The sequence below is a fragment of the Equus asinus genome, chromosome 2, assembly GCF_041296235.1.
Source record: "Equus asinus isolate D_3611 breed Donkey chromosome 2, EquAss-T2T_v2, whole genome shotgun sequence".
NCBI lineage: Eukaryota > Metazoa > Chordata > Mammalia > Perissodactyla > Equidae > Equus > Equus asinus.
This window is the reverse complement of record NC_091791.1, coordinates 99221835-99285557: the sequence shown is the minus strand read 5'-3', so window position 1 is coordinate 99285557 and position 63723 is coordinate 99221835. Positions and strand designations below refer to the sequence as shown.

At 47.5% G+C, this 63723-nt stretch overlaps 1 protein-coding gene and 1 non-coding gene across 9 annotated transcripts; one reads left to right on the top strand and one right to left on the bottom strand.

Annotated features, from left to right (window-relative positions):
• Positions 1-8820: 8820 nt before the first annotated feature.
• LOC123283697 (U6 spliceosomal RNA) lies at positions 8821-8927 on the bottom strand. Its single transcript, XR_006524363.1, has one exon. It is a non-coding gene; the product is annotated as a U6 spliceosomal RNA (small nuclear RNA).
• A 14486-nt stretch (positions 8928-23413) lies between these two features.
• Positions 23414-61045, top strand: ZSCAN2 (zinc finger and SCAN domain containing 2). 8 transcript variants are annotated; one of them, XR_011497054.1, is made up of 9 exons: positions 50733-50869; positions 51679-52190; positions 52940-53024; positions 53655-53731; positions 54447-54528; positions 54995-55759; positions 56154-56594; positions 57375-57681; positions 58669-61045. XR_011497054.1 is itself a non-coding variant. In XM_014842612.3 (9 exons), the coding sequence occupies exons 2-9, from the start codon at positions 51789-51791 to the stop codon at positions 59703-59705; spliced, it is 2997 nt and encodes a 998-aa protein (XP_014698098.3). In that variant the 5' UTR covers positions 50733-50869; positions 51679-51788; the 3' UTR covers positions 59706-61045. The 8 variants fall into 8 exon arrangements, 7 of the variants coding, with proteins under 7 accessions (XP_070350896.1, XP_044616877.2, XP_070350903.1 ...); XM_014842612.3 differs by having other exon boundaries at positions 57375-57482; XM_070494781.1 differs by lacking the exon at positions 50733-50869 and having other exon boundaries at positions 52051-52190; positions 52824-53024; positions 57375-57482.
• Positions 61046-63723: the final 2678 nt, after the last annotated feature.

Genomic DNA, 63723 nt, shown 5'->3' with positions numbered 1-63723 from the left:
TGGGGAGGGGAGATGAATGGAGAGTCACAGAATCTGGCTGATGGCTATCCCCGGCCCCCGTCTCTCTCTCTGGCTTCAGTTCCTTCTGCCCCTGCCTTGTTCTCTCAGCATTTTATTCACCTTTATAAGGTGTGTGAGGAGAAGGAGGGGAGGAGAAGCTTGGTCTCATAGCAAGAGAAGTCAGTAGAGGAAACAAGACCATACACCCCAGGTGGCCACCTGGAGACAGGACCACCACCTGTTGGGAGTTGGGTGCTTAAGAGTGTGGCTGAGGGGCCGGCCCGGTGGAGCAGCAGTTAAGTGCACACGTTCTGCTTCAGCGGCCTGTGGTTCGCTGGCCTGGATCCAGGGTGCGGACATGGCACCACTTGGCAAGCCATGCTGTGGTAGTCATCCCACATATAAAGTAGCAGAAGATGGGCACAGATGTTAGCTCAGGGCCAGTCTTCCTCAGCAAAAGGAGGAGGATTGGCAAGAGATGTTAGCTCAGGGCTGATCATCCTCAAAAAAAAAAAAAAGAAGAAGAAGAAGAGTGTGGCAGAGAGGGGGAAGTTCAGGACAGAAGGGAAACTATGAACTTCATGGAGAATGAAAAGAGAAGAGAAAAAGATTTTTGGCAGGTACTATAACTGAAATTTTTAAGAGAGGGAGTATATTAGTTATCTATTGCTGTGTAACAAATTGCACCCAAACTTAGCAGTTTAAAAAAACAAACACTTATTATCTCGTAGTTTCTGTGGGTCAGGAACCTGGAACAGCTTCACCGAGTGTCTCTCACAAGGTTGCAGTCCGGGTGTTGGTTGGGGCTGCAGTTATCCAAAGGCTTGACTGGGGCTGGAGGATCTGCTTCCAACCTCACTTGTATGGCTATTTCCTCACATGAAGGCCTCTCCTTACAACGTGGCAGCTGGTTTCTCCGGAATGAGTGATCTAAACGTGAAAGAAGCAGAAACTAAACTGATCTTGGAAGTGATACACCACCCCTTCTACTAGATGCTCTCAGTCACACAGACCAACCCTGGTACAGTGTGGGAGGAGACTTCACAAGGATGTGAATACTAGGAGGCAGGAATCATTGTGGACCACTTTGGAGGCTGCCTACCTCACGTCTCAAGCAGATTTTAAGACATTTTCCTTGTGACATACGCTGTCAAACTCCTGTAAACCCTCTTTACAGAAACTTGTAGTAGAGATCTGTATGCATGGGGAAGCAGGAGGGACAGTCACAATTGTACACACTGTGACGCAGATGTACAAATTTTTAAAAAATATCTCTATAATCAAACTAAGATTCCTAAGGAGAGTTTCATTACTGGGCAGTTCTTCAGCTTACCAGTTAAAAATAGTAGTCTCTTCTGGGTTTAGAACAGCCTAATTTTGAGTAACTCTTAGTCAATTGAAAGTTCAAACTCCCTATGAGAGCTGTCTCTCTCCTCCAAAGGTCTCCCCTCCACTTAACTCCTTCCCAAGATGTTATCTAGGCGCAAGGGGAAGGGACCCTGGTTCTCCAGCTGACCTTTTCCTCCTGCTGGCTCCTGCTCTCTCCACTTGAATGCAGCTTGCCTCACCAGGTCTCTGCATCAGCCTTTGTCCTGGTCGCATCTCGTACTGACCCGTCCAAGCGTAGTGGCCTGTTCTCTCTGGTGCCTGCTTAGGCTGCTACTCAGAAGCCTTGGCCACAGGGAGGCTTCCTAGCTCTCAACTTCAGCTACTCCCATTGCCCTCACTGGGAGCACTTAGGGACTTCTGGAACCCTTCATGCTGCACAGCATCGAAGAAGTCTTGGGTACTACCTCTGACCCTCTTTCTGCTCAATTCCTCTATGGCTGCCATTTCTACCCTGCTGTAACTACCTCATGTTGACCCAAGGATGCTCCACAAATCAGTTTCCTTTAACGGTTAAAAAAATATAGGTTGCAGGCTGGCCGGTGGCGTAGCAGTTAAGTGCAAACGTTCCGCTTCAGCGGCCCAGGGTTCGCCGGTTCGGATCCCAGGTGCGGACATGGCACCATGTGGCAAGCCATGCTGTGGTAGGAGTCCCACATATAAACTAGAGGAAGATGGGCACGAATGTTAGCTCAGGGCCAGTCTTCCTCAGCAAAAAGAGGAGGATTGACAGCAGATGTTAGCTCAGGGCTAATCTTCCTCAAAAAAAAAAAAAGGTTACAATTTGCTTTATTTCCACATCCCTGTCAACCTCTCTGGGGGTCTTATCCTCGCCCCCCTCTCTTCCCACTGATGATTAATTTCCTGGCCTACTTTCAGTGGAGGAAGTCTGCCTGGAAGTATATCTATAAGGAACTGCACTTGGCTGTATGTAAATCTGACCACTGTGGTTTAGCCAAATCAGGAAATATTTTTCTCATATATCAAGAAGTGTAGAGTAGGACTGTTACAGCAACTCTGGGATGCCATCAAAGACTCAGACATGCTCTGTCTTCCTGCTCTGCCAGTCTTCGTGTGTGGTTCTTGTCCTCATGGTCACTTCCAGTCATCATGTCTGCACTCCAGAACAGAATAGTGTTCAACCATTAAGTGCCGTTGTCACTGAAATTATGTTATAGAACATGGAGAAATGACAGATGTAAAAAAGTGTGTGGCAAAACCATCATGTGAAATATGATCCTGTTTGTATGTGTTGAATATTTGTCATTTGTCTGCCAGCACACTATCCTTATATGGGAAATAGCACCTGAACTTTTTTTGGAAAACAGAACCCCCTGGTTCTGACGGGAGCCGCCATCTTCTTATATGACCTTCCCTCTGTCACAGGTTTTGGTTTAGAGGTGGGCACTTGACCCAAATTGAGCCAATCATAGAACCATGCCACTTTGCCCATGACTATTTGTCAGGGAGTGCAGAGGAAATTCAAGCTGAGCCTGTTAGGGACCTTTCCTGTGACTTCTTAAAGCTAAAACAAAAGAAAAAAGACCTGGAAAGGGAAGATGTGAGGCTGAGGGCTATTGGCAGCCATATTTCCTGCCAGCCAACCTGCAGCCTGCGAGTGAGACGAATGCAGAGAGAGGGAGGCAGAGGGCAGAGCCAAGAGGCAGTCCTGAGAACATTTCGGTCTCCGGTCACTGAGGCCAGAAATAACTCCAACTTATCTTTAGGTTTGTTTTATGAGACAATAAATATTCCTTTCTTGCCTAAGCTAGTTTGAGTGGTAAAGTTCAGGCACTCACCATTTAAAAGTTCCCTAGGAATGTACCATTTCTGTTTTTAAAAAATCTGTGCATGTGTATACAAACACACACGCATTCATGCATATATGCACAAATACAGGAATACTTTTTCCTTGTCTGTATTTAAAATCTTCCTCAATGAACACATTAATTTTTTTGTTCTTTTTGTCTTTGTAAACACATTAATTTTTAATGTCATATTTTAGAATTACTCATTTAAATGTAGTCATTGTAAAGGGTTCAGATAATTCACAAAAAAGGGAATAAAATTAGAAACAAAATAAGCAACTTTCATCCTTGCTAATAAGAATAGCAAAAGTATTTTAACCTCTTTTAAGCTGATCTACTTCCAGGATAATTAACCAATTCAAGTCCTTTTTGGTAGAGATTCAGGACAAAGCATCTGTAGTCTGGGTCTAAGTGATAAAAATGATCTGTCAGGATTGTCACCAATTGGGGTAGTTCTCTTAAGAATCCGGTCTTTACAGAAGATAGAGCTCAGCGTGTCCTCATATGGAGAAGGGCCTCCGTACCACCTCCTGCCAAGATCTGGGAACCAACTTCGTTTCCTGTCTCTGGTAACCCGACATCCCTTATAAAAGGCTTTTCTGTCTCCTGTGAACCATATGAGGAAGCCTTTGTGACCTCTGCATGCTAATTTTTGCAAGACAGAAATTCTCTATTTAAAAATACATGTTGAAATCACGTTATTCCATCACCACGGGGAGTTTCTTGTTTCTTCTAACAAAACATTTCTATTTATTTTTAAGATTATACAAGTAATATGCATTCATTTTTGAAAAACCAGAAATATAAATAAATAAAAAGAAGAGAAAAATCCTACCACCTACTAAAAAAAAAACCACTGCTAATACTTTGCTACACATCTTACTATTGTGTGTAATAGAACATTTTGGCTGAGTGGAAGCTAGGGCTCAGATATCTTTGGGGAGACCAGGAGCCTCCTGCCTGTCTTTCCCTACTCAGTTTGGATCCTCTTATGTGTGTCAGCATCTGGTGTTTTTCCTTTTTTGTTTAAAGGAGGAAAAAGGAGATTTTTGATGCAGACTGATCTGGGGAGAAGAAGAAAGGAGGACAATTTTGGGAATGGTCCAGTGTCTGGCTTGTTTCTTCTGCCACCCCATGACCTCAGTCTGAGAAACGGAGAGAACCGTGTTGCACAGAGGCCCACCCAGGCCTGGGGGACGGGCAGTGCTCCTCCGGGAGCAGGCAACGCCTTGTCGCCCAGCAAGGCCCCTCCTCTGCTCTTCCGAGGGCAGAGGCGGCCGGGTGGGGCAGGGCTGCCATGCGAGGCGCTGTAACACAGCGGGAGGAACCTAACAAGGGCAACCCTGCCACATCTGGGGATTCCCAGAAGAAAAGGATGAGGAAGGACACCGAGGTCTTGTAGTCAAAGAGATGGAATTTCGAGCAGCGCTTCTCAAACTTTAACACAAACGCCAATCTCCTGAGGAGCTTCCTTTTTTTTCTTAATTTTATTTTTAAATACCTTATATTATTTTGATCATTTTTACTTTTAAAGATGTTCGCGACAGCACTCTATTTACAGAGGATCTTTACATTACCCTCACATGGATGATCCAGAATAAATCCATGAGATTTTAAAAGCTGTGCTCCCTGGGGAACAACAAACATCAGATGACATTTCTTACAAATGTAATGATCTAAGCAGCATTTTCTTTTGCTACCCAGGAACAAAAGGAACCAATACACAAATTGTTAAAGGTTGCAGGCAATGAGCCATTGGCTTTATTTTTTAAAATTTTTTGAGACAATTCCAAATTCCAAATTTTTAAGTGTACAATTCAGTGTTTTTTTAGTATATTCACAGCGTTGTGCCACCATCACCACTATCTAATTCCAGAACATCTCCATCACTCCACAAAGAAACCCTTTCCCCATTAGCACTGACCCTCAATGCCTCTCTTCTCCCATTCCCTAAGCAAACATTGATCTACTTTCTGTCTCTATGGATTCACATATCCTGGACATTTCACAGAAATGCGATCATACAATATGTGACCTTTTGTGTCTGACTTCTTTCACTTAGCATGTTTTCACTTATCCATGTCGTAGCACGTATCAGTACTTTGCTCCTTTTCATGGCTGAGTAATATTCCATTGTGTGGCTATCCCGTAGTTGGTTATCTACTCATCAGTGGATGTGGGAGCTTTCATTTTAAATACATATTCTGATTCAGCAGGTCTAGGATGGGGCGGGAGATTCTGCATTTCAAACAAGCTCCCATGTGTTGTCCAATACTGCTAGTCCAAAGACCTCCCTTTGAGTAATGAGGAGTAAGACTCTAAAGACTACATTTTAGAGCATCACCATTTAGGATATTAATATAGACGTGGACCTGGAACCTCCTGATTAAACACATACATATACAAGTTTTCAAAAATAAGAGTGGAATCACGTTGTTACACTTCTTTTATCAAGGCTAATGAGGTAGTAATCTTTAGCATGGAGTTCTGCCTTAATTAACAGCCATTACTCATCGTGAACACATGAAAGAACTTTTGTTTCACAGCCTGGACTTAACCTTAGCGAACATTTTCAGGCACTGATACCTATAAGCAACAAATGGTCATATTAATTATAATGAATGCTTTTGATTGACAGTGGAAATACCAGATCCCTGATTTATGAATTTGCTAATTGCTCGTCCTTGTTATGGGTCTTTCCCATAGGAGATGGGAGTGCCTCTGTTGTGAGAACATTTCTGGGCCCAGGGTATCAAGAGACACGTTGATACACAGCAGCCTAAATAAATTACCATATCTCATCTAAAATGCCACTTATGTACCACCAAGAAAGGGAAGAAAACTGCCAATTAAACTGACATGTTGTCAACTGTAATATGCGTCCTGATTTCAATGATGCTAAAAGGTAATAAAATGTGCATCTTAGGATCAGTGAAATACGGCAATGTTCCCATCTGTACCAGACTCAGTTTTTATGCCATTACAAATCCTGCACGTGCCTGGCTGTCTGGCCAGAACCCTAGCAAAGACTTGCTCTCTGGTAGCTGCTCCAGCTTCCTCATGTCACATGAGGGCCTAAAACAATAGCACCTGGCCTTGTACCAGCATCTGTGCTTCTATCTTCCTGCCATGTTGGTTCCCTACTGCTGTTCATGTAAGAGACCCTGTGGACTGCCTCAAAATCCGTGGATGCACACTGGCTCCCCCTGCACATTGACACTGGCCACAGAGCTGCCACTGCTTTCTTGGGCTCCACCTTTCTCTTTGGCTGCTAGAGGAGTAGGGCTGCTCAACTCATAGGAGAGGAGGAGTTGACACCCTGAGGGGCAAACTTTGACCACTGGGAGACTTTAGCAGCCTACAGATAAATTTATCCCTCCTCCTTGGCCCTCCTTGACACCATGCCCCCATGGACTGCTCAGAGATGCAGTAGCTTGATCTGGCTTCTCAAAGATGTCCTGTGAGACCAAGGAAGCAATTTCGCTTGCAAAAGCTGTGGTCAGCACAGTAATGCATGCTCTTATATTTGCCCTTCCCCTTTCCTTGGTTTACTGCCCTTTTCCCTCTGCTCCTGCTTCCCTGGGATTATATCCCTCACAAAATGCTAGCAAATAAATCTTGCCTCAGATTCTGTTCTCTAAGGAACTCAGGCTAAGACACCATCTCAACTGACACATTTTGTGGGAATGGAGCCATGGGCCAATGTGAGTAGGGAAAGAAGGAGGGATGTGAAAAGACAGAAGCAGCAGAGGCATTCTAGAATTTTCCAAGATGTCAGTACCAGGACTTAATCATTTCTTACAAAAAGCACTAGATATAGATCTCTTTATGCTCAGATGAACAGCTACTATTTGCCTTTAAAAGGCAACAGTGGATCTTATGTCTGACTTCTTAGAGATTAATAATGGTGATAATAATATTTAATGATAATAAATGCTCCATTTACCCAGCATTTCTACTTCTAGAAATTTGTCCTAGAGACGCACTTGTGAATGTGCACAAAGATGTGGATACAAAATAACATTATATTGCTTCTCATAATGTTTATAATAACAAAAGACTAGAAACAACCCAAATGTCAATCTCCCAAAAGAAACAGACTAAATGAATTATGATACTGTCAGGCCATGAAATACTATGCAGCCTTAAAAATAATGAGATGTATCTAAACGTTCTGATGTGGAATACCTTTCAAGATACAGTATTACATGAAAAAAGCTATCAGCAGAACAAAATGTGTAGTCTACTAACGTTTGTATAAAAAAGAAGATCTCTATGCATATCTATAATTTGCAGACTATATCTGGAAGGATACACAGGGAACTGCTAAAGAGTGGTTACTTCTGGCGAGGGGACCTGGGAGCCTGTGGCCTGAAGGACAAAGGTGGGAGTGAGACTTACTTTTCACTGTTCTTTTTATTTCTTTTTTTTTAACCACGTGTCTTATTATCTAATTACCTAGTTTTGCTTTTGAGTGCTGACCAGGTGCTTCTCTCATTCTGTGAGGTAGGAACTATTATAACCTTCATTTCACAAGGAGGAAACTGTGTTGTAAGTGGTAAAGTGACTTGCCCGGGGTCGTGCAGCTATAGCGGCTGAGCCAAGATTCAAATCCAGAACTAACTCCAAAATCTAGGGGGGGCCAACTCATCCTGATTTGCCTGGGATTCTCCTGGTTTTAGCAGTGAAGGTCCCACATCCTGAGAAACCCTTTCAAACTGTCCTGGTTTTAAAAGAGGAAGCCTGAATTCTGGAAACTGCCTCAGATCTGGACAAACCAGAATGGCGGTCCCACCAAAATCCCAGATCTTGGTCACTTGCTCTGCTGTGGCCCTGCTGAACTAACAGGTTCTAGCATCTACAAGATCTAGCATCTACAGGATCCAGCATCTACAGGATCCAGCATCTCCAAGTGCCTATAAACATGGGACTTGCAGTTGCCCTGTGGATTCCCAGGCCACACCCTCCATCTCTGGGAAATGCCCTCCCTGCTGGAGTGGATCCCTGGGACCCTACTTTGCCCTCGACAGGTGGTCTGATGGGAAGAGCACATTTGCTCTAGGTCACAAACTCCCTGGCCACAGTCCAGTTCTCTCTCCCAGGAACATGGACCTGGGACTTGAGAGACTCCTACCTGAGGCTGCAGGACCTGTAAGGTCACAGTAACCCTGGCCCAAGGGCACCACTGGGGCCATGTGTCGTGAGCTGAGGAAGTAGGCTTGCCAAGCAGAAGAATGAATCAAGTGTCAGATACAGCAGGTAGGGGAGGACAAGGAGGCCGGCTCTGGAGCCAGGCCATATGGCTTGTAGCCTTCGGTTCTGGTCCCCTGTGGGCCTGGTTTCATTGCTGCCCCTGGATGCTACCAGATGGCCCTGTGCCTTCCCACCAAATCCCCCTTTGGATCTGGAGCTGTTTTGAGTAGAGTTTCCTTCATTTCCTAAATAACTAAAGCAATGCTAATTTAACAAGCAGGTTAGAAATATATTCTTTGCTTCCCAAGGGCTGGTAATCCAAGGCAGAGAGCACTGACATTGCCTAACCTAGGGGGCCATAGGACTAATATTCTTTGGTCTTTCAATTCATAGGGTTCTTTTCTTCCTTTCTTTCCCTTTTTTTTTTTTTTTGAAAAATATGGAACACTTCATGAATTTGCGTGCCATCCTTGCACAGGGGCCATGCTAATCTTCTCTGTATTGTTCCAATTTTAGTATATGTGCTGCCGAAGTGAGCACTTTTTTTTCTTTCAAAGTAGATAATTAATACATAACCACATTTTCACGGTCAGGATCTCAAACAATACAGAAGAGATGAAGACCTACCCCCTGCCTTCAACAACCCTATTCATTTCCTCTACCTCAAGGGAAACACTGTTAATGGTCTGATGGTTGTGTGTCCTTCCAGATCTTTGTCTATGCATTTCTATTCATATGTGTACTTTTCTCATAATACTCCCGCACACTGGAGGCCACAATCTGGCAGCCTGAAGGCCAAATGTAGCCCATAATGGCTTTTATTTGACCCACATAATATTTTTTTTTTAAATCTGAATTTGTTGCCCACATTTTATTTTATTTATTTTATTTTTTTGAGGAAGATTAGCCCTGACCTAACTGCTGCCAGTCCTCCTCTTTTTTGCTGAGGAAGCCTGGCCCTGAGTTAAGATCCGTGCCCATCTTCCTCTACTTTATATGTGGGATGCCTACCACAGCATGGTGTGCCAAGCAGTGCCGTGTCCGCACCCGGGATCTGAACTGGTGAATCCCGGGCCGCCAAGAAGCGGAATGCGCTCACTTAACCACTGCGCCACCAGACTGGCCCCTGTTGCCCACATTTTAAATTGGGATATTTCATGAAAATCCTGAAAACTTGGAAGAGAAGGCATCACTGGGCCCACGCTTCTGCCTGGAAAGGAAGACTCGCACTGAGTGATGGGCAGCCCCCTGCAGGTGGGGTGAGCTCCTCTCCAGCCCCCACTATTCCCAGATGGCTTCCCCTGGCCCCGCACCCCACTGTTTTATGTTGTCTGTCTGGCCCTTATAAGCATTTGCTTTTTCAACCTTTGTACTGTATGGTTTTTTTATATATTGTTCTATAGCTCTCTTTTTTCACTAAAATACATATCACAGGCATCCTTCTGTGCAAATACATACTGACCTACTTTATTCCTTTTAACAGGTACAGTCCATCCTCATTATTTGAGAATTCCACGTTTGAGAGTTCGCCCACTCTCTAAAATTTATTTGTAACCCTAAAATCAACCCCTGTGGCCCTCCTGGGGTCATCGGCAGACGTGCGCACAGCCGCCAAAAATTTGAGTCACTTGATGTGTGTGTTCCCGGCTGAGGTTGAACAGGGTGACGCTCTGCCTTCTTGTTCCAGTTCTCCTGCTGCAAACAAGTAAGTGTTCTTTTTGCAGTCTATTTAATGCCGTATTTTTTGTACTTTTGTGCTTTTTGTTGTTGACTTCACTTTTTAAACGGCCCCCAAGGATAGTGCTGAACTGCTATCTAGTGTCCCCAGGATCGAGAAGGCTGTGATATGCCTTAGAGAGAAACTACGTGTGTTAGAGGAGCTGCATTTAGGCATGAGTCGTAGTGTCCTCGGCTGTGAGTTCTGTGTTAATGAACCTACAATACCACACACCTAGAAAAAGGAAGAGGAAATTAGCCGATCTGTACATGAGGCTGCTCCAGAAAGTGCTACAGAAACATTTATAGTGCGTGATGAAGCTATGGGAAAGGTTAAAAAAGTGGCTAAATTTGTGGATTCGTGAGATGACAACCAACGTAATAGCACAGTTGACAGCATTGTTGTGAGGCTTGAGAGACAGAGAAATTTACGGTCACATTGGGTCAGGAAAAGGTTAAATCTTTTCGTCTAGTGCTGACTGGCTCAAACAATTCAGGAGGCCACACGGCATGAAAAATATCAAATTTGCAGCAAGGCGGGTTCTGCAGATCAGGAGCCTGTGGGAGAATTTCAAAAATACCTGCTATGTTATACAAGGAAAGAGTTATGTGGAAGAGCAGGTTTACCATGCTGATCAGACTGCCTTGTTTTACAAGGACGTTGGCAAGTGAACCTGTATGATGTAAGTAGCCTCCTGAGGTCCTGGCTTTAAATCATCGAAGGACTGTGCAATTGGTTATTTGTAAGAAATACGCATTAAGTAAAGTGTCTTTAAACAGAAACACATATAGAACAAGGTCATATATTGATTAGTTGATGAAATGTGACCAGAGGCTCACAGGAACCTAACCCTGTGTTTCCTTTAGGTGCTTCTGGATTTGTCAGTTCAGCGTTTGCAGTGGTTTTATAGAACATAACTACCATAAATAATGAGAACCAACTGTACTTAGAATTAAACAATGTGGCTCTCCCATATTTTTTTTTTTGGTGAAGAAGATTGGCCCTGAGCTAACATCTGTTGCCAATCTTCCTCTTTTTTTTTTTTCTCTCTCCTAAGCTCCAGTACATAGTTGCATATCCTAGGTGTACGTCCTTCTGGTTCTTCTATGTGGGATGCTGCCCCAGCATGGCTTGGTGAGTCGTGCTGGGTATACGCCCAGGATCCAAACCAGTGAATCCTGGGCCGCCAAAGTGGAGTACCTGAATTTAAACACGATGCCACCAGGCTGGCCGCTACCATAATCTATTTAACTACTCCATTATTTATCAACATTTAGGTTGATTCCAATTTTTTGTATTACCTCCAGTGTGTACTGTCTCTATATGCATATACATGAATATTTCTCTAGGATAGATATCCAAAAGTACAAAGCTGATTCAAAGAGTATACCCATTAAAAATATTGATAAATACTACTAATCACATTCCAAAAGTCTCCCTCAATTTACACGTCTACCAACAGTTTATGGAACGCTTGTTTTTCTGCATCTTCATCAAACTGGGTATTATCGACATTTTTTATTTTTGCCAATTTTGCCAATTGTCATATAATGATATCTTGTTTTAATGTGTACTTTTGGATTTTAGTGAAATTACATATCCTTTCGTATGTTTAGTGACCAGTTCATAAGGTTTTAACTGAAAAACATAACAGCCAGATTCTCATGTAATTTCCTGACATTACAGCTATCATAACAAACCTACCTATTCATTGAACCACACACACCAACTGCCCAGGCTGACGAGATCTTGCATTGGTCTTAGGGAAACTCCAGGTTCGGACCCATCCACTGATGGTCCCATCTTACTGATGTCAAGAGAAAGAAAGACCCAGGAGTCTTCTGTCTTTCTGCTGTGCCATCTGAGGCCAGCTCCCCTCTTGCCACAACATGGCTGCAACAGTTTCAGACATCACATCGGTTACAGAAAAGTCCCTAGAGAGAAAGAGACCACCCCTTCAGAATACGGACACCATTCCCAGGAGCCCCCAGGCAGGTCACCCTTCTCATCTCACAGGTCAGAATTGGGTCACTGTTGATCCCTTAAACCAATCCCTGGCGAGGAGAATAGGATCACCGTGATTAGCTTATAGACCTCAAAGAAGCCAGAGGGTCTGGCCTCAGCAAGGGATGGTCCCTCATCTTCTTCCGATCTTTTCTCGCTTCTCATCTTCTCAACAAGGCCTCTCTTGACCATCTTGTTCACGATTGCACCTCCAGCATTCTCCATTTCTCTTCTCTGCTTTAGTCTATTCTAACATATCATAGGTTTTACTTATTTATTTTCTTTATTGTCCATCCCTTTCAACCAGAATGTAAGCTCAGTGAGGGTAGGCATTTCGCTCTTTTATTCATCGCTAAATCATTAGCACATCCTGGCACATATTAATAGTACTCAATAAATATTTGTTGGATGAGTGAATAATCCATCTGAATGAATTCCATCTGAAGCCATCTCTCAATTCATTCTAAACCCAGAAGAGGAAAAGAGGGGAATTGCTTACTGAGCTCCCCCAAATCCAACAATAGTTATCAGCAGGACATCTACGTGGCCTCTCCATTGTCACCTACTGATCTTGGCCCCACACAAAGCACTGCCTTCTAGATTTGGGGTTGCAGCTGCTACGTGGATGGTGGCACGGTTCAGCTGAGGCACACTTCCTAGGGCTAGTTGTACTGCTCCAGCATCCCCTACAAGCGACCACACCCATCCACGAGTGTCACGCCTTGGCCAAGAACTACTCCAGGCCACTCTGCAGCCTCCTGTGATGGCTTTGGGACGTGGCTCCCAGGCTTCTCTCATCCCAGTGTCTTGCCCTCATCCTCAGTGACCTCAGCATAATGTTGATTACATTTCCACCCCCTGTGCTCATGGTCCCTTCACTGCCTCTACTCAATGACTGACACCTCCATCTACTCAACCTCCAAAGGTTCAGCCACATCAGGAAGCTTCTTCCACTTCAGGACCCCAACTCCAATCTCCTGGCTCCGTCTCTTCCTTTCCCTCGTGGTGACTGGGACTGCCCTTTATCTAGACCACAGCCTCTTCTGCTTCCTTGTTTACAATAGTTCCTTTTCTACCTCCCACTCAGTCTAGCCCTGGTGGTCGGCTCTTTAACCATACTCTTGCTAGTGCCCTGAATTCCCGTTCTTCAGCTTTCTAATATATCCAATGTATCATTCCCCAAGCAGAGGATTCCCTGCTATCCACTTTTGCAACTCTCAGGCTGGGAGAAGCAGCTCCCACGCTGCCCAGCCAGAGAGGGGCCTCTCCACCCAGCACGGCTCCCACCCCAGTTCCATCTGCCACTCTCTTTCCTCCTGTCGTGCTGGGTTCTGCCGTCTGACTGGCCTGGGGAGCGGGAAGGAGATGGGGACGATGAAGAGGGACAGGAACGTCTGGGCCTCAGTGCCCTGGGCTGCCCAGCCTGGGGGAGGTTCTCTCTCTCCTCTTCCTCCTTGAGGCCTGCCTGATTCCCTTCTACGCATAAAAACTTTCGCATCACTAAGAAATTGCTTAATTTTACAAAAGTTTTGAGTCAACTGGGAACCTGCTACTAGAAATGAATGAAAACAGTGCTTGCCCTCAGGGAACTCCCCACCAGCTTACTTCTCAGGTATTAGGGCCTCAAGAAGAAGATGAGGAGGAAACAAAACAGAAAGACTACAGTGTATGGAATGCATCTTGTTTTATTGGAAATTTGGAAACGTATATGAAGATATTTCTTTATGTTTCCTAAGCACAAAAAGTACATCCAGCTTTTCTTGATGATTCATAATTATGAACCGTCAGTCTGTCCTAGCCCTAAGTAAACTCAGACCTTGAAAATAAACTATTTCCAGAATGAATCCAGGCCATGACCTACTAATTTATGCCTTGAATACAGGTGATGTTTAAAGATAAGCTTTTAGGGGCTGGCCAGGTGGTGCAGCAGTTAAGTTCGCACACTCTGCTTCGGCGGCACGGAGTTCACAGGTTCAAATCCTCGGCACGGACCTGTGCACCACTCGTCAAGCCATGCTGTAGCAGGCGTCGCACATATAAAGTAGAGGAAGATGGGCACAGATGTTAGCTCAGGGCCAGTCTTCCTCAGCAAAAAGAGGAGGATTGACAGCAGATGTTAGCTCAGGGCTAATCTTCCTCAAAAAAAAAAGACAAGGTTTTAGGGGCTAGCCCTGGTGGTCTAGTGGTTAAGTTCTTTATGCTCTGCTTTGGCGGCCCTGGTTTGGTTCCCAGGCGTGGACCTACATCATTCATCTGTCAGTGGTCATGATGTGATGGTGGTTCACATACAAAAAATAGAGGAAGATTGGCAACAGATGTTAGCTCAGGGCAAATCTTCCTCAGCAAAAAAAAAAAAAAAAATATATATATATATATATGCATATACATATATATATAAACTCTTTTTCACTTATCCAATTGTTAGAGATTTTTAAAAATCATTTTTGTTACTTTTGATAAGGGTTCAGTAAGGTAAGTGTTCTATATCCTGCTTGCTGCTGCTAGCAGTACATAATGATGTATGCTTTCTAGGAAGTCTTTTTGCAGCATGAATAAAAGGACTTGCAGGGGCCGGCTCCATGGCCGAGTGGTTAAGTTCCCGTGCTGTGCTGTGGTGGCCAAGGGTTCGGATCCTGGGCGCGGACATGGCACTGCTCGTCAGGCCACGTTGAGGCGGCGTCCCACATCCCACAACTAGGAGGACTTGCAACTAAGATATACAACTATGTATAGGGGGGTTTTGGGGAGATAAAGCAGAAAAAAAAAAAAGATTGACAACAGTTGTTAGCCCAGGTGCCAATCTTTAAAAAAATAAAAAATAAATAAAAAATAAATAAATAAAAGGGCTTACAATTTTTTTTTTTTTTTGGTGAGGAAGATTCACCCTGAGCTGCTAACATATATTGCCAATCTTCCTCTTTTTTTTTTTTTGAGTCAGGAAGATTAGCCCTGAGCTAACATCTGTACCAAACCTCCTCTATTTTTTGTATGTGGGATGCCTCCACAGCATGGCTGAAGAGTGGAGTAGGTCCACGCCCGGGATCTGAACCCTCGAACTCGGCCCACCAAAGCAGAGTGCTAGGAATTTTAACCACTCAGCCACAGGGCTGGCCCCAGGACCTAACAAACGTTTTTAACTCAGTAATTCCAATACTAGGTCTCTCATAAGGAAATAACCAGAAATACGTACAGAGATGTATGTACAAGAATAGTCAATATAGCAAAAAATTGGAAATAACCAGTGTCTGGTAGTAGGTAAAGCATTGCAAAAATTACAATAGAACCATGTAGTGAAAAGATCATTCAACCATTAGAAATAATGTTTATGAAGAATTTGTAATGATATGGGACAATGGTCAGGATATATTGTATGAAAAGCGAGGATCTGGCTTTATGAACTGCGAAAGATGACACGAGTGGAGCCATCCTAAAACAGAGCGGGAGCAGCCATTTCAGAGGAGCTGCCTTGCACGTCTTGTTTTATTTTCCAAACCAAACCAGACCAAACCGCCCACAGTCCAAGAAGTCAGTAAGGACAAGGATAGCTTGTTTGTAAGGAGTGTTGAAACTGGACTTTGCTGATGACCGATCACTGAGCAATCAATGAAGTACAAGTCTGGCCTTTTGCCCGATGATGGAACCTCAAGCCAGTCTCTGCGTACAAACCCAGCCTGACCTCAACCAGTGTCAATAAATTCTTTAATATGACTCAACTCGTCCTTCCCTTTTCCCATAAAAACCGTAAGCCCCTCTCCTATAATCAGGACACTTTTTGCATTTCTACCTGAATTTTGTGCTCCCCGAAATACAATTCTTTTATCCCTAAACAAATGCCTCACTGCTTCTCATTTTGGTTCTCTATTTTTCGGTTAACAATATGTTATGTTTACAACTATATAGAAACATGCGCAGTATGCTCGTATGTAGCAGATACTGTGCTGAAGGTGTACCTTGTGGGTTGTTTTTTCACGCTCTGCTAAAAGAATGCCAGAAAGTCTTCTCCTGGGGAGGTAACTCATCCTGAAGGTCCCCTCCCTCCGTGGCAGGTAAATAGAATTTAACTGTTTAGAATTTAGCTGTTTTGAAGGGCTGGCCACCCTGGAGGCAATCAGGCCCTATTGTCAGGGAAGGTGGGGACCTAAACAACCTTTTGGGTGAAAAGGCACACAAAGTGAGATGGTATGAGATCCCCAGAAAATCGATTGGAAGTCGCTCTTGGTGGTAGGGTGGAATCTGTAGTTCTAGGGCCCAGGAGGGAAGTAGCCCAGTCTGTTTTAAGGGTGAAAACCCCTAGGCAAGAGAGAGAATGTGCTTGGTTGTCTAGAACTGGTGTCTGTCTGAGTCAGCCCCGAGATGTGTGGGACAGGCTTGGAGGGGAGAGGCAGATGGGGCCTGGAAGGGTTGGGCACTAGGAATGAGGCCTTGGGAGCTGGTAAAGGGCTCTGGATCAGCTGATGCCCAGAGAGTGGAATTCTTCCTCCCAAGGACCTAACAGGCCCACCTCTGCCAGACTGGCCTGCAGTGTCACCTGGATGAGAAGATGCAGGGGCATCAGAGAGTGACACCTTGTGGTGGGAAAAGCAATTACAGAAACAGCCTTCCAGACCTTGGGACGCCTGGGCCGTTCTGGCACAGGTGTGCGTATCCACAGGACTCCTTGGCGTGTTACATAAACCTAGGGTCCTGGGCGTCCAAGAGAGGGGGAGCTCCAAGGAGGAGGCAGTCGACTAATTCATCAGTTAGAGGCTAGAGCTAGTTTTAGTTTCATTCATTTTGCAAAAATTTTTTTAAGTATCCTGATTGTCGTGGTACAGTTCATATTGGCCACGTTCGTATGCATAGAAAAAAAGATGAAAGAAACCACAATAGCAACAGAGGTTATGTTTGAGTATTGAGATTATACATGATTTTTATTATCTTTTTAAATGCTACTGTATTTTCCAAAATTGCAACAATAAGCATATATCCCTTTGCTTTTTTGTTTTGTTTAGTTGTAACAAAAATATTTATTTTTCCCATATAAAGGGTGTACCGTGGTATGTTACTGTGATTTTTTAATTTTTTATTATTATTTGTTTTTAAACATTTTTTTTAAAAGATTTTATTTTTTTCCTTTTTCTACCCAAAGTCCCCTGCTACATAGTTGTATATTCTTCGTTGTGGGTCCTTCTAGTTGTGGCATGTGGGACGCTGCCTCAGCGTGGTTTGATGAGCAGTGCCATGTCTGCGCCCAGGATTCAAACCAGCGAAACACTGGGCCACCTGCAGTGGAGCGCACCACTCGGCCACGGGGCCAGCCCCTTTTTTATTATTTTTAAAGACTTTATTTTTTCAGAGCAGTTTTAGGTTGACAGCAAAATTTAAAGGAAGGTACAAAGATTTCCTATATCCTCTTGTCCCAACTCACGCATAGCCTCCTCCTTTGTCAGCATCCTCTACCAAAGTGGTACGCCTGTTAGAACTGATGAACCTACACTGTCACACCATTATCACCCAAAGTCCACAGTTTACATTAAGGTTCACTTGTGTTGTACATTCTCTGGGTTTGGACAAATGTATAACGACACGTATCCATCATTATAGTAACATAGGGAGTATTTCTACTGCCCTAAAAATCTTCTGTGCTCCACCCATTCGTCCCTTCCTGCCCTCCCCACCACAACCCTTGGCTACCACTGATCTTTTCACTGTCTCCATAGTTTGCCTTTTCCAGACTGTCATAGAGTTGGAATCATACAGTGTGTGGCCTTTTCAGCTCTTCAGATTGGCTTCTTTCACTTAGTCATATGTATTTAAGGTTCCTCCGTGTCTTTACATGGCTTGACAGCTCCTGTCTTCTTAGCGCTGAATAATATTCCATTGTCTGGATGGACCACAGTTTATTTATCCACTCACCTACCGAAGGACCTCTTGGTTGCTTCCAAGTTTGGAAATCATGAATAAAGTTGCTGTAAATATTCATGTGCAGGTTTTTATGTGGACAGAAGTTTTCATCTCCTTTGGGTAAATACCAAGCAGCATGATTTGCTGGATTGTATGGCAAGAGTGTGTTTAGTTTTGCTAAGAAACCACCAAACTGTCTTCCAAAGTGGCCGTACCATTTTGCACTCCCCCTAGCAATGATGAGAGCTCCAGTTGTTCTGCATCCTCATCAGTGGTTTTTTAAATACAAAAACTTATAAGAGGAAACAACACAAAATTCCTCAACTCTAACATTATTATTTAAAAAAATAATAATAAATGCACGCACTTGGTAAAATGTCAAACATTTTAGGAAACTATAAAATTAAAAGAAAAAAATCTCTCTGCTCTTTTTCCAGTCCCTCTAGATAAAGCTAATCCCCATTACACACACTTTCTTGTGTGTATGCAACAAGAAAAATGTATTAGGTATCTCTCAGCACATACATTAAATATTTCTTTCCATTACATTTCTTCACAAAATGTATCATAATATATGCAAACTGTCTTGCTCCTTGCTTTCTTCACCCATCTGGAGATCTTTCTAGATTACCATATAGACATAAATCTTATTCAAGAGGCTAAGTAGAATTCCAAGGATGGACGTTCCAGACATTATTTATCTGCCTCTGTCTGTAAACATTTAAATTATTTCAACTTTTTGTTATAAATATTGCTGTAATAAACATTCTTGTACCTATCTTGGCATATTTTTATGATCATATCTATAGGATATATTCCTAGCAACAGCATTGCTGGGTCATCTTCCAAAATGACCAGGTTACGCCCAACGTGGGGAGGGGTCATCTGCCCACCACAAGACGTGCCAATAGTTGAGAGGCAAGGTGATAGGAGAGAAAAGGCTTTTTATTACAGCTTGCTAGCAAAGGGAAAGATGGCCAACTAATGTCTGAAAGAATCGTCTCACAGAACAAAGACTACAGGCCAGTTATATAGGGGACTGGTCTTTGGTGGGGGAGGCATCTTGTCACTGGATGGGGACCTCCATCTGATCTCTGGGTGGGGGTAGACTTCTAGTCTTAGTTCCTGATAGTCCTTTGTTTTACTGGACATGCATCAGAGAATGGAGCAATGCCCTATACCCTGATCTTTCAGTTGTCATTGTTGATGGCTATCAGCATAGACTCTCTGCGTGGGGGTCATCACATTCCTAAGGAACTCAAAACAACAAAGTTATCAACTTACAGCAGCTGGGAGGGGTCACAAAATCTAGAGCGCATGTCTGGGTTGGTTAATCAGGGGTCATTCAGAGTTACAGTACGGTTTCATTTTTTTTAAGATTTTATTTTTTTCCTTTTTCTCCCCAACGCCCCCTGGTACATAGTTGTATATTCTTCGTTGTGGGTCCTTCTCATTGTGGCATGTGGGATGCCGCCTCAGCGTGGTTTGATGAGCAGTGCCATGTCTGCGCCCAGGATTCGAACCAATAAAATACTGGGCCGCCTGCAGTGGAGCGCGTGAACTTAACCACTCGGCCACGGGGCCAGCCCCATATGGTTTCTTTTCTACAATATGGCTTCCCTTATGTCAAAATCTTGTGTTGGGCTGGTGTCAACTCCACCAGTTATACTCTCACCCATGGTAGGAGAATGAATTATTTTCCTCACTGTCAACACTACTGTGCATTATCACACTTTAAAATTGTTGCTAATACTCAATACTGTTGGAGAAAAATGATATCTGTATTTGTTTTTTTTTTTAAAGATTTTATTTTTTTCCTTTTTCTCCCCAAAGCCTCCCGGTACATAGTTGTATATTCTTCGTTGTGGGTCCTTCTAGTTGTGCCATGTGGGACACCGCCTCAGCATGGTTTGATGAGCAGTGCCATGTCTGCGCCCAGGATTCGAACCAACGAAACACTGGGCCGCCTGCAGCGGAGCACGTGAACTTAACTGCTTGGCCACAAGGCCAGCCTCTGTATTTGTTTTTATTTGCATTTTAAAAATTATTAGTGGGTTTGAGCTGTTTTCCCCTCTCCCTCTCTCTGTGACTTGCTTATTCTTATCCTTTACCCATTTTTCTATTGAGGTCTTGGTCTTTTTTATGCTCATTAGTATAAACTCATAGTAAATTAGAAATTTGCTGTCAGTTTGTCACATGTGTTATAGCTATTTCCCCTACTTCGTCATTTCCTTTTTACTTCATTTACCGCCTATTATGCTACGCAGATGTTTTTTAATTTTGTGCTCAAATTTATTTTTACTTGTCTTTCTGATTTCTGAGTGCATTAGTTTTGTAATTAAAAATAATTCAGGTTGCTCGTGTGTGTGTGTGTGCACATACACACATGTGCATGCATGTATTTAAAGTTTTTTCTTGTTTTTTTCTTGCTATCTTTATAATTAGTCTTTACTTCTAATATCTTGGGGGACACTGAAGATTATGGAGCTAGATTCTCTCTAAAACACGCCCTGTCTCAAGCCACTCATGCTTCTGTGTCTTGGCAGGCACAGCCCCACACTGGGGCCGCCTCCCAAGTCATTCTGTTCAGCCCAGGGCACCCTTGTGTCTTCCCAGAAATATCCTTGAATAGAGCAGTTCAGAATAGGGCATGGGAACTGGCTGAAGGCTGTAAATCCATTCTCCTCATTCTTCTTGGCACGAAGGGGCTGGAGCAGCCCAGGACAGCACAGGACAACTGAGACAGAGAAAAGCCAGCATCCCCAGGAGCAGCACAGGGTCCAAAGGGCATACTAAATACTAAATACAAACCACTCGGGAAAAACAGGAAAAGATACCGGCCTTGGTGGTGGGGGTGGGGGCAGGGGGCGGTGAAAAAAATTCCGTTCTAAACAAACAAAAAAATCCTGCTCTATCTCTTCTTTTTCCACAGGCATGTGACACGTGATACTTAATTTCACAATTGTTCAGTGACTGCTGTGGACTGAATTTCACTCTTCCCTCGTTAAAATGTTCCCCTGATCTCATTCTCTAGTTCTCTTCCTGTCTGGGCATTCCTACTGTGAGCCCCCTTGGTCTTTTCCTTCGCTTTAGGCCAGTCTCACAGCATCCTACGACACTGTCCACTTAAATGGCCTTTTCCCAATCACATTTACTGGCCCTGGCTCTGCGGCATAACTAGCAAAAATGACACACCCACTTCGCACAACCAGAAAAGACTCCCCTCTCACTCTGACATCAAGGAAGTAGGTTGGATTAAGCTATGGTGGGGGTCTTGGGTAGGGGGAGTTACCTCCTGCATCCTCAGGGCCCAAAGGCCCCTCTACCTCAATGCCCTGGCCTCATCTGCTCAGGGGTCATTGACCCTGATCTGGACCAGGTATGAAAAGCCGGTTCTGCCCATCCCCATCCTTATCATCTCATCAACTCTAATGACCTGGAAGCTCCACCAACGCCTTGGCTGGAGCATTCCTTGGGGCAAGGTCTCTTCTTGCTCAGCATTCGAAGACAAGTAGCGACACAGGTCGTTTCTGCCTGTCCAGTTTTTCCTAATAGGCCTTCAGTCTCCGGATTGGAGACGCTGCCTTTTTTGTGGGGTTATTAGTAAGGAAAGATGGGAGCCAGATCCAACCCCCCCCTCACTGGTGGGGCCAGGGCTGGGCCTGTGGTTTAGACTCAGCCAACCAAGGTGGAACCTTGAGAGGAAGACAGGCAAATGGAGACGGCTGTAGTATCACCAGTGCTCACGGGGCGGGCAGGCCAGACTGTTTCTGCTGAGATCGTTGCTGTGGTTTTGGGGGCCTTATCCTCTCGTTCTTGCTTCCCAACTGTTCTCAAGCCTGGTCCCTTCAGCTCCCACTTACGCTGTGAGTTCCCTGATATTCTTTCAATAAGTCCCTCTCACTTAAGTTAGCCAGAGTAGTTCTCTGAAGCTGTTAACCAAGAATGCTCACTGGTAGAACAGAGTCTCTGTCACCCCTGTGGTTTGGCCAATGGAGAAAGGAATCACTTGCAGGGGCAGCCCTACTCACTGAACCGGGCTGTGCTTCTAGGCTTGCCTGCTCTCCCAGGCTGGTCTTAGGGCACTGGCTTGGGTACCAGAACCACTAGGCCACGAATTGGTCTTAAATGTGACTTGCTCTCTATCTAAACCTGGGACGGTTGACATTGGCCAGGACCCGCTTCCCAGAGAATCAGGCACAGGGCAGAGATGGCTGGCTCCAGGATTCTCCTGTGACTAGATAGTGCCAGTTTCTTGTGGTTGAGGGTTGGCTTGGGATAGGAGCTGAAGTAAATGAACTCTTGGGCTGCTAGAAAGTTTCAACAGTGCCCCAGCAACCAAACAAATCTTTCCCCTTTTGTGTAAATTTCCATTCCCAGTGAGGATGGAAATGTGGGGAAACAAATATTTGTTAATACAAGAATTATCATCCTCAATCACTTTGCAGACCTCATGTTCTAGGAATGCTGACCGCTGGAGAGGTGGCGGTCAGCAGCGCTGCATCCAGCGGCTTAGCGCAGACTTCTCAGGCTGGCCTCGAGGTGGTGCTGTTTGCATGTGGGCAGTGTAGGCTACCAAGTTAAGATGCCACCAGGGATACTGCAGCATTCAAGAGCTGAACCTCACTTTGCATCTTTATAGTTGCATTAATTAAAGGAGTTAATTCGTGAAAAAAGGGTGAAATTCAAATAATCTTCGGAGTGGTGCAGAGAACTTTCTAAGAATGACACAAAACTGAGAACCTATAAAAAGACAAGATCGACAAATTTGATGGCATGGAAATCGTCATATTTCTATATCAAAAAACAGCAAAAAAAAAAAAAAAAGAACAGCAAACTGAGAAAAATAGTAACAACTACTGTGACAAACGAACCAATCATTTTCTTAACATACAAAGAGCTCTTACAAATAAATTCAATTTAAAAATGGGGAGAAGAGATAATCAGTTCATAGAAAGGAGATTAAAAACACCAATAAAGCCGAAACATTTCTCAAATACTGATGAAATGGAAATTAAATTTTCATGAAAACGAAATGAAATTTAGATGAAAATTAAAACTACAAGTACGGTCATTTGTGTGTGCCTCCAATAATTGTCCCTACAAACGTACCCAATTGTTCTATCACAGACCACTAAGGTTGTCTTTCTCCCCTTATATTTCCCTCTTGGGTTTCCAGGCTTCTCACCTGCTGTCATACCGTGTGGAGGCACCATTTCCTCAAGAGCATCGACCGTGGGAATCCCATCTGTGGGGCCAATCTTCCCTTCTCCCCTCCCAGTGCTGAGATTGACAACAAGCAGCACCCTGACAAGTACCAAAATGGAGACGTCGACCAGGTGTGCTGGGCGCGGTGTCTCTGCCTAGGGAAGCGAGATGGAGCAGGCTCCACAGACGAGGGGATAGACGAGAGAATGGGAGCTCCGCGGCGCAAGAGGAGAGACAGGGCTTTCCTCCAGCCGCAGGAAGACCACGTGCGACAACAAAGTGGCGTGCAAAGGCCAGGTGCGCTTGTGAGTCTGCAAGCTGCGGGAGGGGGCCGGCTCGGGAATCCGTGCGGATTTCTTTCCAGTTCGGGGACTGCTTTCCGCCGTCGAGGGGGCCTAACAATATTACTTGTCACACAGTTCACAGCTGAAAAAGAGCTTCAAGCCCCTCCATCCAACTTTCACTTTCTATCGACAAGTACACGGAGGCCTTAAAGAAGTGAAATGACCTGTCCCAGGTCACAGCTCTGGCCAACACTGGGGACCCTGACGACCAGTCCGCGGATTTTCCTGCCTCTGGACCTCTCGCGTTCCCAAGGCTAGCAAACCCCAACTCCACTCCCCAGCTCGTGGTCCTGGTCGTCTTGGCCGACTACAACTCCCACGATGCTTTGGTCCCAGCCACCCTCCCGCGGCCTGGCTGGGGGCTGTATTGGCCAATAGGAAGGCAGAGTTTCCAGGGGCCGTTTTCGGGGGCCAATGAGCGCGGTGGGGGGCGGGCCTCTCCCGTCCATTGTTCTCGGTGCCCCTCGGGCCGGAGCCGTGGTGCATCCGGAGGGGCCGGGCCGTGGCCGGGGGCGCTTCTTCACGCGGCACGGCCGCCGGAGCAGGACTGGCCACCTGAGAGGTGAGCTCAGAGGGACAGACCTGGAGCCGCGCGGGCTAGGGGAGTAGCCCGCGGCGAGGGAATAACGGGCCTGGAGCCGGTGCGGGCAGCCCTGCGGGGGGAGGGGCGTCGGGGGCGCTGTCCGCGTCCCGCGGGGCGGGCTGCTGGGGTCTGCGCGCGCGGTGCGCTCAGCGAACGGACCCGGCTCTTCTTCCGAGCGGTGAGCCCCTTGCGCATCCAAGCGGGGCCCCGGCTTTGCACGGGGAGGCACATGGGACGACATCCCGCGCAGCTGCTTGTTTTGCAGATGGGGAAACTGAGCTTCAGCGGGGGCGTGTCTTGCCCCGGGTCAGACAGCGAATTAGCTGACTAGGAACAGTTTTCCCGGGCTCCCGAATAAGAGTTCTCTTGTACCTGTTTTGCTTTTTTGTTCTTTTCTGATCTTCATTTTAAAGAGTTTGTACTTTTAGTGCTCTTAACATTTTGTAGGATTTCTGTCCAGGTTTTTATTTTCCCCCTTGTATATGTGTTCATTTTTTAAGAGAATTGGGGTCATACTGCGTCTGTGGTTTTTCTGCCTTGCTGGTTTTGTTTTTACCCATAATTTTCATGTTATGAGAATTATCTTAAATCATTAATGATTAATAATCTTTGTCAGCATAATTTTTAAAAATATTTAAAAAATACATACTGCAGAGTGCACAGGTCTTAAATTTCATATGTCTGCTCTTGTGGAACCATTGTCAGATCAAGATACAGAACATTGCCGGCACCCCTGAAGGCTCCTTTGAGCCCCTTCTCAGTCGGTAGCCACCAAAGGTAGCCATTATTACATCAGCATAGATTTTAATACATTTTACTGTATGGATGTGCCGTAATTTATTAACCATTCCCCTGCTGCTGGGTTTTTAAGGTGTCGTCTTTTTGGCAATTAGAAACAATGCTAGGGTTGTGTGTCCTTGCAAATAAATTTCTCTTTGCAAAGATGTTTATTTTTAAAGATAAATTCCTGTGGGACCATGGCTGGATCGAAGAGTATGCACATTTTATAACTTTTATATATGGTAATAATGCAGTTCAGATCCTGCCTTCCTTCCAATGAGGCTCAAAGTGCCTTGACATCTGATCCATTGTTAATCCTTACGATGTTCCGATGTCCCGGTAAGACACGAAGGATGTGTGTTATATCTGCTTGTTAGATGGTCAGTGAGGTTGAGTGACTGAGTTGTATGTTAGGTCAGGGTCAGTCGCTCTGCAGACTGAGGGCAGGATAACTCAGTCCTGGGTCTTTTGGAAAGAAAGTGCTGTATTTTTTTGTACTTGTGATTCTTCTTAACTTCTCTTGCCACAGAGAGATACGTTTTCAGGAATAAGCCATTTTTCCTTTAAGAGGGACAGGAAACTTGTGTTGACTTGCGGATGTAGGAGCCGCTTGGTGGCCTGTCCTGGGCTGCTATGAGTTAGGTCGTTTAGGACAGTCTCCTTATTGATTCTGGTTCTCTTTCTCATTTCTCAGCAGACTACTTGTTGAAATTTGAGAAGAAAAGTGTCTTCTCAGAGAGGCTGGCTGGAGAAGACGGAAGTTCAAGACTAGAAGCCTGAGTGATTGCCCCAAGAACGTGGATGATGGCTGCAGAGATGCCCAGAGTAACCACTCCCCTGAGCCCTTTGGTTCAGGTACCTCAAGAGGAAGATGAACCGGAGGAGGAGGTCGCCACCATGATCCTGGAGGATGACTCCTGGGTTCAGGAAGCTGTCCTGCAGGAGGATGGCCCTGAGTCCGAGCCCTTTCCCCAGAGCACTGGCAAGGGCAGCCCGCACGAGGAGGTAGCGGGAGGGCCTCAGGGTGCGCTTGGCCGCCTTCGAGAGCTCTGTCGGCGCTGGCTGAGGCCGGAGGTGCACACCAAGGAGCAGATGCTGACCGTGCTGCCGAGGGAAATTCAGGCCTGGCTGCAAGAGCATCGGCCCGAAAGCAGCGAGGAGGCAGTGGCCCTGGTGGAAGACTTGACCCAGACCCTTCGGGCCAGTGGTGAGATGCTGAACCTCCTTGGGAGAGGGTGGGAGCATCCCTCAGCAGTGGAGGAGGGTGTTTGCAGAGGAGGAGAAGGTGGTGTCCAGGACAGCACTCGGGACAGCCCCATCCCTCTGCTCTGTCTGCAGGCAATTGGCACATTGTCGCCCTTTTTAATGCCCTTGTTGTGTGCAGGGACAGTTCCAGAATTTCAGCATAAGAGGAGCTTAGAGGACTATTCTTGGAGCTAAATTTGCATAGTTAGCATAGTTTTTACTTTTGTTTATTTGGAGAGGTTGGGAAGCTGATTTAGGTTATGGGGGGAGGGGCTGAAGACCCTACAAACCACCCCTTGGAACCTTCACTTGGTCATGCAATAAACATCCCAAATATTTGACGTTCCAGCAGTTAGAAAAACCAAGTCCTGTTTTTAAAAAGTGATTTTTTTATGAAACCAAGATAAAGGGCAAGTAAACCAGCTAATAACTAGGGACTTTCTGTGGTATAAGGTCGTCCTAGGCTCTTAAAAGAGTCACTTTAAGTGGGAGCTCTTTGCAGTGGTTAATAGGTTTGTCTCCTGCGTTATTAACACGTTGCGGCATCCAGGCATGCCATTTCACCAGTCTGTCTCCATTGTGGGCTTCAGTCGTAATCTCGACTCCCTTGATGACCAAATCTTTGCTTCGGGTCTACCTGTGCCCTTAGGACTGTTGAAGACCCCGTGGGAAATGGCTGCCTTGTGCTGATGAGAACTGCAGAAGTTCAGAGAAAGGAACGGGGAGAGGTGGGGATTGGTCAGGGGAGGCCTCACGGAGGGTCTGAAACTGCAGCAGGAGGTTGCAGGCTGGAGCAGAATTTGAAGGGTGCAGGGGAGGAGGAGGGTGTGGTGGCCGAGGCTCCGAGGGGGCACAGCTCATTCCTTCAGGTGACAGTTGGAGGCTGGCTGATTGCAGTGGCGGTGCTTTTAGGAAGTGGTAGGGAGTAATATGGGGGAAGGACTGGTGGAGGTTTGGGCTGGTGTCCTTGGCCTCAGCAGGCTCTTGAACTAGGACCCGGGGGCACGGGAGGAAGCTGAGTTTGGCAACAGGATGTAGGTTCGATTAGAGGCAGGAGGGCAGCCAGGAAGCCGTCTAGACACGGGGGTGCAGTGATATGGGCCGGGCTGAGGTGGGGACGTTGGGGGGCCGGGGGAGATTGAATACATGTGAGAGAAAGAACTAACAGTCGAAAGAGCGAGTGTTTGTCAGTCCCTTTCTGTGGGCCAGGCGGTGTGCCTAGCCCCTGATATGCAAAACCAGGGGAAACTTGGGCCATAATCGAGATTATCATCACCAGAGAAGTTAAGCGATTTCCTTCAGATCGTGCAGCTGGTGCCAGGCGGAACCAGGATTTGAACTCATGGGTCCGAGGACATGGCCTGTGTTCCCAAACGTTTCATCACATCCATGAGGCAAAGGGATAGTGCCCAGTGGGTGTTGTTAAGAGTGATGCAGACGTGGACTAAGACGAAGGTGACTAACTCAGGGGCGTCTCATCTGGAGGATTCAGAAGACTGGGAAGAGAAGAGAAGGAAAGGGAAGGTGTTTGGGGGCAGAGGTGGTGACAGCCCTCAGGGACTTGGGAGATATGAATAGAGCTGTCTTTTGGAGCAAGAGACTGACATTGAGGGCCTACTGTGAGCCCAGCCCGCAGTGGGCACCTTACACGTCCGTCTCACTAACAGTCCTGTGAAGTGGGTGGGACTGTCATCTTACAGATGGGAAAATGGAAGTTCAGCAAAGTTGAGCCCTTACTTGAGGTCACACAGGTGGTCAGTGGTGGGGCCAGGATTCAAGCTCCAGTCTGTTGGCTTCTACATGTTTTTGGTGGATCTTAGGTTTTATTTGAAGCAAAGTACCTGATTTTCTTTGGCCCTGAAAAATAGCTTTTAATTTTGCTCTTCCTATTTAAAAAAACAAAAACCTCTCATCCTATCTAAAAACTTGGTTCGCTTGCCTCCTGATGGATGTGACGAGTTTGTAATGAACTTGAGCATCTTCGGTCAGATACTAGGCTGAGGCCCCCAGGGTTGTTGTTCAGTTGGGGAGGTCGCAGAGCAGAGGGTCCATCTCAGACGGTGTCTCTGAGGTGATCGCAGGTGTCCACTGCGACAGCCCTCCCCACCCGGCTTGCTGCAGGGGCTTCGTGCCTGGCGTCCTTCCCCGGAAGGACTTCCCAGCCATCTTAGTCCTCTGACTTCTGCCTTGAGATCCTCTGTGTTGGTCTTCGTCTGTTTAATAAATGCTCCTGGCCTTCCTCGTGGTTGCTCCGAGGAACCTCTGCACTCGTCTTCATCGCTTCTCAAACATTTACTCAACATCAGACCACTTGGCCTCTATTCTGCTTGTCCAGCTCGGGACCTTTGGACACGTTTACCCCGCACAGGACATTTCAAGGCCTGGTTAGACAGTGGTGGTTTAATACTTGACTAGCAGTCACCTTTAGGTGCCCGCGGGTAAAGTATCTTATCATTCCAGTGAAGATTGGACCTGTATTAATAGTTGAAGCTCATCTCTGTCTGTGAGTGTTTCCCAAGGACATCCTAATCCCCACACCCAGCCCGAACTCCGGCTCTTGTGTTTCTCATCTGAACTCTTGTGGCAGCCTCCAAGTGGAACCTGCCCGCAGCCTCCTTCCCCTTCGTGGCAGCTGCTCATGCCCACCTGAGTGATCGCCTGCTAAAAATCTTCATGAGTTCCCCAGCGTCTCCAAATCAAGCGTGCCCTCCTTGTTCTACTTGGACCCCGTGGCCCTGTGTGACCTGGCCCACCCGGCCCTGCAGCCGGTCCCCTGGTCCTGTTGCTGCAGCCCCTGCTCCATTTGGACCAGGTCTTGCTGTTTCTTGAACGTAGGCTGTGCCTTCTAGCATTCTTCTGTGCTCCTGAACTTTGACGTGGAGTGGCTTTGTCCCATCCCTCTGATGATATCCTGGTCGTCCTTTGAGCGTACAGGCTTGGGGACCCACTCCATAAAGCCGTCCTTACTTCTGGTCCCTCTTCCCTGTCCTCACTTCCACCCACCTGGGAGCATCTTGATCGCCTCTGCCAGAAGCCGTCTCCCTCAGAACATTCGGATTCCCCTTCTCTTCCGACTTTTTATCATATTCCATCTTGTTTTCTATTTGTATGAATCCTTGTCTTATTTCTTTTAGAACCTGTAAAATCCCAGAAGACAAGGAGCCTGTCTTTTTTCTTTTTCTTTCTATATTCTTCTTTTTTTTTTTTCAGCTCACATAGTACCCAGCGCAGTGGCCTACACATAATGGGAACTCAATAAGCATCGTTGGGATGAGTCAAAGGATGCTTCCCACCTTCCTGCAGGTGTGGGAGGCTCCCCTGCTCAGTCTGTGAAGGAGGCGGACAGAGCTGCTTGGTCCCAGGCTCATCTGCCTTTCACTGAGAAAGCCTCGCTAAGCTTTTCTTTTTAAAACAAAAAGAGGTCATGCCCACATTTGGGAGAGCATAGCCAGGATACTTGTGAATCGGGGAAGGGAGGATGGGTGAGACTCAGCTTGGATCGGGGAGGATGCTCCAGCCGGTAGGCAAGTCAGGCAGCTTAGTCCAGCAGCGAGCACTTACTCCTGGCCTGCGGGGTTTCTGTTCTTAGAAGCTCCCATGTTAATCCTTTGTTTATATTCAGCAAACCCAGTGAATACTATCACACTTATGCTGTTAACAAAAATATTATTACAAATAGAGAACATGTTTCTGAGTATGGCGGTACGTGCCATTCCCATTTGTCAGATATCAGAGGCTCCCAGATATCCTCCCTACCTGGCCTAGTAGGTGGCCTTTTCCACTTGGTGTCGTCCAGCCCAACTGCAGGAATGGCGGTGGGACCGACAGTATTTACTTAGGACGAGCTTTGGGTTTGGAAACCTAGGGGACGGCCGATCCACACTCCAGGGGAGGACATTTGCCTGAAAGGCTGTCGAGAGGGGGAGCTGGTCACATCCATATACTCCAGTGACTAAGTGACAGAGAAAACGGAGCTGTTGAGGGCCACCATAATGCCACAGTAGGCGTTACTGGTCCTGTGGAGACCACCTCTCCCGTGATGGGGTCTTTCGGTTGAGATGAGCTTGGCCCACAGAGCTCATGCTGGGCAGTTGTGTTTTCAGCCTGTGTTTCACAGGCACATTGACAGATTATTTATGAAAAGCGTCACTTATCTCTATGACATGTTACAAATTACCAACATAAAAACCAGAACACTTCCTTTTTTTTTGTTGTTGGTGATCTGAGGAATGACAACCCAGATTTTCCAGAACAATCCTGAATATACAATATTTGTTCTTGTAAATCATGAAAATGTCTCAAATTCTAGGAGTTGGCAGCCAAACCGTACCTCTCAGACTGTCCCACATCAGTGAGTGGCCTGGGGCCGGAAGTCATTTCTGAAGTTGTAGGGCTCCATTTTGGTTCAGCAAGTAGAGTCGCTGTAGGATTGAGACAGCCTGTCCCCAAACTGTTCTCTGATTGCTCCGCCCAGGTTCATCCCACTTTCTGTATGAGGTAAGCAGAAAATATCTTAAGAGCTGGAGGCCAGTGGACTCATCCACAGCGGCCTCCCCGCCATAACCCCAGACCAGTGTGGTTACAACAACAGAGTGAAAGGGGAAATGCTCCTCTCTTAACAGATACATTTCATCTCATAGAAGCCCCTGTCACCCAAAAAAGAAACTGCTGACACCAGAGGGGAGCAAAGGGGAAATTCGTGGGCTTAGAAGTGATAAATTCCTGGGCTGGCCTGGTGGCACAGCGGTTAAGTGTGCACGTTCTGCTTCGGTGGCCTGGGGTTCGCCGGTTGGAATCCCAGGTGTGGACATGGCACCGCTTGGCAAGCCATGCTCTGGTAGGCGTCCCACATATAAAGTGGAGGAAGATGGGCACGGATGTTAGCTCAGGGCCAGGCTTCCTCAGCAAAAAGAGGAGGATTGGCAGCAGTTAGCTCAGGGCTAAACTTCCTCAGGAAAAAAAAAAAAAAAGTGATAAATTCCTGACGTATAAATCCTCTGAGCATTGGTGCGGTGCATGGTCCCTGGACCAGCCCTATCAGCATCATCTGGAAATGTGTTAAAAATGAAATTCCTGGGCCCCGCCCCAGACCTGCTGAACCAGAAACTTGAGGTGGGGTTCGGTTCTCGGCTTTAACAAGCCATCCAGGGGATCCTGATTCAGTCTCCAGTTTGAGATCCACCACCCTAGACCTCTGGTTCTCAAACTTGGCCACACGTCGGAATCTCTTGGGGTGCTGGAGCCCACGCCCAGGGATTCTGGTGTACTGATTCAGTTGGCATGGGGTGTGGCCCAGACAACGGACTTTTGAAAGCTCCCCAGGTGGTTTTAAGATGAAGCAAAGTTTAAAAACCACTGCTGTAGAGCCTCGTTACTCAGAGTGTGGTCCGTGGACCAACATCGGTATCACCTGGGAAGAGCGGCAGCTTAACCTCCCCCCAGCCCCACTGACGCCGAAGCTGCGCTTAACGAGATCTCCGGCTGATTCGTGTGCACTCCTCAGTTTGGGAAGCGCTGCTCTAGGCTGGAGGGCAGTGGAGGTTGTCAGCTTCAAACCTCCTCCTGTCCGGCAGTTGAACCAAAGAGTCCCAGCTGGCCTCTCCAGCTGTCCTCAGCATCTCCTGGCCTTCGGTGGCACAGGCAACAGGTTACCCATTCTGAGCTCGCTGCCCCAGCAAAATGCCCCCCGATGACAACAAACAAACATGCTTCTTTCATTTTTCTTCAGAAGGGGAGTAGAGAGAGTTGGGGGATTGTAAGGGTCTTTGTCTTTTTAAAGCTGCAATTCTCAGCTTCAAAACAAAATCACTTTTAGTTCACTTAGATATTGGAAATGTACGCCACACAGAAGCCTTGGAGAGATGTCACATTATAACTGTCAAGTGCTTGGCAACCGTTCATTTAGCTGAGAACAGAGCTCATTGCTGTTTTTCTCAGCGGCTCATCTTTCAAGCAGCCAGAGTTCAGGTGGAGCAGCGTCCCCGGTCACTCAGGCGGGAGCAGGTTCCCGCCAGGCTTCTCAGGACCGCGCTCCGGTGGGAGCCCCGACTTGGGCTGAAGCTGTACCAGAATCACTTCTGTATTTTCTTTTATTTTTATTTTATTGTTTTGAGGAAGATTAGCCCTGAGCTAACACCTGCCAATCCTCCTCTTTTTGCTGAGGAAGACTGGCCCTGAGCTAACATCCATGCCCATCTTCCTCTACTTTATATGTGGGACGCCTGCCACAGCATGGCATGCCAAGCGGTGCCATGTCCACACCCGGGATCCAAACCGGCGGACCCCGGGCCACTGAGAAGTGGAACATGCGCACTTAACTGCTGCACCACCGGGCTGGCCCCACTTCTGTATTTTAGACCGGTGGCTCTGACCGTGGTGTTGAGATGCAGCAGTGTGTCACAATCAGGTGGGGGGGACTTACAAGAATTTTGAGCCTAACCCACACTAAAGCGCCAAAGTTTGTGAGCAATTTCATTGTTTTAAATAAATTACAGTAAGTTCAGTTTGAGCCCCATATTGACATCAGCTTTGCTCACACATTCTGATATTCTTTCTAGCATGGGAGAGAAGGAGGAGGCTCCTGGCCAGGCAGGGGGACACGCACGCTTCCCTGAACAGCCGGGAATCTGCGGTGCACCCGAGTCCAGAGTGGGTGTCGAGGGTGGGGAAATACAAGAACCGTTGGTTTAGGCCTACGCACGACTGCAGGTTTGGATCACTAACCGATGAGGGAAGAGGTCCTGTGGCAATTAAAGAGTCGTTCAGTGAATGGCGTTCGGACAGTGCTCTCAGCATTTTGAAGAGACTAAAATTGGATCCCTGCTTCATAACTCACACAGAAATAGATCGTTCTTCACAAGTTGCACAAAAATAAATTCCAAATGGATTGTAGGTCATTCTGTAAAAGATCTGGAATGATACGTAGGAGAATACTTTTGTAATCTTGGGGTGGGGTGGGACTTCTTGAGTGAGACAGAAATCTTCAAAGCTAGTTTGGACTCATGAAAACACGAAAAAAGTCCTTTATATAAAAAAGAAACTGTGAACGAAGTTAAAAGACAGTGCACAGACTGGGAGGAAATATTTGCAACAAAGTCTGCAGTGTGGCAGATAAGAGTCAAATCCCTGATCTATAAGGGCTTCTGCAATTAGTAAGAAAGGTCAACCTAGTGGAATAAAAGATAAAAGGTATGAACAGACAACTCAGAAATGAAGAAATACAAATTATAGCTGTAGGAAAGATGTTCATTATTATCAGAGAAATACCCATGAAAGCAAGATACTGTTCTTTTGCCTGTTAGACCATCAGAAATTTAATAGTGTTTCTAAGAATTCTCTGCCTTTCTGAGCATTTGTTTCTTTAACTTTCTAAAATTAATTTCAGAGTTTTTCTAGTAGGTGATGTGTCATGTATTTTAAATTTGATAGAATACATAAAATCCTATATAAGAGCCATAAATTCTTTTTTTGTTGTTAGGGTAAAATATATATAACGTAAAATTTGCCATTTTAACCATTTCTAGGTGTACAGTTCAGTGGCATTAACTACATTCTCTTTGTTGTGCAGCCATTACCACCATCCAACTCCGGAACTTTCTCGTCTTCCTGAACTGAAACTCTGTCCCCTTTAAACACTAACTCCCCACTCCTCCTCCCCTTAACCTCTGGCACCAGCTGTTCTGCTTTCTTTCTCTGTGAATTCGCTCTAAGTACCTTACGTAGGTGGAATCATAGAGTATTTGTCCTTTAGTGTCTGGCTTATCTCACTGAGCATAGTGTCCGCAAGGTTCATCCATGTTGAAGCATGTGTCAGAATTCCGTTCCTTTTTAAGGCTGAATAATATTCCACTGTATGTAGAGACCACATTTTGTTTATCCATTTATCTTTTGACGGACATCTGGGTTGTTTTCAGCTTTTGGTTATTATGACTAATGCATGAACACGGAAGTAAGAATATGTGTTCGGGTCCCTGCTTTCAGTTCTTTTGGATGCGTATCCAGAGGCGGAATTGTTGGATCATATGATATTTCTATATTTAATTTTTTGAGGAACCACCGTGCTGTTTTCCACGGTGGCTGCACCATTTTACATTTCCACCAGCAATACATAAGGGGAGAACCATATATCCTTTGAAGTCTGTCTCAGTGACAGATTTTTGACAATCTGTTTATACTTCCCCAAACCTGAAGTTAGTCACAGACAAGTATATCTGGCTGTCTCTCTGAGTAGGTGGGTAACTAAATGTTATATCCAAGAAGAACGAGCTTGTTAACTTGTTTACAGTGATGCATATGAATAAATACAATGGATCAATATTGTATAGAGAACTGTTAAGGTCAGTTAGAACAGCATTCCCATCTTGGCCACTGTCACCTTCTCAGAGGGGCGCTCCCTGTCTACAGAATCTGAAGGCGCTCTCCAGTTATTTGCTTTCCCATCACCCTGTTTTATTTCCTTCACAATATTTACACTGTCTGAAAATAGACAGTGTCATCTGAATAAACAGTGTGCATTATGTGAGATTCATTAACGTTTAAACTGCACAGCATCGTCCAAAACCCTTGTTTTAAAGTCTTTGCATACGTAAGGGGACGTCTTCCCTACTTCAGTAGTTTTAGGGAGATGAAAACATTTAGAAAATGAGACCTTTCTTTCCTATTTCCTTAATGCCTGTCTCATCTCTGAGTTTTCTCTCCTGGAGATCGGACCTTCCAGCCACTCGCTCATGAGCCTGCTTCCTCAGAAGCCCGCCTGCCTCCATCCAGTCACATCCACAAAATACGCTCCTCTTGAAGTCTTGAAATAGGAAACACTGTTTCTAATGGTGAGGTTCCTTTTTTAAGAAAATTCCCAGCTCCTACCATCTCCTCCCGTCTCCACTCATAACGTTGGGGAAGCTAGTCCCCTTGTATCTGAAGCGAACCAGTTTCTGAGTTTTCACTTTCTGCTTGGCCGCCAATAGATAAAGGTGGGAGTTGCCTGCAGTCGACTGTACTCTGCTTTGTCCTCTCGATGTCACTGGGGCCGGACTGTCTCTCGAGGAGGAGCTTGGAAGGGGTGAGGATCCCTTCCCAGCTCAGTGATTTTTTCCCATTTGGAGGCCCTTGTGAAGGCAGATGACCTGGAGGGCCACTCTTTTCCGTCCTTTGGAATAGCTCGTGTGCCTGCCTGTTATCAGAGATCAACTTTGAAAGAAACCTCCTGTGGCCTTCCCTGGAATATAAGAGTCTGGCGTCTTTGTCTGCGTAGAGGAGGATGGGACTGGTCCTTAGGCAGCAGACAGAAAGAGGGTTATTGGATCTGGATTCCGCTCAGAAGGGCCTCTGTAATGAGCTGATAGATTATCACATTTAAAGGCTCCCAGCTTAGAAAGGAATTCTCTTGTATTTTTGTCTGATAGGTCCATACTGATTTTTTTTTCACATTTAAATCTTTGATCTATTTGGAATTTGTCTTAATATGGGTCCAACTCCGGTTTTTCCATTTGGCCTAACTAGTTGTCCTAGCATCACTTACTGATTATTCTGTCTTTTCTCCATGGATTTGAGAAGCTACCCTTATCGTATGTTAAATTCCCATAGTTGTTATATAATTTTTTTTTTCATTCCACTGGTCTATCCATGTGCCACCTGTATTAAATTCTGAATTCATATGTCCATTGAGTCTTTTTCTGGAGCTTTTGTTTTGTTTCATTGGCTTATCTATTAATGTTTTAATTATTGAAATTTTATATTATGTTTTAACAGCTGATAGAGTTCTTTTCCTCCCCACCCCTCTGATTTCAGTCAATTGTCTCCCCCCATTAGTATTAATTCCGATATAATTGACATAGAATATTGTATTAGTTTGGGGCCAGCCCCATGGCTGAGTGATTAAATTCGTGCTCTCCACTTTGGTGGCCCAGGGTTTTGCCGGTTCAGATCCTGGGCGCGGACAAGGCACCACTCATCAGGCCACACTGAGGCGGTGTCCCACATGCCACAACTGGAAGGACCCACAACTAAAAATACACAACTATGTATCGAGGGGCTTTGGGGAGTAGAAGGAAAAATTTAAAAAATCTTAATATTGTATTGGTTTAAGGTATACACCGTAATGATTTGGTATATGTATATATTGTGAAATGATTACTACAGTAAGTTTAGTTAACATCCATCACCTCACATAGTTACAAATTTTTTTCTTGTGATGAGAATTTTTAAGATCAACTTTCTTAGCAACTTTCAAATATACAACAATACAGTATTATTAACTATACTCACCATGCTTTACATTATATCCCCAGAATTTATTTTATAACCGGAAGTTTGTACCTTTTGACCACCTGCATCCATTTCACCCACCCCTCAGCCCCTGCCTCTGGGAACCACCCTCTGTTTCTATGGGTTTGTTTTTTTACGTTCCACATGTAAGTAAGATGATATGGTATTTGTCTTTCTCTGTCTGACTTATTTCACTTAGCATAATGCCCTGAGGGTCCATCCATGTTGATGCACATGGCTGGGACTTCCTTCTCTTTTTATGGCTAAAAAATATTGCATTGTATATATATCTCACATTTTCTTTATCCGGAATCCAAACCGGTGAAACCCTGGGCCGCTGAAGCAGAGCGCGTGAAGTTAACCACTCGGCCACGGGGCCAGTCCCTAGCTTGTTTTCATATCTTGGCTATTCTAAATAATGCTGCAGTGAACATGGGGTGCAGATATCTCTTCAAGGAGGTGATTTTGTCTCCTTAGGATATAGACGCAGAAGTGGAATTACTGGATCGTACGATAGTTCAATTTTTAACTTTTTGAAAAATCTCCATACTGTTTTCCATATTGCTGTACCAGGTTACGTTCCCACCAGCAGTATATGAGCGTTCCCTTTTCTCTACATCCTTGCCAACACTTATCTCTTGTAATAATCTTAATGTTTATTTTTGTACTATTAAAGACACGTATATTTCAGTTACTACATGATTTGCCAATTTTAATGATATCTTTTGAACTCCAAGGTATTACAGATGAGGCAGTCAACAAACATATCCCGTAGCCCACCGTCTTCCTCCAGCCCCAAGCTTGATGAGAGCGTCATTTCTACATCGCTGTGTAACATTTACCTTCTCTTTCATCATCCTAACCGCTGTGGTAGTTCTAGTCTTGTTCTGAAGTTAGATGTCTCAAGACTTCCTCCTCAATCCTTTTGCTCTAGGATTCCCTTTCTCTCTTGGTTGACTGAATTCATCTCTTGTCGTTTCCTCAAGAAGAGACCACGGGAACAGTATTCTGTGAATTTGTGTATATTCAAAGCTGTTTGCCTGTAAACTTTATACTTGAAGGACAGTTTTGTTGGGCATAAAATCCTTAGCATACATCTTCTTTTCTTGCCTGTCTTGGAGCTGTTGCTGCCCTGGCTGCAGACCTTGAATGTTACTGTGGAGAAATCTGAGACCAGTTGGTTTCCCTCCCCGAGATAAGTGGATCTTTTTGCCTGTGGTCACCTGTCTCATTATTCATCACCCTGGGTTAGTTTTCCTTGGCACACAGTGTACCTTTCAAGGGTTCTTATGTCTTTGTAGATTATACTTGGAGTATTTATTCCTTTCCTCTGATTTAGTTTCCTTTTTTAAGAACTCCAATTATATGTTTATTGATTCTCCTTTTGTCTGCCTTCTGTTTCTATCGTTCGCTTTAATCCTTTTGACCCCTTTCTTCGTTTCCGTTTCATTTCTCTGCTTTTCTCGTTCTAGTCCTCCTCTGTGCTTTCCAACGTGCCTATTTTTCTTTGTGCTGCTTCCCATTTTGTCTTCATTTCTCTGGATTTTCCCCTCCTTTCCTGACTTCTGCTGGCTCCCATTCCTCTCTTCCTGTTCTCTCACCGTCTCTTCCTCAAGTTCTAGTTTGTGGTCTTCCTTCATAGAGGCGGGTGCTTCATTTATCTTTTCTTATGAGTGAAAAACGGTCACTTTTCTCAGTAATAATAACTCCCATGATTAACGCGTGAGAGTCAAAGGCTCTCTCCTTCTCTGCTATACAGACAGGAAGCCTCCCGCGTATGTGGCTCACCTGTGTGATTCTGCTTGCACCCTCACCTCCTTTGCATCTCTGAACCAAAGTGGCCAGCCCTGCTCACCCCAGTCCCCAGATGCCCTTGCTCTTGAGGGTGAGTCCCTGACCTGCACGTGGTGATTTTCTGCCTGAGCTTGTTGAGATCTGCCCCTGTGTAACGACCCCCCTCTATCCATGCTTGCTCTCTTTGCACCCTCCCTCATTGACTTCTGTCTAGTCTCTGCTGGTTTTGAAGCCCTTACTTGTGTTTTGGTGTCTGCAAATTAACCTTCCTCCTGATCTCACTGAAAATGCAGTTTGAGTTTTTGTTTGTTTTCCCTATTGCTTCTGAGCTCACACCAGAACGTACCAGTTCTTCTGACTTTCAGGCAGGGACGAACCTTATTAGCTAACGTCCCTATTCAGAAGAGAATAGTTACTAAAATCATCAAAGAAATGTCGTTGGTGATGTTAGCTTGAAGAAAATAAGTCAGAGCCCCAGCCTGGAGGTCCTTATGGAAGAGATATGATAGCTAAACTCGGTGCTAGAAACTTGCAAAACACCGTCTTGCAGGATGTGGAAGCAGCACAGAATTGCTGGTCCTAGTCAAGTGGGAGCTTGCATGTGCCCCTCGTGCCTACAGCGTCCCCTGCAGATCTGGGAGAGGGGGCCAGTGGGCAGTTACATGAGCCCCCAGGTTACCAGCAGCACGTGTGTTAGTGTGAGCATGAAATGCCTATTTGTAAGTTTAAATACGGTCGTGTATTGACAACAGCCATGAGTGGAAACCCAGTTCTAACTGGGAGAGGCAAGCCAGATTTTATCATGTGCATAAATGGAAATTTACATTAACTTACAGTAATAATCAGTGAATCAAGCATCTAACCTTAAACGGTTTCTTAGCATTAATAATGGAAATGTCACTAGGACTCTATGTAATTATTTTGCTAATTGTCTTCCTTGCTGTGGGTGGAACTGCTTTCTCAGGGGGTCTGATGTTAGGTCTTAGGAATAATCAGGCTATCATCTTTGTCAATAAAAGCATCAATTTCTATATACAGAATTCCAAAAAAGTTTTTGAAGACACCTCATAGAACTAGAGCATAAAGAAATTATAGTGAAAAAGAAAATAATAGGAGGAAAAAATGACACAAAAGAACACAAATTGCATGCTGTGAAAACATCCAGTATTTTGGCTCTGAGCTTTTGGCTCTGAGCTTCCAGCCAGGCAAGGCAAAGAGGGAGCCATGATCAGGAGCATGAGGCCGACAAAGATTGCTCAGAACAGTGGCTCTTTTCCATATTTCACTCAGAGGGAAAATTTCCTCTTTTTCTGGCTCATCAAGAGGACAGTGTGTAGTATAAACAATGTCGTCCACAACTTCCTGGCAGCGTTAGCGTTCCTGACAGCCATTAATTTCTAATGACACTTCTTAGACTTCTCCGTGTCAGCCAGAGCCATTAAACCGAGAGTTCCGTGAACGTAGTTCTGCCGGAGTCAGAACAATGTGTTCCAGGCTCTCAGTTCTCTGCTGTTCTGGCTCAGTCCTGGGGTAGATTTGGGAGTCTCTCGTCTCAGGAACGGGATGCATCTTCTTCCAGCCATCGTCCCTAATGATTTCTTTCGCCCAGACGTTTGATAAGTGTTGGGCAGTAGAGAGTTCGAGGTTTTGGAAGGTAGCTATTTTGTGTTACCATTGGGGGAGCTATCTTTAGGCTCCCCCTGCAGATAAATTCGAGGGCTTTTTTAACTGCCCACTTACTCGTTTCCAGTCATCTGTTTAGACACCTAGAGTCCTTGTTGCAGAGGTGTTGTCATCTTATCTGTGTCTTACTTAAATGCCAACTAATAATATTATAAACACCAGGTATATTTCATTGCATGAGATCATTATATAAACTCCTCTGAAAGGAGACCCAGCTTAGGGAAATTTCTGTGATACCAATAAAAAAACTCATTCATTCATTCATTCATTCATCAGATTTAATTCATTGCCTCCTGGATCTCAGGCGCCTTGGTGAGTGTCAGGGGTTGTTATGTACCCTGTTGCTTTCCTGTGGTTAGGATTTTCAGATTCCCACCTGACCTCATTTCCCAGTGGAGAAGCAGGTAGAGACGTAGAACCCACATCTTTAAGACCTAGAAATTCCGAGTGATTACCACAAAACTATGAGGCCTGGCGACTAGATAACCGGTTAGAAGGAAACAACTCTGATTTTTAAAAGTTTTGAAGATTCCCTAGCCTCTTTATTTGCACCAGAAGCTTGATTTTTTTAAAAGTTTTCCCTGTGGTTTCCTTTCCTCATCATTACAGGGAATTGAGTATAAATTGTACATTTTTCTTCGTTATTTCAGATTTTGAGATCCAGAGTGAAAATGGGGAGAACTCTAACCAAGACCCATTTGAGGATGTGGACTCCCATGAGATCTTCTCAGAAGCACCTGGAGGGGAGGGTGGCCAGCAGTCTGACTGGGAGAGTGACTTTGAGAGAGACTGTGGCTCCAGGCGGCCCCAGGGAAATGCCCCCGGCAAGGACCACGGGGAGACGCCACCGTCGGGCAGGGAAGTGGGACAGCTCATAGGCCTTCAGGGCACCTACCTGAATGAGAAGCCCTATGAATGTCCCCAGTGTGGGAAAACCTTCAGCCGGAAGTCCCACCTAATTACACACGAGCGGACCCACACGGGGGAAAAATACTACAAATGCGACGAGTGCGGAAAAAGCTTTAGCGATGGTTCGAACTTCAGCCGACACCAAACTACTCACACCGGGGAGAAACCTTACAAGTGCAGGGATTGTGGGAAGAGCTTTAGCCGGAGCGCCAACCTCATAACCCACCAGAGGATCCACACGGGAGAGAAACCCTTTCAGTGCGCCGAGTGTGGCAAGAGTTTCAGCCGGAGCCCCAACCTCATCGCTCATCAGCGAACCCACACGGGAGAGAAACCGTACTCGTGCCCCGAGTGTGGCAAGAGTTTCGGCAACCGGTCCAGCCTTAATACGCATCAGGGAATCCACACGGGGGAAAAGCCCTACGCGTGTAAGGAGTGTGGCGAGAGCTTCAGTTACAACTCCAACCTAATCAGGCACCAGAGGATCCACACGGGGGAGAAACCATACAAATGTCCCGACTGTGGGCAGAGGTTCAGCCAGAGCTCGGCGCTCATCACACACCGGAGGACGCACACGGGTGAGAAGCCCTACCAGTGCAGCGAGTGCGGCAAGAGCTTCAGCCGCAGCTCCAACCTGGCCACGCACCGGCGGACCCACATGGTGGAGAAGCCCTATAAGTGCGGGGAGTGCGGGAAGAGCTTCAGCCAGAGCTCCAGCCTGATCGCGCACCAGGGCATGCACACGGGCGAGAAGCCCTACGAGTGCCTGACGTGCGGGGAGAGCTTCAGCTGGAGCTCCAACCTCATCAAGCACCAGAGGATCCACACGGGGGAGAAGCCCTATAAATGCGGCGACTGCGGGAAATGCTTTAGCCAGCGCTCCCAGCTGGTGGTGCACCAGAGGACCCACACGGGCGAGAAGCCCTATAAATGCCTCATGTGTGGCAAGAGCTTCAGCCGGGGCTCCATTCTGGTCATGCACCAGAGAGCCCACTTGGGAGACAAGCCCTACAGGTGTCCCGAATGCGGGAAAGGCTTTAGCTGGAATTCCGTTCTCATTATCCATCAGCGAATCCACACAGGGGAGAAGCCCTACAAGTGCCCTGAGTGTGGCAAAGGCTTCAGCAACAGCTCCAATTTTATTACACACCAGAGAACTCACATGAAAGAGAAACTGTATTGACGTGGCAGTGAGGGGCCTGGCCTGGGAGAGGGCATTGTCACCCTGCCCCAAATAGGGTTGCCTTTGAGAAGAGCCGTTCTTCCTAAATGCTCTTTGGGGATTTTTTGCCAGAATCTTCCACCCGCTCATCCTCATTTCTAGGATGCCGTCATCTTAGTGGTCGGAGTCAGACCCCAAGAGCAGAGTGTAGGAACAGAAGGTTGGAAAGTTGGGTCTTTTCCTGTAAATTTCACAACTTGATTGGCTCCTCCTCTCCTGATCCTCTGTGCCTCGATTTCCTCTTTGGTAGGGCAAGGGGTAGTGTTTCTCCATGTGGGAGAAAAGACAGCCTGGCCACAGCCCCGCTGAGTCCTCAGAGAAATACCGGGGATCCATCAGTCGGTCTGGTGGTTTTGCTGCCACTCGTTGGGCTGGTGCCTTCACCCCGAGCTGCTAGCATTCCAGCTCCCTGCCCATGGCACAGCCAGCTCTTCCTGGCTTTGTGTCCTGGGCTTTGATTTCAGGTCAAGGTGGAGGGGCTTCTCCAGTTCTGAGTCATCCTCATGAAGGTAAAGCCCTTTTCTGTTTCTAGAAAGTCTCAGGAACACCGAAACACTATGGGCTGGAACCACTGTCCCAGTAACCTCTCCAGTTGATGAGAGTTGACACAGGGCTGCCAGGAAAGGTAAAATCGAGATTTACGTGTTTGCCTTTGTCTCTGCTTACTGTCCTATGGTAAGTCGGCTGCCAGGGGGATGCACTACTTCTTGTGGGGTTTCGTCTTTTGAGTGTGAAGTGAAGACAGAGACCTCCCAGCAGCCCACCCCCGGTGGACAGTAGCTTCTTCTCATCAACAGCGAAACAGCCCTGCGCTCTGCAGGGTGGGCTTGTGTCTCTACCCCACAGATCACAGCCCCGTTGTCATCACTCTATGCACTTGTCATTTCCCTGTTCTTAGATTTTTTATTTTATATATGCAGAGCTAGAATTCTGTCCGGTAGCCTTTGTATACTAAGAGCATTATTTTTAAGGAAGTGTTGATTTTAGGGTGCATTTGTCCCCTGGAGAGATTTGGGCTTGAATCAGGAATTGTCCTACAGGTGTCGCCCTGGATCTTGGGATGCTGCCGGGTTTTGTTCTTGTGTCTTTGGGCCTTGAAACATTAAGACAGGGGGATGACAGCAGGTGAAGGGGCTTGTTACGAGGGAAGAGGAGAGTAGATGTGTTCCCGGGAAACGTGAAACTGCCACCTCCTACACATGGAGCCTGTGCCTAGAACGGGCCTTGGTTCTTACAGGATGGATGCTCAGTATCGCCTAATAAAGTAGAGTCCCATTCTTTTCCTGAGTCTGTCTTTTAACGTGTGTTAGAAACCTGAACTTGGCTGTTAGCAAACCCACACCTCACTTCCCCGCCCCACCCGCCCACTTCTTGGACCCTCAAGGAGTAAAAATCAATTGCTTCAAAGAGCACACCTTCTTGGTGAACTTAGACCTGTGCTTGACCAGTGCGCACACCTTTCCATTGCCCTTTGCCAACTCTACAGCCAGTCTGTCAGCCGAGACGTAGAGGGGCAGCTTTGGCTAAGGAGCCAGATGGCCTCCCCCTGGGAAGCACCTCTATCCAGAATCAGCTAAATTAGACACGAGGAGGAGGTTTCCAACCCAGGTGATGACAGTTGTTAAGCCAAACCATGTAGGCTGTGAAATCCTCATCATTAATCCCATTCTTCACTTATTTGGCAAATATTTTTTGAGGACTCCTGTCCCATCACTGCTAGGTTCCTGGGAAAGGTTGTGACAAGAAGTCCACTATCTGTCTTCATGAAGTTTTGCTAGGAGAAAGATTCCATCTCTCTGGGAAGGTACAAGAGCTCTCCTGCCCTTGGGGAGAGGGGGTAGGATGGTCTCCCAGGTGACATCAAGTTCTGGAATTTGGGTTGTAGAAGATATTACCTCTCTCTCCCCTTTAAGGCTCAACTTGAGAAAAGAGTTGATAGTAAGCTTTTTGAAACGTCTATCTTTTTTATCCTCCCTACCTGGTAGAAACACAAAATATCCTGGAAAAAAGGAAACAAGATTGGCTGGAATTGCAGAATTAGGCTAGAACCAGGTTGGCAGAATGACAAGTGTGGTTCTAGACAGGTTGCAAGTCCCTCACTCCTGTCCTGCTTTCCCCTTGGCGTGGGTCTGCAGAGACCAGGAGGGGTCAGAGCCAGTGGCCTTCATGTGGCTCTGTGTTGGATGGAACGACATGGCCTCCTTCCCCTAAAAAACATCAAGAGGCCCCAAGCCCCCTGGCAGATCTATTTCTGCCACATCTTTTCTGGCAACTCAGTTATATCTGTGTCTCTGTAATGAAGACAGTTTCCCCTTAAATGTGCATGTACTTAGGGACTGAGTTTTTGCTACCAGTTTGTTTCCAAGTTCATGGGAACAGCCTTGGGAAAATTAAAAACCTACAATAAATGGTAAAAAGCCAAAAGCAATGGCTTCCCCCTCAGCTTGGCCCCCAGGTCCACCTGAGCAAGTCTTGGTCACTTCCCTTTCCCAATTCCCCACAATGGCCGCCTTGTACCCTCTGGCCCAGCTCCTCAGACCCATGCCAACTCCCAGCCTCGGCTCACCTCCGAGAACCCTGAACCTGTCAGGTGTAGCCTCCCCCAGGCCAACAAACTTTTCTAGGACCGCCCCTCACTTAGCCGCCTCTGCTCAGCCTGCGATGCACTTTCCATCTGACGGTAGAGTTTAGCTTCTGCTTCCCTCCAGGGTCAGGACCTCGCTCCACCAGCTGTTTCCTCTCTTGATCTCCAGTCTGTGCCCCTCTCCTGTCTTCTTCCTGCAGCCTCTTCACAAGCTGCACTTCCTACAGCCTCAAACTTGGCATGTCCGGAACTCGACTCCCCCGCCTGCCTCCCTTGACCAGCGTGCTGCTTACACAGCTGTATTTCCTCGCTGTTGTGAGTAGCACTGCCGTCCACAGGGCCTCACCCAACCCAAAAACCTGGAGTCATCCAAGACGCCTTCCTCCCTCACATCCCTCAGCGCCATCCAGGAAGAGTTTGGCATAGTTCGAACCCTTGCCTGACAACTGTGATGGCCCCTTCCTGGTGCCCCAAGCTCCCCCAGCCCTGCCTCCTGCTGCCCCATCCCCCTTGTTATAGCCAGAGTGAGCATTCCTCCACGACACACAGCTGAGCCTGTCCCTACCCACTTAGACCCCCTGGGGCTCCCCATCACCTACAGAAAGGCCATGCTCCTTGGAGGGCAGACGAGGCCTTCCTAATGGGGCCTCTGTGGAACCTTGTCACCAGACCTCTGCTCCTGGCCATCCTTGCCCTCTGGCAGCTCCCCCTGAATGTGCCCTGCTGGGCCTTGCCTCGTCTCTCTGCTCAAGCTGCTCTTTTTTCTGGAATGCTAGGCCTCCCTGTCTGCCTAGGGCACACCTGCACATCTTTGAAGACTCAGCCTGGGTACCACCTCCTCCATTGGCCTCCCCTGCACTTCTCTGGCAGACTTGACCCTGCCTACCGCACCCCTGCACCCTCCCACCTCAGTGCGTGTCACTCTCGCTGCATTGACCTGTTACACGTCTGTCTCCCCTGTGGATTCTTCCCCATTCCTCTTCTGTTCTTTATGTTCACACCCATAGTGAGGCTCCGAACTCTGTCTCCAGCACCCAATTCAGGGCCTGGCATGTGATGGGAACTCAGTCAATATTTGCCCATTGGGTTGCTTCATGGAGATACATATAAATGCAAGAGGCAGATGGAGCCCAGAATTCTGACCTGGAAAATGGATTAGGTTTCCTACACTGTTCTTTGGTGAGATGATAAATGTAAGTTTTAACTTCAGTGTTCTCTCACCTAAGTTACCATTTATTGGTATTGGTGACAATACCATTGGAGACAAAGTGAAAGATGTTTATAAAAACCACCCAACCAGTATCCTAATGAAACAACTTATATTTCTTTTCTTTTTTTTTTTTGAGGAAGACTAGCCCTGAGCTAACATCTGCCAATCCTCCTCTTTTTGCTGAGGAAGACTGGCCCTGAGCTAACATCTGTGCCCATCTTCCTCTGTTTTATATGTGGGACGCCTACCACAGCATGGCTTGCCAAATGGTGCCATGTCCACACCCGGGATCAGAACTGGTGAACCCCGGGCCGCCAAAGTGGAACATGCGCACTTAACTGCTGCACCACCGGGCCGGCCCCACAACTTACATTTTTGAAATGTCACAGCACATCAAAAGCCAGTGGAAAACCACGCATCTTCTTTAACGTAGCTGAGCCCGTCATCCACAATCGACTTCTGTCTGGACGAGTAGTGGAACGAGAGACTTTCTCTTCCTCTTACCCTTTAATCCCAGTGTATTTGTATCACTAAATCCTGAGCTGGTTCCCCTTGTTTGAACCTTTTTACTGAAATATAACAGCTCAGCGCACAAAAGTGTACTTGAATTTTCACCTTGAATTTTTACAAACTGAACACACCTGTGGAACCAGCATCCAGATCAAGAAACAGTGTAGCAACACCCCAGCCGGCCCCACAGGTGCCCCCCAGTCGGTACTTTGTCTCTCCATGGCCCTGTTCTGAAGTTTGGGATGGAGTAGGGGGAGTGTTGGGAGCTGGACAGACCTGGTTCTAGACAGATTTGTGCCACCAACCACACGCCCTCACTTTTATTAGAGATTTGACAATTTGAGGCAGGTCATAACGTCACTCCCTCTTTTTTTCCATGGATTTTCCTTCCCTGTGGATTGCATTCATAATTTACAGTGAGCCATAATAGCCTATAGTCACACAAGGTACGGAGCGGTTACCATGCACAGGCGCTATGCTAAGCTCTCTACGTGCGGGTCTCAGTCTTGACAACACCCTGTCGGGTAGGGGAGCGCCCTCTCTTTACGGCCTAGGAGGTGGAGGCTCAGGAGAGGTTCAGTGAGTAACTTGCCTGGCACCTGTTGCCTCACCACTCGACTCCTGAAGTCACTTCACTCCACAGCCTTATTAAAGCCATGGGAAGCACCGAAGGAATAAATAGAGGAAACAATGAAACATTAAAATAGAAACAATATATTGGCTACTAGTTTTAGTCTTCTCCCTATCTAATATCAAGATGACCCACAACTGTAATGGGTCCTTCCTTGCACGTCACAGCGGTTGCTCTTCCCAGCCCTTTATCCCCGATGGGGGTCCTGTCTCTCAACCTGGGAGTTCAGGGGCCCAGTGTGCTGGGCATGCTGCCCCCACAGGCTCTCAGATGGCCCTGGAGCTTTCAAATGGCGGGCCCTTTGACCTCGCTGCTGCCTGGCCCCGTTAAGCTATTTCGAATCTCTGGACAGAATATTAGAGTCTTTCCTTTTATTTACCCTCTTGACTCAATAGCCCAAGGCCATGGAGGAAGTGGAAGTACGATTACATGGGCATGGTGAGATTCTGAGACAAGATTACTGATGGAGAGTAAGGGCTGGTGGTTCATTCCCTTGGGCTTTCTGCCCAGTCGGTGCACCTGAGCTCATGTCTCTGGCATCCGCACAGGCTGTGGCTCCAGGGCCCAACTGCCTCTGGCTCCCTCTCTCCTACTCACTCTTCTCAGGGTCCAACTCTGAGAATTTTCTATCTGCTGTAGCACTGCTCCTGGGAGGAGGGGGAGGGTCTGCCTCCGAGGAAACCCTTTGCCCGGGCCCCTCACAGCCCACAGGCCCTGTCAGGCACAGCGCCTCTGCTGTTGGTTACGCTGTTGGTGTCTGAGGCAGAGGTGCCTGCCGAGAGGCCTCCGGGGGTGGCACATCCTGGCAAATTTACCTCAGCCGAGTTCTGGGCCCCAGTCTTTCCAGAGCAGAGACTGGATTTCCTCACAACACTCAGAGATGACCAGAGCCTGGGTGGTAGGCTCCTGTTAACTAAATTTCCAAGAAACCAATAGAATCCGGACCCCAATTATTATTCATCCTATCCCAAGCCTCCTTCACAGCGCCCCTTGCTCCTGGTCTCAGGTGACTGAAATGGTGGCTTTGTGATCAGATAGTGGTTGATCAGTGTGGAATGAAAGAAGGCAGTCACATGAGGGACGGCAGACCCAGTGTGAACCGCTCAGGTGATGAGCGGTACTCTTCAAAGTCCCACTGCTCTTCCCTGCCGCCCAGTGCTGTCTGCTCAGTGCCCAAGATTGCCTTGTTGACGCCTCCTTCCAGGTTTCCCTGCTGAACGTGTCCCCTTCTGCAGATAGGTTAGTGTCACTGGTTAAGTTGGCGTTAAGTGGATGATCCATGGGCCTAGGAGACATTAGTTTTTGCTCATTACGTGTGGCTGTAATTAGTTGAACTCTTAGAGGATAAGCTTATTTCCTTCATCCGAAATCCTTGTCTCCTTTATGCACTGCTTATCAACACCTCTGTGCAGCGTTTTTCTCAAAATATCAATGATCTAGAAACCAAACTCTTGCTGAAACTGGCCTGTTGATATTTGCCTCTCTCAGTCGTCCCCTATGGTGCTGGCTTTCAGAGACAGTACATCCTGTTTCTCTTCCCCCTGCTCCTGTCCTGAAATTTGTGGTGTGGTGAATGGTGTATTGGGAGCCAAAGAGACCTGATGGACCTGGTTCTAGACATACCTGTGCCACTAACTAGCAGTGTGACTAGAGCAAATCACTTCTGGAGGCCTCCTTTTCCTCATCTGTAAAATTGCTGACAATCCTTGCTCTTCCCATTCCAGAAGGCTGCTGGGAAGAGTTTAGTCACTCTGTATGGCAGTGACCTTGAAACCCTATTCTCTGTGGCATTGACAGCTCTGACCTAGATGGAGGGTGCTTTCACAAAGAATGGACCTGTCTCGGTTTCTGAGACCAGCTGTCCTCTGAGGGACCAGGAAGCTGCAAGTAGGCAAGCATCTCATCTATGTAGACAATGGGGGGCCCTTTAGTCCCATTCTTTCGGGACTGTGGCTCACAGCTCGAGGACATGCATGCTTGTCTTCTCCCTTGAAGTACGGGGTATGGTGTTGATGGTGAAGGTGATGAGTTGTGTTTGGGGCTGCCCTTTCCATGCTTGATCTTGCCTCCGGTGAAAGTTCCATGTGCTCAGGAGATCCCTGAGTTAAGGGAACGGGGCATGGATTGGATTAGTAATTTTCAATTTTATTTTATTTTATTTTTTTAACAGTAGACCGTCTTTTCAAGTGAAGTCCTCCAGTAATAGAAAACATAAAAGCAGAGCTGCTCTGATGGCTCGGTGGGAACCCAACGCCCTCTCTTGGGCTAGGCTCTTGCCCCACCTAGCCGGTCCCTGAGGCAGACCCGTGGAACTTCCAGGCTGGTCCCAGGAAGGGTTTGAAAGCTAGGTGTGTGTGCGTGGAAGCGCTGGCCTGAGTTTCCGCACTAGCCCTCTCCGAACACCCGTTCCCAAGAGCAGAGGATAGAAGAAATCTCCATGGCCAGGCTCCCAACTGGATTGAGGACTGTCTGAAGAGCCCCTCTCGTCATCCTGTCCTTCCCACAGGCTGCCCCTCCTGTGAGGGGAACCACAGCTCCACCCACCTTCGACCGGATTTTGGACCTTTCATCTTTTAAATAGGGAGTGGGACCCACTTTGCAGGATTCATTGTCAGAACCAAACCAGATTAAATATGCAATGTGGGTGCTCAATAAAATACATTTTCCTGCCCCTTTCCCTGAGACTGCACCTCCTGCCCTCCTGGGCTTTCTCAGCCGCTCTCCAGTATTTCTTTCCAGTCATTTACTTTGAACGCCCCTCCATTTAGCACTTATCACACTGCATTGGAGTTATTTGGGTCCTTCACGGCCGCATTTTAGAAAATGCATCCTCTGCTGGACTGCTCGGTCTCCTTAAGAGGAGGGTGTGTTTTGCTTGGCCTAAAGCAGATGCTCCACAATTGATGAATGAATACGCATCCATGGTATTCATCTTGATCCTCCCAGGACTGTGCACCCAGGAAATGAGGATGTGTGTGTGTCTCGGGTGAGCGGGAGGATTGTGGTGGTGAAGAATTACCACAGTGGACAACCATGCCAGAAAAGTACTTTCTTAAGTGGCAAAAAATCTGAATTGGCGTCTCATCTCCACACTGAGAGACCTCGGGCCCAAGCTGCCTGGGTTTATTCGCCTGCATAATAGGGATAAAGAGGGATTAACAGGGATAAACACCCGCTCTCAGCTGCAAGGCACACGCTTTGGAAAAGGTCCTCTCTCTCAGCGTCCCCTGGGCTGCGCAGCGCGAGAGGCCGCCACCTCTCCTAATTCCCGCGGGAAGGGGGAAGCGAGGTAGGACCACACCCTCTCCGCTGGGTCACTTCTAGTCGTTGCTCGGGACCCCGAAACCCAGCATGTGGGAAAGTCCCACCCATCATCAATCCTTCCTCCGAAACAAATAGGCCCCTAAACCATCCCCACATTTTATTGGTTCATGCTGCTGTCAGTCTGGGGCGTAGGCGGAGGCCTATGGGAAATGTAGTCCGGAGAAGACCGACTCCTTCACGGATCGCGTTTCCGCTTCCGGTGTTTAGTGGACGTCCGAATGCCGAGACCCCGGGTTCGAGCGTCCTGTGGGGACATTGCGCGGCCGCGGGGAAGGTCCCGCGGGGCCAGGCCGCCCGTAGTTGCAGGGCCTCGGCGCGCGGGAGCGGCTCTCAGCTCGGGCCTGGGCCGCCGTCGCCGGGTGGGCGTGGCCGGGCCGAGACCAGGGGTCCGGCGGCCTCCGGCCCAGGCTGCGCGTCCCCGCGAGCGCGCCCGGGGCGGGATGCACCCCTCGTGCTGGCGGCGCCCTCCTTCTCGCCGCCCCCCGGGCCCAGCGGGGGCGACCGTGGCCCTGTAGCCGCGCCCCGGCCCTCCTTGACCCCATAAAGCTTCCAGAGAAGGTCGCCCGCGCAGCAGAGCAGCGTTGCAGTGTAAGTCACGCTCTGCGGGCTGGTCACCCAGTCCGCGGTCAGACGGCCGAGCCGCTGTCCGTTCCCTGCCATCAGCCGGCTGTGTGGCCTTGGACAAGTCCCTGGGGGTCTCTGAGCCGTGATTGTCTCCGCTTTGGGGAAGTTGAGGGCTGAGTATCTCAACTTTCCCTCCAACTCGAACGTCCTGCGAGTCTGTTTTTGTTATCCTTGCTCTTGAAGCTTGTACCCTGACCCCTGGTGACTCTCCCCGTCTGGGAGAGAGTTATGAAGCCTCAGGACTGAGGAACCCTGCACGGGGCGCCCAAAGCTGAGAACCCGGCCAAGACCGGGGGCCGTTTAGCGGTCGGAGCGCGTACACCGCCCGCGCGATCGGCGAGCCAGCTCCTCCAGGTGCTGCTCTCCATGGTGCTGCTACCGTGTGCGCCGTCCTGTCTCGAGCTTGTCCTGCGCATGCACTTTGCAACGCTCGGAAGGCCAGTGGCTTGCGAGAGTGGGTGGCTTGTTGTCCCTCTTCTCTCCAGCAGCCCATCCTCATTCTTCAGTATGGATACTTGACATTTTCTCAGCCTTAAGTCAATCGCTGTGCAAGCACAGCTTCAACCTCCCCTACTTTCCAAGCAGATCACCCCTTGACCCCTCCCGTCGAACTCCTGGAGCTTCCTCCCCGAGTGACCGACGGCTAGACCCCAGGGGCACCAGGACATGGGGAGGGGAGGAAGGGAAGGCTCTTTTCTTCACCTCAATCCTACTGGGCTAACACTTGTGATTTTCACTAACGTTCGCTCTGTAATGTATGTCTCTGGCTCTAGAATTTCAAGTCGTGCGTAGTGACTCCTGTCTGAAGGTGGCTTCCCAGTGAGGCAAAGGAAAAGGTTTGGGCTTCAAAGCACAGTTGCAAGGTTCTTCTCTGAGCTGAACTATGGCTGTGTCTGTGGACCAAGAAATCCCGGCTTCTCAAGTACAAGAAGAGCTTCGAATAGTGAAGCTGGAAGAAGATTCCGCCTGGGTGCAGGAAACTTCCCTTCAACGGAGTAACCCCGGACCAGAGACCTCCTGCCAGCGCTTTTGGCATTTCCGCTATCAAGAAGCATCTGGACCCCGGGAGGCCCTCATCCAACTCTGGACGCTCTGCCGTCAGTGGCTGAGACCAGAGAAGTGTACGAAAGAGCAGATCTTGGAGTTGCTAGTCCTGGAGCAGTTCCTGACTGTCCTTCCCCAGGAGCTCCAGATCTGGGTTAGACAAAAGCATCCAGAAAGTGGAGAGGAGGCAGTGGGCCTGGTGGAAGACTTGCAGAAAGAACCTGGAAGACAGGGGCTACAGGTGAGAAATGGGAGCCTGGGTCTAAGTGGTTAAAACAGAGGAATGTGCAAGACAGAGCCGCCTCTGGTTGGCAGCAGTATGGGTGCTGTCCGGTACTTGGCTGTTTGTGTCAAAGTGGAATTTGCTTATTTCCTGGGCCTGGTAGCTGGCATTGTCCTTCCAAGTTGAGACTGACTCTTTAGAGAATGCACAAGGTTGGTTGGTGTGAGTGTTGGTAGTCCCTGCCTTTCAGTAAGAGAATAGCTTAAAATAGCTTGAGCACCACTCTGGTCAAGGGGGAGCACATAAAAGCTGTTTTCTGTTTGGAGAACAGCTGTCCCTCAGCGGCAGCTAGCCTGAAGCAAGGGGCTTCCCTGGTCTTTATTGACATTATTGAGCCTTTGGGTCCTATTGCAAAATAGCTGTATTGGTTGGCTCTCTGAGTCTTGCCTAGGGGTTGATGGGAGCAGCTCCAGGAGAGTCGGGGGGCAGATTGCCATGGGCCTGGGTTCCAGACCTTATCTCTATGAAGCCTCCCACATCCCCACTCCTTACGGCCCCTGCAGTGATGTGCATGAGACTGACTGCCCCTTTGCTGCTTTGTGCCTTGGGATAATTGGGTTTTAGTGCCTACAGCATTTTGACCACTTCTAGTCCTTGAACAGGGGCAGGAGTTGCTCTCAGTGGAGAAGGAACCCTCAGGACCAGAACGGGGTTCCCTAAACATCCATCTGAAGCAAGCATACCCAGAATCCACGTGTCTGTTCTAGGCAATGGTGAAGAACTCACAGCCAGAACCAGAAGAACAATTGAACCACGACCCCGGAGTAGAAGTTCTATGCTTCCACAAGAGTGGTAAGAAGCGGCAGTGTGGGGAGGAAGGGGGGCCATTCTGTGGGGAAGGCGTGAAAGTGCCCTCTGAGTGCAGCAAGTGGGGTTGAGGGCACAGCTCCTTCCCCTTGGAGGAGGTGGCGCATGAACTGAGGCTGAGCACTCGAATAGTGGGATCCTAACTAGGCGTCTCCACGGAAAGAAGGACCTTGGCTGGCATGTTATATGAAACGGTATCGGGGGGCCTATGGCACCTCTCCTCATGTGACTGAGGTTGCTGGTCCCAGCAGGTTAGGTTGGGTACTGCTTTTAGGCCTGGTTAGTGGGAAAGGCACAGGGTAGGGTTAAACTCAAGTGCAGTAATTTTCACAACAGGTATGTGTGTCCCCAAACCAGTCCAGGTGATTCAAGTGTTATCAGAACTGAAGAAAGAAATCATAAAACCCTGACAGTCAGTAACCGGGGTGGATATGGAGGGGGAAGATCTGGAACTCTCCCCTTAGAAATGTGTCATTTAGGTTTTTTGCCAACTCTCCTTTGATGGCACAGAGTAGACACTAGGAGAAGGAGAAAGACTCTTCTACTTCTGAACTCATTTGGGCTGGGGGCTGTTGAGAACCGTTGTCCTCTAACAGCTCCTCTCTCTTCCCTCAGCCCTGCCTGATGCTTGTGCTCTGGGCCTTCCTGTGGAAGAGAGCAGTGGTGACCAGAGGATGATGAGCAGCTCCCAGGTGAGCCAGGCTTTTCTCTAACTCGAGTTACCTTTTGCTGCTCGAGTGGGGCCCTCTGCACCAACCCTCTCACCTATCAGAAATTCCAAAGGAGTTTTACCCAGGACGGAGGCCCCGTGACTTTACAGATAAGGCTCCGAAATGTCATCAGCCTGCAAAATGCTGCCCAGATCTCCTTCCTCATATGAGACAGCACCACGGCTGAGGTAGTGAGGGGTCATATTAAAGTCATTCTTTTCCTTCACCCTGAGACTGTCAGATTATCCTGATTTGCTTATTTGCCTTAGAGGTAAGGGTTACTTCCTTCTTTCTGTATCTGGATCTTGCCCAAACGGCATGCAGGATTGTGAAGTGGGAGAAACCAAAGCTTCAGAGGCAGACAGCCTGAGTTCAAATCCCGGCTGTGGCACATCCTCACTGTGTAACTCTGAACAAGTATGAAGAGTTTCTGGCACAGAGCGTAGATGTTCAGTAAATATTAGCTTATTTCTTCCTTTTCTCTCTCTCTCCCCCTTCTCCCTCTCCTTGCCCCTCTCATTGCATTTAAAAGCCACAGGAACTCACGTTTTAGTTTCTTCTGAGTCCGTTTTGCCACCTGCCTCTGACCCAGGCTATACAGAGTTGTTTTGTCCTACGGCAGTGTGTTTTGGGTAGGGGTGTTAGGTTTTCTCAGGAGTTGGTGACGTTTGGTGATGTGACTGTGTATGTCTCCCAGGAGGCACAGAGGCAACTGGACTCTGGACAGAGGAGCCACCGGGAAGTAACTTGGGAGAATTCTGCCAAGGGGGCCTTGCTAGGTAAGACCAGCTTTCTCTTGTGGAGTTAAAGTGAGCTGTGGGGTTTCTGTAGCATTCACCACTCCAGACCCTTTTGGGCTGAACTTTTCAGATCCTTCCTTTAGTCCTGCTTGAAAAGGACGTATACATCCATTATCACAGTCTGTGCTGTCTAGGATGATTTTCTTGAGACTAGAAAGTATATTAGATTGAAGCTCATCTTAGGCAGAAGATCAGTAAAGCCTTTGGCAGCTGCCTGAATTTATTTGTTACAGGGTAGATGAATATGGATATAAGTTATAGATTTGAGTCCAGATGTTTTTCTTATTGTCCCCTCACAGTAGTCCTTAATATTACTGTCACTGAACCTTCCCAAGAATCCCCTTAGATTTTTTTAAAAAATTACTATCTCCCCTCCTTGGCATATAAAGTAGTGGGAATTAGACTCACTAAGCCATCATGTCTTCGTTTGTCTCCCTGCAAACAGATTTCCCGGCCCACAGACCCAGTGTGAGCTCCCACATGGAGCAGGAGGAAAGCCCAGAGAGCCCAGATCTTCAGCACTCCAGAGATGAGAGTGTGAGAGACACCCTGGTGGCGGCGGGAAGAGTCAAGCCTGGCCAGGGGCCCATCTTGAGAAAAGCCAAGACCTGGGACGAGCTGGAGTGGCAGGGTCTGGAGGATGAGAAGGTGGCAGGGGTGCATTGGGGCTATGAGGAAACGAAGACTTTTCTGGATATTCTCAGTGAGTCCTGGATCCACGAGAAACTCCGCACATACCATCGGCACCGCCAAGTCTACCGGCTTGTGGCCGAGCGGCTGCGAGAGCGCGGCTTCCTGCGGACCCTGGAGCAGTGTCGCTACCGGTTCAAAAACCTCCAGACCAACTACCGCAAAGCCAGGAGCACTCATATGCCAGACACCTGCCCCTTCTATGATGAGATGGATGCCCTCATGTGCCCACGGGCTGCCACCTCCGTTCTAGAGGTGGCAGGGGGTGTGCTTGGGCAGAGGGACCATGACACAGAGCATGAAGAGCTGCAGAGTGGTTGCTGGGACCAGGAGGCAGCAGCGCTGGCCAAGGCTGTGTTAGGAGGCGGATCAGAGAAGCAGGGGCGGAGCCTGGGCCGCAGAGCAGCATCTGTAGAAGGGCCTTCAGAGGCTGTGACAGACGATTCTGAGGGGGAAGAACTGGGCGCTGAAGAAGGGTCTGCAAGCCCTGGTCTCCCAGCCCTGTTTCGGAGCCCTACTGGTAAGCCCTTACATGAGCAAGAGGGGAAGCCCTAGTTGTTAGCGGGGTTTGGAAAGAACCTCATTGCAACCAGTTATTTTTGAGGCACCATGTGGATTCGGTGTGTATTACAATAGTTTGGAAAGGGCAAGGAAAGACTGTTTTTATATATAAATGAGAAAGCCTTTGTTCACTTATGTAATAGAGAAAAAGAACTATTATATAAGAATAATGTTTATAAGTATAAAAATAAATATGTGCATAACGTTAGAACAAGTCCTGTCACGGAGGGAAGAGCCCACTGGATGATTTCTCGGGAAATCACTAATGTGCTGTGGGCGGGAGTGGGGGTCTTCTGTTGCGTTCATTACAGACCAGCCACCTGTCTTAGCTCACCTCTGCCCCTTTGCCCCAGGTGTGCACTGGGGCTATGAAGAAACTAAAATTTTCCTGGGAATTCTCGGTGAGCCCTACATTCATGAGAAACTCCGCACCTGCCATCGGAACCGCCAAGTGTACCGGCTTGTGGCCGAGCGGCTGCGGGCATGTGGTTTCTTACGGACCCTGGAGCAGTGTCGCTACCGGTTCAAAAACCTCCAGACCAACTACCGCAAAGCCAGGAGCATCCACGCTCCAGGCACCTGCCCCTTCTATGACGAGATGGATGCCCTGCTGGGTCCCTGGGCCCTCGCCAACACCTTTGACGCCTTAGAGGTGGCGGGGGGCCTTCTGCAGGATCGAGGGGACTCCAAAGAGAACTCGAAGGCAATGCTGGAAGGTGTGACAGGGGATGGTAACAAAGCGGAAGAGGAGCCCAGGAGCCTTGGCCCCCCGGCTTTGAGGACGAGGCCCAGTGGTAAGCTCTCCTCCCCAGTGCGCCTCGGAACAGCAGGAAAGACGGAGGCCCGCGGGAAGCATTAGGGACCGTGCATGGAGACAGGCTGATTGCTGTCTGTCACTCGCTGTTACTAACCTCTATCTGGAAAGGCTCGTCAGGAGAATTGTTGGTTTCTTTAGAGGAACAGTATTTACTGCCTGTCCTCAAATATTGCTAGAATCGACTGTGCCCTGAACCAGCAGCCTGGGGTGACTCACGAAGACCGTTATGAGGGTTTGGTCTGCTCTCCTGCAAAGGGATTCCCTGCCTCATTCAGTAACAACATTATAGAAACAGGGGGCAGAGAGGTCAGCGTCACTTAAAGTTTTAGTTGTTTGTTTCCATCTCAAGTCCCCCACAGATGTGAACTCTGGGCATATTATATACAACAGTCGGCCACTTAAAGACTTGTCTGCTCTTGGGCGAGTTGGTTGCACACCCCGAGCCTCCATCTTCCCGTCTGTAACGTGGACGTGGTGATGGTATCTACCCCACTGGGCTGTCGTGAGGACCCTGGCACATTGTTAGCACTCAGCAAATGTTAGCTTTCACTACCATCATCGTTCTAATTATTGTTAAAATAGGTAAGCACGTTGCCCTGTCTCCTCACTTAAGGGGGCAAATTTCCTGAGTCATTAACTAAACTTTTTCTTCCAAAAACTAGACCTTTCTGGGAGGTGCTTCCATTCTCCTTCCAGATATGAGAACGAAAGCAAATTACACAAGCACTCCCGTCCCTTCTTGCCTTTCCTTGCACAGGGCTTCCAGGTCCCCAGCCAGATGGGCTCTCAAGGCTGGAGAGAAGTGCAGAGCTCTGGAGTCACGGTCCCTGGGTCTTCGAGGAAATTCGGGAAACCTCCTCTGCAGGTGGGAAATGAGTGAAAGCTAGTATTCCACCAGCAAAGAAGGCAGACCTGGAATTCTGGACATGGACAGGCCAGCACCGGGCGAGCCTGGGAGAGGAGCCCAGGCCCTTGGCCTTCCCGTATTTCCCGGCTTATTGTTCTCTGGGGCTGAAACTACGGGATTTGGGAGAAGAACAGAGAAGCAGGTGGTGCCCAGGAAAGTATGTTCCCCTTAGTTACCTAATATAGACAAACAAGTAATTAATGTTTTTGATTTCCCTCTTAAATGTCAATCTGAATTTTAACTATAATTAACTATCACTTAACCAGGTTAATAGAAAAAGTGAGCATGGATGACCCCAAATTCAAACGACGGTCCACCTTGATTATTGGAGGGGTGAAATTCCCATGCTTAAGAGGAGCTCCCCTCTTGGTGGGGCTCAGTAATTTTGCTGGAATTTTAAGGGATCCGATAAAGAGTGCTGTTCTTCCCCACTCAGATTCCAGCCCAGCTGAGAGAGACATCAGAGTAAGGCATTGAGATCAAATGGCAGCTTTCTAACTGGTGGAGAATGGGGCTGAGATGTGCGGCCACAGTGGACGGCCTAACACTGACCTCAGAGTCGAGCCGGAGGCTGCGCTAGCCAAGCACAGCCTTGCCCTGCAGGGACAGCCTTCGCTGCGGATCTGAGCACGTGCACGCAGCTCCTTGTTGATCAGTCATCCCTCCCTCTCTGAGGAAGGGAATGGGGAGAGGCAGGAGAATTGTTGAAGGCGTGTCCCTCCACCTAGAAGGCAGCATCCAGAAGAGAAAGGGAGCTTCTTAGTACTGGTGGCTAGTCCACAGGCCAGTGGGCAGGGAGGAGGAGCCAAGCTTGGGGGCAGAGCCTCTGGGGAGTGGGGAGGGGCTGTGACTGAAGAAGGAGAATGGGCCTGGACCTGTCTCCCTCCTTGTTCTCAGCCTTTCTCCACGTGACCCTCTTGTTTAGACACCGAGGGAGGGAGGGAGCCTGGAGGTCTGCTGGTCTTAAGCGTGCTTCAGCCACATTCCAGGTTATTCATTCCCGGGTGATGGAAGGTTGACTGTGCTCCATCTGTCACCACCAATAACTTGTTTCTAAGCATCTAGTGAGGCCCTCTTTTACAGTGTTTCCATTCTTCTGAACTCAGAAAACAAGTTACATTTGCATCTTATCTCATCCTTTCAGATCCTGAAACAAGGACAGAGAATGAGGAGAACTTGAGCCAGGACATTTCAGAGGAAGTAGGACTCCCCGGGGCGTTGTTAGAAAGATCCAAAATGGATGTCTCCCAGTCCTTTAATTGGAAGAAAGACCAGGAAAGTGAATATGAGGCAGAAAAGCAACGGGAAATACCCTTAGAAGATGGACAAGGGTGGCTCTCTCCTCCAGAAAGAGACTTAGGTAAATTCATAGGTCCTCAGGGAACCTATGTAGAAGAAAAATCCAACATACACTGTGAATGTGGAAAACATTCCAGCCAGAGCTCACACTCAGCCGCCCACAGGTTCGCCCACAGTGGAGAGAAGAGGCCTTACAAATGTGGCTGCTGTGGGAGGAGCTGTGCCCGGAGCCGCCGTCTGGTTTGCCAGCAGAGGATGCACACTGGGGGGAAGCCCTGCGCGTGCCCCGCCTGTGGGAAAGGCTTCAGCGATCACCCTAACCTCACGGCTCACCAGACAATCCACACTGTAGAAAAGCCCTATAAATGTGGAGAGTGCTGGAAAAGCTTCAACCAGAGCTCAAGCCTTATCATGCACCAGAGAATCCACACAGGAGAGAAACCCCATAAGTGTAGTGAGTGTGGAAAAAGTTTCACCAGTAGCTCGCACTTCAGCGCCCACTGGCGAACGCACACTGGCGACAAACCCTACCAGTGCCCTGAGTGCGGGAAAAAGTTCAGTAAGAGCTCCACTCTCACCAGCCACCAGAGGATCCACACAGGAGAAAAACCCTACGAGTGTCTTGAATGCGGGAAGAGTTTCAGCGACCGCTCAAACCTCATTACCCACCGGCGCATTCACACTGGAGAGAGACCCTACAAATGCGGAGAGTGTGGGAAGAGCTTCAATCAGAGCTCAAGCCTTATTATCCACCAGAGGATCCACACGGGAGAGAAGCCCTATGCGTGTGCTGACTGTGGAAGGCGATTCAACAACAGCTCACACTTTAGTGCCCATCGGAGGACCCACGTGGGAGAGAGGCTCCAAATGTGGGAGAAATAACTGTGAAGCATCAAGTCTGAAAACACTGTGGAATCCAGCCCAAAATAGGGTTTGTATTGCCCTTGATTCTGTATCACGACACCCATAGCAGGTGCAGAGAGAATTTAGATCCAGCCCGACAGACCTATTTTGTTCATCTCACTACATACTCACTGGGCTTATGCAATACTACTCAGGGCTTTCTTATCCATGCTGGTGAAGTGGAAGCTAATTTCTAGAGAATTCAGGGACTAATTCTGAATTTGACTGGATTGCCATCTCAGTGTGTCCTCCTTGTGATTCTGTGCCTTAATTTTCACAGCTGGTAACATGAGGGTGACGTCCTTGTCCCTGAGACCCTCTGTGAAAGACAGAGGGGGCCCCAGCCTCGTGTGCTGACAGCCTGGATGGCCACGAGAGCCAGCCATGAGATGACAGCCTGGGTGGCCATGAGAGCCAGCAGTGGCCGAGCCGTTTCTTCTCAGCACTGGGCGGTGGACAAGGACTTATAAAACTGAATACGTTTTTAAAGGTCTTCCACTGTTCTTCCTATGGGAAGAATGGGGCCCAGGAACTGGCTGCCTTTCCCACATTCCTTTTCTTGGGATTGACATGGAGTTACTTGAGAGGAAAGCGCTCTAGTAGATTATTTGGAGGAGGGAAAAGAAGAAAAGATCAATACTAGAGGTTGGCTTTCTAAACCATAACCTCCTCTTCCTCTCAACATAGTAGATTGAACCATGAGAGACTGCCATTTTTGACCCACAAAGCCAGCAATTTCATGGTTCAACCTAAATAGAATTTTTATGTGGTAGAATGACTCCGAATGGCTAGCAGGGCTGTTGGAGAGCCTTACAGCTCATCCTGTATCCTAAAAATGTGAGACTGGGTCTAGAAGACTGGGAACCAGGATGATGACGTGGGTAAAGCCTTAGTGTTTGTAAATACGTCCAGAGCAGTAACTACGAACCGTGGCATCGATGGAGAAGACTCTTGGTTGGAGGCGTTCCTGTACGTCACCTGCCTCTGACAAACCCACTAGTTCCCATTTGTGCTCAGATCCTTCCGGGGAGGCGCGTACAGGTCAATAGGCTCCTGGAGATCTGGGCGTCTCGGCAGAGCCCTTGGAAGGACTCTGACGTACAGAGCGAATGGTGCTCGGAAATAAATGGAACACAGTTTCTCGCTCTTAAAATAGTTTCCTTTGTGTGTTTGATTTTAAAATATTCCCAACTTTCCAGAAACCCATCAATTATTAAACAAAGCACAGTCTACACAAATTATAATTTTATCTGACTAGACTTACAAAATATGATTATTAAGTAATGTCTTTTTAAAGAAATAAAGACTTACCTAAGTGGTGTCTGTCAAAAGTAGTCATTTTGATGGGCTGTGGGCTTTATATGTTGTTATATATATATATATTTTAATACAATATATGTTGTATTAAAGACATTCTTTAATTTTTTTACAAGTTTAAAAAGAGTTTTTCTTTAAGAATTGTCTTCAAATGGCCTTAGGAAGCCTCACATCCATGGATTTCCAGCACATACAGCAGTGTCTTACACATGGGTAGGCTTAATAAATGCGGACAGAGTGACCCGCTTGTTTATTATCTGGCCTGATCATCTCTCTTATCCGTGAGACTTGGCTCTGCCCACTATCTCCTTTCCAAAAATAGAATCCTTTCAAAGGATGTCAATTTTCTGTTATTGAGGAGACTTTTCAAAGACCCTCTTTTTGGAGATGGTTTTCAAAGTAGCCTAGAAATTTGAGTTCAGAATTTTTTTTTCTAAAGATTTTATTTTTCCTTTTTCTCCCCAAAGCCCCCCAGTACATAGTTGTGTATGTTTAGTTGTGGGTCCTTCTAGTTGTGGCATGTGGGACACCACCTCAGCATGGCTTGAGGAGCGGTGCCATGTCCACGCGCAGGATCTGAACCGGTGAAACCCTGGGCCGCTGAAGTGGAGTGCACTTCAGGCATGCCCCTGAGTTTAGAATTTTTTGTATGGCCAGGAAATAAATCTGCTATGGATTATTTTAAATTATTTCACTCTTTTCAATGAGAAAGTCTTTACTTGGGGGGAAATTCATCACACTAAAACCTAACGTCGCTCTGCATTATAAAAGGACTGGAAATAACCAGATTCCCTTTCGGAAACTTTTGCCATCATACTTCTTTGGAATGGAACAAAATAATGGGAAAACTGAGCTGGAGACTGTAGATGTTTGATGCGTATTTTACAATCCTCAGAGCGACATGACGTGACAGACAGCTGCTTCCAGCAGTGTTTGCTGTTAGTGCTCCTAGATGGAGTGCTCCCCACAAACACTGAGGTAAACTGTGGTTCAGCCACGTGGGCCTGTTTCCCAGGGAACCACATGTACCAGGATGGTCTCGACAGTGGCCTAGGTTTGATTCAAAACTGCAGCCATCCATTATCTCGCTCAAGAGCGTTCTGATTTATTTTTGTCTACCACTGTACTTGGCGTGAGCAAGGTTCTGGAGGCTCCTATTTTTAACTCAATTCAAACTCATGGTCACAGCTTCAAAGTATGTCACCCAGACAAGCAGGGTGGCTTTTGGAAGCTATTTGCTTGGAGACTCCTCAAGATAAAAATAAAGATGAAAGTTATAACTGGGAATGCATGAAATTCACTTATATTATTATAAATGTTGCAGTAGATGACATTAATCAATCAAGTTATGTATTGCAAAATTTTTTCTGAAAAAACTCAGCAAAAATACTGGTTCTTATTCTTGTCTACAGATAGCAAGAAACACAGGAGCTGGGTTTCAGGGCACTAATCCTGCCAGCCAAAGCTGACACAAGTATATTAACCTATTAAATAAATGAATTCCAAGGGAGTTCTGGGTGTGGAATGGTCAAAGGGAGAGACGTTTTTATCAACTTTATCATTAGGCTCTAGGCCCCAGGGCGGAGACTGTGGGACTGATGTCTGCAAAGAATGTAACAGGCCCTGTGGGCCTTGCAAATGCCGCTATCGCTGGTGAGCGTGACCCAGGCCGGCCCAGAAGGGGGCTCCGGCTCATCTGCCTTGATAACTCTGCTCCACCCCCAGAGAGCGTGACCTCCTTTTACTTTTCCCCAGGATTTCAGCTTTGCAGTCCTTCAACACAGCTGTTTCAGTCCTCCAGTCGAGAACGTGGAGTGAGAAGCAACACAGCTACATTTACCGACTATACCTGGTATGTCAGGCCCCACACTAAGCACTTCAGTGCAGGGTCTCATTTAACCATCTCAGCCACCCCCCGAGGTGGTTCTATGATTAAGCGTTTTCTGTGTGTGCGCGTGTGAGGAAGACTGGCCCTGAGCTAACATCTGTTGCCAATCCTCCTCTTTTTACTTGAGGAAGATTGTCTGCCACACTAACACCTGTGCCAATCTTCCTCTATTTTGTATGTGGGACACTGCCACAGCATGGCTTGACGAGCAGTGTGTAGGTCTGCATCTGGGATCCAACCCACAAACCCCAGGCCTCCAAAGTACAGTGTGTGAACTTAACCACTATGCCACTGGGCCGGCCCTTGATGAGGCTCTTTACAAGGGGGAAACCGAACGCAGAGCTGGGACTTGGGCCCTGATTGGCTTGACTCCAATGCAGGGGTCTTAACCACCATGTGATATCAGCCTCCCAAGTGTACAAACTGTTGGGAGCCACAGCTTATGTAGGGGGTGGGCCGTAAAGTCAGTACATAGAAATGACTGTGTAGGGTCAAAATTACCCTTGAGAATCTCTTCCATGGCTCATTAGGTAAGGACCGCATCTCTCTCAGGCCTGTGAGATGCTTACAGGCTGAAAGCCCACGGGATCAAAACCTGCTGCAAGCAGCAGGATCCTGTCTCCCACAGCTGCTCTGGGCCACGTGCCCTGGCTGGAATGGCTCGCTGGTCCATTAAACCGAGGGGACTCCCTTCCTGTCCAGGCCGCGTCACCCCTCTGTGCTCCGTGTTCTCCTCTGCAAACAAGGAGGCGGTTGAACTGTCACTCCTGATTCCGAGTCTGATTCTCCAAA

Coding starts and splice junctions, on each gene's coding strand:
- ZSCAN2 (XM_014842612.3), top strand. CDS start 51,789: ATGGCTGTGTCTGTGGACCAAGAAATCCCGGCTTCTCAAGTACAAGAA. Junction 54,529..54,994: donor TGCCAAGGGGGCCTTGCTAG/GTAAGACCAGCT, acceptor CCCTGCAAACAG/ATTTCCCGGCCCACAGACCC. Junction 56,595..57,374: donor TTTGAGGACGAGGCCCAGTG/GTAAGCTCTCCT, acceptor TTCCTTGCACAG/GGCTTCCAGGTCCCCAGCCA.